Here is a 72089-nt window from a genome sequence, read left to right on the forward strand (position 1 = left end):
GAAAAGTCTAACTAGGACACGAGAATTGAGTTTGCACTATTTTAGCGAATACAAAGTAAATTGAGGCAAGTTCAGACTAATTACGCATAAAGTAAATCGATAGTAATCATCAATATAAGGTACAAAGTAATGAAACCCAATAAGAGTAGCAATAGGAGAGGGCCCCCAAATGTCAGAATGTACTAACAAAAAGGTTTATCAGCGATAGATAAGTTGTTCAAAAAAGGTAAATCTTGTATTTTCCAAGTTTACAATGCAAACAATCATAATACTCGAAACGAACTAAATCTAAAACACCTGTATTTTCAAGAGACTTGAGTTTAGATAGGGAGACATGATCAAGTTTGAGGTACCAGTGATAGGAAGAGGAATGGGAAACTGCAGCAGAAATAAATGGTATCTGGCGAGGGCGAAGGTAGTCAAGTTCAAATAGGCGGCCTTTCTTACGACCCGTCCCAAGTATCTGACCCTTCTGCATGTTCTAAACCTACACACCAGAAGAAGAAAAAATTACAGCAAGATCCTACTCAACCAGCTGACCGACAGACGCAAGGTTTAGGGCTAATTTGGGAGTGCATAAACATCATTAAGGTGGGGGGACGAGATATGACTAGTATGGGTAATGTACATGGAGGTGCCATCAGCGGTAAGTATAGGAGAGGACGTGGTGACAGGTTTGGAGGAATGTAAAAGGCGAGAATCAAGTGTCATGTGATTACAACAGGCAGAATCAATATACCATATATTGTTACCTGATGTCGAGGCTAAGGAAGGGTGAACTGATAAATCTTGAGTGAGCATGTGACGGAGGTCCTCATGAATTGGAGGCGGCTGAGGCGACTGTGATATGCTAGTGGCAGCAGTAATGGCAGAGGAAGAGCTGGGAGAGGACTTATCAGCCTTGGGATTTTTGGGACAATGCGAATAGATGAGGCCCTTCTGATGACATTAATAACACTCAACCTTAGGGCAGTGGATATAAAGATGATCAACATTCGGGCGACAGTGACATTTATCAGACTGAGGTGGTCGGGAATCCTTATGATTATCTCGGTGATGAGGAGTAGAAGAGGAAATTGCCAAAGCCAAAGAAAGGGTAGGAGCCTTTAGCATCTTGAGACAGGTGTTCTCAAACAAAATCTTCTTAATCGTTGTTTCTAAGGAAGGCAAAGGATGACGATGAAGCAAAGAAGCACGCACAGACTCATATTCTGGACCAAGCTTCATCAAGATTTGAATCAACCAAAGGTGCTCAATTTGTATGTCTGTCTCATCAATGTGATCCCACATAGACTGTACAGTAGAAAGGAACTCATTCATATCCTGGAGCGAGTCATGTGTCCGTGCATTCAATGACATGATAAGTTGATAATAATGCATGTCTCTAGTGGCCTGATAATGATGTTGCAAATAATCTCAAGTTTTCTTGGCAGTATCTATGCGGAAAAGTTGAATTTGAATAGACTTAGAAGAGGTATTCCGAACCAAGTAAGAATAATGTAATTCTTATTATCTCACTCATCCAAGGCATTCTATGAGTCCATGAGCTCCTTATTGGTGAGGGGCGCCGTTAAGGTGACATAAGAAGCAACCGGTGCAGAAAAGTTGTCAGTAACATAGTGCCATAATCTTTTACCAATCAAAAAGCTTTTCATGGATTCAACCCACAAATCAAATTATCTCAAAAAAGAAGGACAATATCCCGGAAGCGTCCACACGATTCATATTAAGAGCCATAAAGGACATCGGAGATCAAAACAGGAGGAGCCGGTGTCGTCCGGTGAGCGGCGGTCGACGGTGAAACGAGGCGGCGGTGGTGAGGGCAAAATAAACCCTAACTTGGTTCTGATATAATGTTTAAATGTTTTCAGAAAAATAAAAATTATATTATAATAAAAAAATGAAAGTTTCAATGTCATATATATAGGCATATATATATGTCCCAAAAGACAATATATAAAAAATATGTTAACATTATTGAATTAGTTTCCTCTTTTATTTTTCTGTAAATTTTCAAAAATCAGTTTGATTTATTTGGTTGATTGTAAGAATTACATTGGGAAGAAAGACACAAGACACGGATAGGACTTAGCCCTAATATACTATTAAAATTCAAATAATATATTTAATATTATAAATAAAATTGTATTGACATAGTACCTCCGTCTTTCAACAATCTATCTATTTTTTTATTTTGGTCCGTCTGATAACAAAGTATCAATTTCTATTTTAGTTTTTGTACTATTTACATAATATAACAAATATTCTTCTAATTTACAGTATATTACACAAATATCATTATATTTATATCATACAATACTAATAAGATTAGTTCAATCTTTTCATTTTTATTTCTACTATATACCAATATAATACTAATATTTTTAAAATTTTATGCAAAAAATAAATGGATATATAGATATAAAAGGGATGAAGCATAATATATTATTTGTTTATATTTTAATTAATTGATAGATAGAGAGAAAAATATATCATTTGTTAATAAATAGATATTTTGTTTATATTTCATTAGTGCATCATAAAGTATGATTATTGATTTTTGAAATAATATTTTAAGTGTGTGTCTTGTAACATATTATACAAATTATGTCAGCGTTTTTATTATATTTTGTTTAAGGTATTTCAATAAAAATTAGATATCTTTTTATATGATTTACTTATAAATTCAAAAAATAATGCAATTAATCAGAATTATAAAATTTGATAAATTACTCAATCTCAATATACATCTATATATATATATATATATATATGAAAATCAGGGACGTAATTTTCCTATGTTAACAAAAGCATTACAATTAGTGGTGGACACACCAAGTGGCAACGGTGCACTGCAATTAAGCTACAACATATATAAATATTGACTAACATATAGTCCAAAATATTTTAATCAAAGAGAAATAACATTTAGTGAGTTTTTTTTTTTTTTTTAATGATATTGTTGAAACGTGACTTGGATTTAGCGGTTTACCCGACTCGAAATCAAAGTAAAAGGGTTGTTTCAATTGGCAGGGTTTCTTTTGAGCTTATCCTAATTAATAACAAATAGGCTTAGGGTGTAAGGTGTTTTGTGGTGCTTATAAATAGATAAATAACTATGGTTCCTAGTCGTATGACATGACTGTAACTCTCTCTCAATCAGTATAATAAAATCTCTCTGGTTTCTGCCCGTGGACGTAGGTTGACACACCGTCATCGAACCACGTAAAATATTTGTGTTCTTTATTTTCTTTCTTTCTCGTTTTCTCATAACAAGTGGTATCAGAGTCATATCTCATTGATTGAAAATTTCCTCATATAAGTTTGATCTGGAGAAGTTTAATGGGTCGAATGACTTCACGCTCTGGAAGATCAAGATGAGGGTACTTCTGGTTCAACAAGGATGTGCGGCTGCTTTGGAGGGAGAAGACAAGTTTCCTAAAGACACAAAACATAAGATACATAAAGAGATTTTGGTAATAGTTCATTCCGCGATCTTGCTGTCAGTTACTGATGAGGTGTTATGGGAGGTTGTAGATCAGACAAAGGCTTTTGGGCTTTGGAATAAACTGTGTGAGAAGTACCAAAACAACTCTCTCACGAACAGGCTATATCAAAAGCAACATCTTTACACCTTTCGAATGTCCAAAAGTACTCAGGTAAAGGATCATCTTGATACCTTTAACCGTATCATTCTTGATCTTCAAGGGGTTGAGGTTTAAATAGATGATGAAGATCAAGCCCTAATTTTATTGTGTTCACTACTTGGTTCATATGAGAATTTTGTAGATACTATACTATATGGTAGAACTACAATTTCTGTTAGTGATGTGAAAGATGCCCTTATGTCCAAAGAATTGAAAAGAAAGGTTTCTCTGGAAGAGGGTTCTGGTTCAGGTCTGTTTGCAGGTAGGGGAAGACCGCATGAGAGGGGTAACGGGAATGGGAGGTCGCGTTCAAAATCAAAATCCTCTAGCAAAGTTAAGTGTTATCTTTGCAATGAGAAAGGGCACGTTAAAAGGGATTGTCCACAGAAGAAGAGAAATACAAAAGTTGATTCTAGTAACAGTGGCATCAGTGTTGTTGTGGTACAAGACAGTTCTGATGATGGTGACTTTGGTGAAGTTCTAACAGTGTGTAGTGCTAGTACTGTTGATTCCTGGATTATGGATACCGGTGCTTCTCACCATATGACGTTCTCTCATGATCTACTCACTTCTTTTAAGGAGTAGAATAGAACGGTGAAGTTAGGTGATGATGGGGTTCTAGCCATAAAGGGGATCGGGATAGTGCAGATAAAATTGCATGAAGGTACTGTCAGAAAATTTGACTATTGGTATGTTCCTGAACTCAGAAAGAATTTGATTTCTCTTGGCACCTTAGCCGAAAATGGTTTAAAATATCATGGTGAAGGTGAGTGGGTGAAAATCCTGAAAAGTGCTCTGGTAATGATAAAGGGAAAATTGCAACATGGAATTTTTTTTCTACAGGGCAGTTCAGTGATGGAAACAGCGGCGGTATCCCAGTCCTTGGATAAACATGATGATAGAACAAATTTGTGGCACCGTCGATTAGGTCACATGAGTGAGCTAGGGTAGTCTGTGTTGAACAAACAGGGTTTATTTGGTGGGGATGTGATAGGTAAAATTCAATTCTGTGAGGCTTGTGTAAAAGGGAAGCAACACAGTGTGAGGTTTAGTACCGGTCATCACACTTCAAAAGAAATTCTGGAGTATGTATATTCAGATCTATGGGGTCCTTCCCCGGTGAAATCGCAGGACGGGTGTTCTTACTTTGTCACTTTCATAGATTATTATTCGAAAAAAGTCTGGTTATACTTTCTGAAGACTAAAGATGAGGTGTTTGAGAATTTCAAAGAGTGGAAGACCATGGTTGAAAAACGGACGGGTAAACAGGTCAAGACTCTAAGAATTGATAATGGGTTGGAGTTCTGCAATGTTCCATTTGATGATTTCTGCAAGAAAAAAGGTATAGTGAGGCACCGCACTGTACGACACATACCACAGCAAAATGGAGTTGCATAGCGAATGAACCAAACCCTCATGGCGCGTGCTAGGTGCATGCGCATATTTGCTGGCTTATCTAAGCAATTCTGGACTGAAGTAGTTAACGCTGCTAACTATATGGTTGATAGATCTCCATCAACTTCAATTGACTTAATGACTCCTCAAGAGGTATGGTCTGGTAAACCCTCTTATTACTCTAATCTAAGAATATTTGGATGCCCTGCATACGCTAATGTGAATAATGGTAAGCTGGAGCCGAGGGCGGTAAAATGCATATTTCTAGGGTATGCAACATGAGTAAAAGGTTATTGACTGTGGTGTACATAAGGTAAAAATCCTGGTAAATTTTTTATTAACAGAGATGTAACCTTTGATGAATCTGCTATGCTTTATCAGAGTAGAGGTTGTGAAAGTATTGTAGATACAGAAGATTGTGGTGCTGACCAGAGGGTAAAGTTTGAGACTCCTGACAGAGTTATGTTAAAGGAAGAGCAGCAGGATAATACTATTGATCAATCTGATCAACCAGATCAGTCAAAACCTCAAGGGAAACCGGTTGAGGGGGAAGATGATGACGCTGGTACTGAGGTTGAAGATTCCATAGCAGCAAGAAAAGGAAAGAGAAATATTCAGAAACCAGCTAGGTTTGCAGGATGTGTCAATACATGTGACATGAATTTTGTGGCTTATGCACTGGCGGTTGGTGATGATCTTGGCTTTGATGAGCCAAAGACATATAAAGAAGCTGTGGTAAGTAAAAATGCAGAAACCTGGATTATGGCAATGAATGAAGAGATGCAGTCTCTTGAAAAGAACAAGACTTCGGATCTTGTTGCACTACCAAAAAGAGTGAAGCTAGTGGGATGCAAGTGGGTCTTTAAAAGAAATGAGGGAATTCCTAGTGTTGAACCTGCTAGGTTCAAGGCGAGACTGGTGGCAAAAGGGTTCTCACAGAATGAAGGAATCGATTACCATGAAGTCTTTTCTCTTGTGGTGAAACACAAAATCATCCGGGTTCTTTTGGCAATGGTGGGTACTTTTGATCTGGAGCTAGAGCAGCTTGATGTAAAAACAACATTCCTTCATGGTAATCTAGAAGAACAGATTTACATGTCTCAATACATGTCTCAACCGAAGGGGTTCTACAGTTCTAAAAGGGACCAGGTATGCTTATTAAAGAAATCTCTATATGTCTTGAAGCAGTCTCCGAGGCAATGGTACAAGAGATTTGACTCATTCATGGTGTCTAATGGTTATACTCGTAATCAGTTTGATAATTGTGTTTACTCAAAGAAAGTTTCTACTGATTCCTTTGTGTATCTTCTGTTGTATGTTGATGATATGTTAATTGCAGCTAAAAACATGGTTGTAATTAATGACTTGAAGGCTCTACTAAAAGGTGAGTATGAGATAAAGGATTTGGGTACGGCAAAAAAAATACTTGGTATGGAGATCTGGCGTGATAAAGAAGCAGGATGGCTATGGGTTTCTCAAGAAAAGTATATTGAGAAAGTATTGCAGGCATTCTATGTTGATCAGTCCAAACCGGTAAGTACCCCTTTGATGGCACACTTTAAACTTGATCGAAACACTATACCAGCTACAGATGAAGAGGTTAGCTACATGAAGACGGTTCCATATTCAAGTACAGTTGGAAGTCTTATGTATGCGATGGTATGTACGAGACCGAATCTCGCTTATGCGGTTAGTGTAGTGAGCAGGCTTATGGCTAAATCCGGGTAAAGCTCACTGGGGAGCTGTAAAGTGGATCTTGTGATATTTGAAAGGAGCGTCTAATATTTGAAAGGAGCGTCTAATATCTTGTGATATTTGAAAAGACCATGGTGATGGTCTTGTTGGCTATGCAGACTTTGATTACGGGGGTGACTTGGTGAAACGAAGATCACTGACCTGCTTTATGTTCACTCTGTTTGGATGTGCAGTCAGTTGGAAGTCTACTTTACAACCTACGGTTGCACTGTCGACGACTGAGGCAGAATACATGTCAATGACTGAAGGTATTAAGGAGGGTATCTGGTTACATGATATGGTGCAGAGTTTGGGTTTGAAGGTGGAGAAACTGGTGTTATTCTGTGATAGTCAAAATGCTTTGAGTTTGGCTAAAAATCCAGTATATCATGAGAGAACCAAACATATTGATGTAAAGTTGAATTTTATCCGTGATGTTCTGGAAAAGACAAGTTTTCTATTCAAAAAATAGCTACATAATACAATCCAGCTAATATGTTGACAAAGGCAGTGCCGACGAAGAAGTTCGAGCATTGCTTGAACTTGGCGAAGCCCTCTTGGGGCATCTGGCAGGAAGGAGGCAACTGAGAGATGCGGACGAACCTTTGGCAGTTGGAGAAACTCCAAGTCAAGGTGGAGATTGTTGAAACGTGACTTGGATTTAGCGGTCTACCCAACCCGAAACCAAAGCGAAAGGTCTATTTCAATTGGCAGAGTTCCTTTTGAGCTTATCCTAATTAATAACAAATAGACTTAGGGTGTAGAGTGTTTTTGGGTGCTTATAAATAGATAGATAGCTATGGTTCCTAGTCATATGACATGACTGTAACTCTCTCTAAATCAGTATAATAAAATCTCTCCGGTTCCTGCCCGTTGACGTAGGTTGACACACCGTCACCAAACCACGTAAAACATCTATGTTCTTTATTTGTTTTCTTTCTCGTTTTCTCATAACAGGTATAAATGACCGACTTATCTAAAAATTTAAGATATTAGGATACAACATCGTTTAATTATTTATCTACAATGAGAACATTTTTAAATATAAAAAATGCAATTAATCAATGTTATGTATTTTGAATAGATATTTCATTACAATAAAATATCATTAAGTAATATAATACTTTCTTAATTATAATTTCCAAATCACCTTTGCAATTAATAATTATGATTATAAAAAATTTATGGTGTTTTTACAATTAGTTAGATTTTTACTTTTAGCAAATTAGATTAATTGCGCATTGATGTAATTAATTGCTCTGACTAATTTGATATACTAGTAATTTGTGTATTTGATAAAATAACAGTTTGATCATTAATTAAAGATAAAATGAAAATTAAAGATAATTTATATTTTATTTTAAAATATTTAATTACATTTTTTTATGTGTAAAATCTCTAAGAATTTTTTATTAGTTAATGAAACTTTTACAAAGTATTATTAAAATATTTGTTTTGTTATTTATTTATATGATTTTTTTATCAAAATTTGTGTAAAATATAAAATAACAAATTCTTTCTATATATTTTTATTATATTAAATATTGTATCGGTTGGCCAACTAGTTGAGTAAGGATTACTGTTACTTTTTTTCCTTCTGGTGTGCAAGTTCAGAATCCACGTACGGGTCAAATTCTTGTGACAAATCGAAAAGTAGGTCAGTTATATGAGGTACAATTTTTTAAAATTCTTTTTAGTAATTTCTCTACTGCTATTACATTTCCTTCCCCCTAGTCTTCAATGGCACCTTTGTATTGGTCATGTGTCTTCCTGTAAAATTTAGTCTCTCGTTAGTAAGTAAAGGTCATTTGGGTTCTACTCGTTTTGAGTTATTTGATTGCTTACACTGTCATTTGGAAAAACAACCAGCCTTATCTTTTTTAAAAAATATATCGGTCGCAAGTAAACCGTTTGCATTCGTTCATTCTGATATTTGGGATCATTCCCTTGTTCCCTCGATAAGTGGGTGTTGTTATTATGTCATTTTCATAGATGATTACTCTTGTTTTACATGGATATATTTTTTGAAACACCGTTCAGAATTATCTCAAACATACATAAAATTTGCTCAAATGATTCGAACTCAATTTTCATGTCCCATACAGACCTTTTGTATTGATAATGCTCTTGAGTATAGAGATTTTATCTTATTAATCTCTCTGCTCAAGGCACATTGATTCAACATTCCTGTCCATACACCTCTCAACAGAATAGTCGCGTTGAGCACAAACATCGTCACATTCTAGATATTGTTCGTGCGTCCCTATTGTCTGCCTCTTGTTCTGATAGGTTCCGGGGGAAAGTCACTCTCACTGCTGTCTATATCATAAATCGTATTTCATCATATGTCCTCCATAATAGCACCCCTTTCGAGCATCTATATGGTCAACCACCCGATTATAGTACCCTTCGTCCCTTCGGTTTTGTCGCTATCCTTCCGCATGAACATTTCAAATTGAAATCTCGTGCGCTTGTATGTTGTCTTCTTCGTTATGGGGTAGAGTAGGAAGATTATAGTATTTGGGATCCGGATTCTAAACAGTTGCGTATATCTCATCATGTTACCTTTTGGGAGAGTGTCTTGTTTCCACCCTGACTAAATTTCATATCCCATTTATTTCTGGTTCACCTTTCTTCCTGTCGGCATGTCCTCCTTTGTTTTCTGATCCTGATCCTACGGCTCCATCACCATTTCCAGATTCTATTCCAATTTAGACCTCTGATCCACCTCTAGTTAAGGGTTCTGGTCTACCTCCGACATTGTCTCTAGATGATGATCCATCTGCGGTCCCTAGACTTGTCATAGCTCGTCAATCACATCGAGTAAGTCACCCACCTGCTCACTTGTATGATTATCATTGTTACTATGTCATATTATCTCATCATGAGCTAGGTCATTTCGTGAGGCGAGTGTTGATCCATCATTATGGCAGCAAGCTATGACTGAGGAATTGAAGGCTCTGGCAAAGACTCCATCATTGGGTGCATGTGAGTTTTCAAAATCAAAACTAATTTTGATGGTTTCATTGAGCGCTACAAGGCTCGTATGGTGGCCAAAGGTTATTCCTAAGGGCATAGAGTTGACTATATAAAGACTTTTGCTCTCATTGCTCGTCTCACTACTGTTCGTTGTCTTATTGTTATTGTTGTTGTTCATCAGTGGTCCCTTCTTCAGTTAAATGTAAAAAATGCATTCTCACACGGCATACTTTCTGAAGAAGTTTATATGACTTCTCATTCAGGTTTCTCGTCTTCTGGAAAGGTTTGTCACTTACGTCGTGCTTTATATGAATTGAAGTAGGCCCCTTGGGCTTGGTATACCACATTCTATATTGCACTATTGAAGTTTGGTTTTACCACATGCGCTTACGACTCTGGTTTATTTGTTCATCGTTATTCATCTGGGATAGTTATACTATTACTTTATGTTGATGATATGATCATCACGGGAGATTATGCGTCTGGTACTTCTGATTTACAAGAATATCTTAGTAAGAAAAGAAGTTAAGAATATAGGTTTGCACACATTATCACAAAGAGAAACAAAGTTATCACATAGCCTAAGCAAACTCTATCAAAAAGCTTAGTAGACTAACATGCAGTTAGACAAACACTCAAATATTCCCGGAAAACTTACAACCTAAATTGTTTACTTAGTCTAGGAAACACAAACACAAAGTACAAAGACAACAAAGAACTAAAATCAAATCACAACAGCAAAAATTGATTTACTCCACAAAGCAACTAAAAAATACATATTATTCACTATTCACAAAGAATACACAAACAAGACAAAAACAACATGCATTCAAACATTCAGAATTATGTCAAAACTAAATTTTTTGCAGATTTCAGCAGCAAAAAAAGATTCCAGTAGACTAGTTTTAAAAAAAAAAAAAAGTTCCAACACCTATTTTTAACAAGAAAAGAAAAAAAAAATTTGATTTTAAAAGAGTTATCATATCACGAATATTCACCTACTAAACACAAGTAAAGAACAATTCAAATTCAATCAATATACATCACCTAAAATTTGACTACACAAAGTCATATTTGATAATAGCATAACATTTCCTAGGTAATGATTTACAATTCTTTTCTTTATTTTTCTTTTTATTATTATTTGATGATTAATTATTTATATTGTTGTTGTTTTGGTTATTCTTATTGAAAGTTCTATATTTTACATGCATAACCTCGCCACTTGAGTTTCAATTGATTTACAACTTTCCACATGATTTTACTATTTCAATTTTTTTTCCTCCAAAAATACAAAATCAAAAACCAATTTTTATTTATTATATTACACTAAAATTTAATTTTACATTCAAAACATCACATCAATATATATTTATATCACATCAAATAACTATTCAATACAAAAAATTTACTATTCAAAATCAAAACAAAAAACCAAAATTTTACAAATAAACACAACAAATAATAATAATATAATTACAGCATTAATTTGGGCATGATACGTTCCATCTTACGAAAATAAGTTTCCCTCCAACTCTTTTTGAACACAAGAACTCCTATGAAGCCCCAAAATCCCGTTCCAAACCCACTTACGATCACTCCAATTAAGTATATAGTCTCGACCGTGCCGTCATCGTCGTCGTCGCCGCCATTGTCGTCTCTTTTCCCGCCATTTTCCACATTTGGACATTTCTTCGGCAACGGGTCGCCGCACAACCCGGGATTGGCACCGTACATCGAAGGGTCATGTAAAGTTTGGAGTTGCCTCCCCGTCGGTATTTGTCCCGAAAGATTATTGTGCGACAAATTTAAGCGACTTAGATAAGATAATTCGGACAAACTCGACGGTATAGCCCCGAATAGATCGTTGTAAGACAAATCCATCGATTCTAAAAACTCCATGTTTCCGATCATTTCGGGGATTCTCCCGCCGAGATGGTTACGGGACAAGTTGAATCCGATCAAGGCGGAGAGGTTTGTGATGGCCGGAGGGATTTCTCCGACTAATTTATTGTTCGAGAGATCTAAATTTACAACGAATCTTGTCGTCACTCGGACATACTCCATGTCCGATCCTTTCAAGACTTGGTTGTAGCTCTCGTCGTACCAATGTGCGTATGGTATCACTTGGCTGCTGCTGCCCTTGATCATGCCGGAAAGATTTCCGAAGCATGTCGGGATTTGCCCCGTCAAATTGTTGTTGGCCAAGTCGAGGATTTGAAGTTTCGAAGATTGGCAAAGGGCTCGAGGGATTGCCCCGGAGAAGTTATTGTTCCTCAATCTTAGGACAACCATTTCGGGCAAGTGCGACCCGATCCATTCGGGCAACGTCTCGCTCAACTTATTATTCCCAATGTCGAGGACCGAGAGGTACTTGCAATCTTTCAAACTCGTCGGGATTCCCCCGACGAGATTGTTGTAGCTCACGTGCAACATTTCTAAGTAACGGGAGTCCCTGAAGGCGTCGGGGATAAAACCCGTGAGCTCGTTGGATGACAATCGTAACGATGTTATGTTGGGGAAAGTAACTAAACAACGAGGGATCGGGCCCGATAGATGGTTTTTGGAAAGATCAAGGATATCCATGCCCCTCATCTTACATATCGAGAGCGGTATCGAACCATTTAACATGTTGTCCGAAAGATCGAGCCCCCTAACGGTTGGAGAGAGATCGGGAATTGGCCCCGTTATGCGATTTTGAGGTGTGTGTAGCTCGGTAAAGTTGATGTCGGAGAGCCATTTTGGAAGATCGCCGTAGATGCTCGTGTTCGTCAACTCTAGGTAGGTGAGCTTCGATTGAGTCCGGAGCCATCGCGGAAATCGACCCCCGACTTTGATCGATCTTATGGAAAGGTGTCGTAGTCGAAAAGGAGGAATCCAATCGACTCTAACGTTCAACGTAAGCGCGTTGTAATCCGCCGCAAACCATCTTAGCATCGAGAGATTGGCGAAGTGACCCTCCGAAAGCGTCCCGTTGAGAGAGTTCCAAGACACATCACAACTGTCGAGATTCGACAATTGTCCTAAAGAGACGGGAACTTCGCCACTCAACTTGTTGTGATCGAGCGAGAGTTGTCTCAAACCTCTCAACCTACCGATCGACGATGGGATCGGACCGGATAAGTTGTTAGTACACAAGTGCAACTGCGTTAGCGCCGTCAAGTTTGTAAGAGACTCGGGAATACGACCGTTAAACTCATTGTAAGAAAGATAAAGCTCCGTCAACGACGAAAAGTTGCCGAGCAACTCAGGAATCCGACCCATGAGCCCACTGTCTGAAAGCGCCAAAACTCTTAACCAAGTCATGTTAAGAACAAAACAAGGGAATTCACCGCGGAACGAGTTCCAACTCAAGTGAAGATATCGGACGCTAGCGAGCGATAAAGAGCCCGAACACGGATCCGGGCTTAAATTACCAGGCCCAATCCCGGTGTTCGTAAGAACCAATCTTTCGAGAAAAGGAAGCCCGCCGAATACCTTCATCAAATCGTTCGTCCGGCTAAGGTTAATATTGGTTAGATCCAAAACCTCCAAACTCGTGAGGTTCGAAGCCCACGCGAGATCCTCGATCACCAAATCCTCCATTCCATACAAGTCCAAAATCCGCAATTTTAAGAGGTTTCCAAGGCTCCTCGGGACAATGCCCCCAAAGTTCCCGAACGAAAGGTTTAGATACTCCAATTGTTTCATCGATCCGAGAAATTCCGGGATCGAGCTATGTTGGAAATCGTTGAATGACAAGTCGAGGTGGCGCAACTCGCCCAATTCGAAAAGGGACGAATCGAGCTCTTTTGCGACTAGCTTTGTGACAAACTTTTTGTTATGGAGATTGAGCGCGACAACATGGCCGGTCACGTTGTCGCACGTGACGCCTTCCCATCCGCAATAATCGGGACCGTTCCACGTCGACAACCTCTTGTAAGGATCCGAGAGGCTTTGTTGGAACTTTTGAAGAGCTCTCCTCTCTTTGGGATTGCAAGAAACTGATGAAAGATTGGTAGTAATTAAGAAGATGACGATCGTAAGAAGACTTGTTAGAGACACTTTCACCATGTTTGTTTGTTTGATTTCTTTTTGGTAATGAATGGATTAATAGTTCATTTCCAATGAATGATACATAGTATATATAGATAGATGTAGATATATACAGGATATGTATGTATATTGTGAATTAACATAAATGTGAAGAAGTGTGTCTCATTCGAGTTTTGTGAAGAAGTGTGTCTTATTCGAGTTTTGAAAAAAATTGGTTTGAATTTAGTACTAAAATGATATTTGATATAATTGAAAAAAATACTTCCTCGGTCCATCGTTTATCTATCTGTTTGCTTTTTACACGAGGTTTTAGAAATATTAGTATTATATTGGAGTATAATAAAAAAAAATAGAAAAGACTAAAATAATCTTATTTTTAATGTTAATAGAAAGTAAGATTACTAAAAAAAAATTGATATTTTATTATGGAATAAACCAAAATAAAAAATTAAATACATTGCTAAGTTAGGAACGAGTATAACATTTAAATAGTAAAATTTGAAAAAAAATTTAAAGAGTAAATGAGAAATGAAAGTCCAGATTGAGATGTGTGAGTGTGAGAATAATGGTTGGGAAAAACTTACAGGAATTGTTAAATTGCTTGACACGTGTATGGTTGTGAGACTAGATTCGTCGAGAGTCGGTCCAATTTTTAATTTGGACCTGAATAATTATTCGATTTTCTTTATTTTTTATTTTTCGAAGCAATATATACATTTATCTTTGGGTGTAAGATAATATGATAAATATATATATATATATATAGTTCAATTATTTTTAAATTTTGTATTTACTACTTTTCTGTTTTCTATTTACAGCATTATCACTTATGACTATATTTCATACACTTTAATTTACTTTAATCCAAAATTTAAAATATTAATCTTGTAAAGATTTTAATTTTTACCATCTAAAAATACAAATTATTATTTTGTTCTTTATAATTTTTATTCATATTTTTAGAAGATTTGGTATTATTAATTAATAATACTTTTTTCATTTCTTAATTAAGTATCTAGTTGTTTTTATATATAAATTTTTTAATATTAATATAATATTGATATGTAGTATAAATTAACTTAAGTGACAAAATTGATTTTATTGGTATTATATAATATAAATGTAATAATATTTGTATAATGCTATATTTTAAGTTGTAAGAATATTTTAAATGTTAAATAGATAATACAATTATTAAAAAAAAATATACTTCGTTACAAAATTGACCAAAATATAAAAATAAATTGTTTGTTAAAGAATGGAAATAATATATATATTTTTCTAAAAAAGTAATACTAAATACAATATATATATTTTATTTCGTAAAATATCACATCAAATATCAATTTTTTTTTATTATTATAGTTTTTTTTTTCAAAACTTCAAAATTATATATACCTTTTTTGTCCGGAGTGAAAGTTGAAAACATAGAAAATTTAAAGTTATTATCTCATGACTCATCATAACTTTATCTTTACACCAGATTAATTCTATTATTATTATTCTCTTTTTTACTATTACTTTGTATTTATTTTCTTTATTACTTCTGTAAAAAAATTTGACTACAATCAAACTCAAATTCTTTTGTCTTTTTTTATTTTTAAATTTTTGTATTTATTATTTTAGTATATTTAACGTGAATAATCATTAAGTATAAAGTATTAAAAATAATCATGTATATGTACATGATATGTTTAAAATAGTGGTGTGGCTTTAAATTAATTTGAAATGAAACGCTTAATTTAAATTTTATTTGAAAAGTATTTTAATATAATTTTATTGTAATGTAAAATATTATTCCCTCTGTCCCGTGTACCATGTCCACGTTGCCGTTTTTGTTCGTTCCACATTCAATGTCACTTTCCTTTTTTGGAAAATGATTACACACTTTAATCTCATTTTAAACTTTTTAATTTATTTTTTTAAATTTTAATTAAATTAATTAGTTATCTTAATCTTAATTTATAATTATTTATATTATAGGATAATTATTTTTACTAATACATTTTTAATTATCTACTAATTATATCCCTCCTAAAATACTGTGTCTACGGTGTAGCAGACACGGTATGTGGGACGGAGTAAATATATTTTTACTGAGCATCATATAGGGTAAATAATGTTTTTTCAATTTGAAATCATAATCAAACATCCATTAGGTAATATATAGATATATATTGTATAAATTAATTTAATATGTATGATTAAGGATGAAAAAAAAAAAAATACTTCTAAATTTATTTGCTTCTTTTTATGACATCTTTTGTAATAATGAATTTAGCAGGATTTTTCATAAATATTATAAAATTACAATATGTATACTATATATATTTTATTTACTTACGAAAAATTAATAATTCAATACAAAATATTATTTTTATATTACTGATATAATTTTTTATACTTAATATAAAAATACATTTAACAAAAAAATACAAAAGTGAACTAACTCTTATTATACAACCAATACAATTTTTGGACGGATGAATTTTTTATTTTCTCCAATAAAAATCACATCAAAAATTTCAAATTTTTTTAAAATTCAAAAACTCTAAAAAAAGAATCTTTATTGAAATGGAACTTTAAGCCATGTTTGGTTTAGAAGTTACATTTTTTATTTGAGTTTTGAATAGTTAAAATTTTTTATAATTTAAATAATTTATTTGATATGATATTGATTGAATATTTTAAATTTAATATAATATAAAAAATAAATATTTTATTTTATTATGGAGTGATGATAAAACATGTATTGATGTAAGACATGCATTAACGTCAACAGCTATTGACTCCTGACTTTGAATAAATTGCACACACAATACACATACAACAACAACAACAATAATAATAATAATAATAATAATAATAATAAATAATTGAAAATTGAGTGAATATATAGAAAAATTAGTTTTTTTTTCAAAAAAAATAATTAACATTAATAATATTTTGCTCAAAACATTATATTTAATAATTATATTTTTTGGAGAAGAAATAAATAAAGAAAAAAATGAGGGAAGATAAGAATTATTTAATTTTGCTATATATATATATATATTACGCACAAAAAATAAGGATAGCAGTATTTTAAAGGAAATTAAACACGAAGTCATGAGGAAAAGAAGAAAAATTTGCACTCAGGTCGGTTGGTCCTCGATCGGTTGTTTTGGTCGGTTGGTTGGTCCTCGGTCGGTTGGTCCTCGGTCGGATCGGCAGGTCAGAAGGTCTGTGGTCGGATAAGCAGGTCGGTAGGTCCTCGGTCGGATAGGCAGGTCGGAAGGTCCTCGGTTGGATAGCCAGGTCGGAAGGTCTGTGGTCGGATAGTCAGGTCGGTTGGTTAGCGGGTCGGATGGTCCATAGGTCGAAAGGTCTGCGGGTCAGGTGCTACGGAGGTCGGGCGAAGTAAGGTCTGATAATTGATTGTCCACTTAAGTGAACAGTAGTTTGGTCGCTTGGTGGGGGCGGCCAAGGAGTCTTTTGGTCCAGCGACCAGTTAGTCGCTGGATTAGTCGGTTGGGTTATGCAGTTGGCGAGACTGTAACTGACCAGGCGACGTTTCAAAACGTTTCTTTTGGGTTGTTGACGGCGGTTGCTGTAACCGACCAGTCGACGGTTCCAAGCATTTTCTTCAAGGAATATTTAAGGATTTGAATTTTTCTGAAGAATGTATCTTCAATCAACTTCAACAAAACAAAGTCAGATTCGGGGATCACCACTTTAAATTTTCAGCATTTTTATCTCCAGTTACTTTTCTTATGTACGGTACGGTGTTTAGAAATTTCTAATCTCATGCGCTAATTAATCAAATTTAAGCATATTTTCCATATCTTTTGAATTTTACTTTTTATTTGTTGAAAAAATACATCAACAATATGTCTAGACATTTTCTGAAAATTTTCAAAATATTCTTCAACAATAACTTGGAAAATTATTATATTAATATATATATATATACTTCTATAAATATGACATTAACTAGTAAACTTTTTATTATTTTAAGAAAATTTTAAAATTCAAAAACTTTCTAGAGTCAAAAGAGCTTGTCTAGGTGCAATTTTATTTTATTTTATTCTTTTGAAAAAATTATTTATAATTATCTTTGGTTTAAAAAATTGTATTATTCTTTTTTATTATTTAAATAATTATTCTATTTTATTGTTTAAATAATTCATAAGACTCTCTGTGTTTTTTAAATAGGATACAAAATTTTTTTTAGAGTATTCTATACAATATTTTAAAAATACAGGAAAGTCTAGTATAAAATTTAAGAAATTCTGTATAATGTTTGTAAAATATGAAGAATCTTATATAATTTTTAAATTATGCCAGTATAATATCAATTTTTCAAATCATTGGTGTATTATAAACAATTTCGCTATTTTTTTTTATATTATTTAATTTTTACCTTTGATGTAATGATTGAATAAAATTATTATATATTGAATATAGTATTTAAAAAAAGATAAAATTGAAATTGTGTTTAATTATGCTTTTTTCGTCAAAGACAAAATAGATATTACACTATTTTATTACATATCTATAAAATATTAATTTAGATAAATTCACGCGCAAAAATCAAATAAAAGTTTAAAGCAGTATATATTTTGTTTCCTCACAAAAAACAATAATTTGATATATATTAGTATAATTTATATTACTAACATTCTTCTTCGTACATAAAATAAAATAAAAACTCAAATTATAAACATTAAGCAAGCACACATTAGGATTGTTTGTCCAACAAAATTTTTATTGATATAATTTTTTATATTTAAATATATTATTCTCTCACGAAATATTAATACTTAATATAAAATAATTTTTTTTATATTACCGATACAATTATTCGTGTTTTATATAAAAAGATATTTTAAATTAAAATACTAAACAAACAATTATACTCCCTCCGTCCAAACAATAAGTATACATTTATTTTTGAGGCGGAGTTTAAGAAATAATAGTATATTATTTATAATGTATAGATAAAAGTACTGTAATGATATTTTTGCATTTATTTTTTTGATATAAAAGTAATGATGTGATGTAAAGTAAGAGTATTTGTGAAAAAAAAAAGGGTATTTAATGAAATTATTACTTTGTAACTGAACGTTCCAAAATAAAAATATGTATACTTTGTAGCCGAACGAAATGAGTATTTAATAATTGTTTTGATTTTGAGCAAAGTGCTGAATTAAACTGTGTTATGCTTACAAGTATATTTTGTTTAATTATATTAATTATTTCATTTAATTATATAAATTAATATAATTAAGTTTGAATTCATCGGGCAGCATCTGATACAAATGGCAACTCAATTTGTGTCTTAAAATATTGGGTTCAACCAAATAAAAAATTACAACATTTTTATTAATATTATTAAAAAAAATATACATATACACTAAAATAACATATAATATATTCCGTCCATTCCATATAAATTGTCCATAATTTTTATTTTCATACATTCCATATCATTTATCATTTTTTTAGAAATATAATTATATATTTTAATTGCATTGTAAATTTAATAATTTATAATTTTTTAATTTTAATTAAATTATTTAGTTATCTTCATCTTAAATTAATAATTATATTTACTATTATACATTTTAATTAGTTACTAACTATAATTTACATAAATTCTTGTATCTAAAATAATATGGACAATTTATCTGAAATAAAGAAAAATATTCAATTCCTTTATAAAAGTTGGTAATTTAATATAAAAATATGATTATTGCCTCACTTAATTTGTCAATTATTTCTATTTTCATTGGTCTTACTTAATTTGTCTTTCATTCTCTAGGAATACAATTATACACTTTAATCACATTTTAAAATTCATAATTTATATATTTTTATTTCAATTAAACTATTTAGTTATTTTAATTTTAATCTAAAATTATTTTTATTAATATATTTCTTAATTATTTACTAATTACACAATACTTAAAATTTTGTGCATAATTTAAATTAGACAAATTAACTGGGACAGGGAATATATATTATATTAAAAATACCTCAAACAAAAATACTAAACAAACAAATATTTTTTCCTCTATTTAGTTTATTATTTTTTATTCAAATATTATATTGAATGATTATTTATAATTATGAAAATTAAAACATTAGAATAAAATCAAAATAAATTAATACAATCACAGTAAAAAATTATAATAGATGCATTATCTATAGATAAATATTTGTTTGTATTTTGAGGTTTTTTTTTTTTTTTTTTTTTTTTTTGTTGTTCAAGCAAACAAATTATATATATTATTTTGAATAAAAAATTGAAAATGTTAAATAATATTTCCTCCGTCCCCTGTAATATGTGTATTACTGTAGATACGGGAATTTAGGTAAAATATAATTAGTAAGTAATTAAAAAATGTATTAGTAAAAATAATTATTATTTAGTAAAAATAATTATAAATTAATATTAAGATAACTAAATAGTTTAATTAAGATTAAAAAAATTAAATTTTAAATTTTAAAATACGATTAAAATGTATAATTAATTTTCTAAAAAAAGGAAAGGACAAATTACGTGGGACAGACGAAAATAAAAAATAGGGACAAATTATGTGGGACGGAGGGAATAAAAAAGTACTACCAAATAAATGGACCTGAAATAATAACATGATATTTTTCATTACAAGTTATATATATATATATATATTATCTATAACCTTTGAATTAGTCTATCGAGTAGAAGTAAGTTTTAATTTTTGCAATCATTTAGCATGACTTTGAAATTAAGCAAGACTTTTATCATGAACAAGAATTTATTTCAATTTATTTAGATTGCGGATTATCCCCCTTTTTTTTTTTTTTTTTTTTTTTTTAGTAACAACAAAAGTTTATTAAACATTATTCTTTTTTTCCATAAAATATATATTTTTTTGATACAAAAACCGAAAAATAATATGTTTTAATATAAAAATAAAACAGATAAAAAGTAAATCAATTATTTATTAAAGAATTAATAAAAATAGTATAATAAATAAAAATAATACTATGATATTACTATATAGAAAAAATATAAAAAAAAATATTTTCTATACATATACAAAATTATTATTTTTATATCCTATTATTTTATTGACAAAATATATTTAGGCGTGATCTTTACACTCTATATAATTTTACTCAGCTTTGGTCCTACCCAGTGCCTTAAGACCAAGCGCCGGGACTTAGAAAAAAAACATACAAAGTTTTAGATATATATAATATATTTTGTCTTCTAAATAATGAATATAATTATATAAATTTATAAATTTGGTAATAAACAAACACAATTATATACTTTATAAATTTTGTAATAAATCTGTTAAAACTATTTTATATTATCTTTTTATTTATAATTATCTTCTATAATTATAAAAAATATAATTGTGTATTTTAAATATTTATTAAAAATATTATATGGTAATTAAATTAAGTTTTATGATACTAAGGTTTTTTTTTTTTTTTGTGGAAAATATATTTTCTCAAAAGTATATTTTTTCCCAAAAAATAATATATTACACATACTCATTATTTTTATATTACTTACATAATTCTTTATACATCGCGTAAGAAAATATCTTTTCAAATCATTTCAATGAACAAACAAACTCTGTGTTTTTTTTTATATTAGATATGAAAAATTGTATCAGTAATATAAAAATATAATATTTTACGATGAATTTGTTGATTTTATAGGTAAGAGAGTATATATATTACATATATTGTATTTTTATAATATTTATGAGGAATTATGCCACCCAAAAATAAGTTGGGTGAACAAACCCTTAAATTATATTAATTTTTAATACTAAATTTATAAATTGTGTAATATTTTTGTCAAATTTATATTTAGTAGTATTTAAAAAAAAATTATATAAAAAAATAGAGCAATACTATTAAGCAAGCAATAGAGTATGAAAATCGCGAAAATCACACACTTTGAGTATAAATTTATTTTTGTAATTTTTATTATTAATTCCTAGAAATATACTATATTTTATGACATACATTATTTAATTCAATATTAAATTTTTCCAAATTTAAGATTTGTTTGTTGTAGTTTGAAATTTTTTGAACTTTAAAATGAAATATTATTTGAATTTTTGGTTAAATAAGATTTTGATGTGATATTTTGTAAAAAAAAATAATATATTATTATTAAAAATTGCATGATGAATAATGTTAATTTTTATTTAAAATGTTAAAAGAACAAAACCTTGACGGGTTGTTTGTTTAATGAGAGAGTTTAAAAAAATATTTTTTTTTATGTAAAATATATAAAATTATGTAAATAATATAAAAATTAGTACGTGTTATACATTAATTTTTTTTTGAAAAAATGTGTTTTAAAAAAATATATTTTCCACAAAGAACACATCCACGTTCATTAAAAATACAAAATAAAAACACACTAAGTAGTATTAGTATTATTTCTTAATCTTTAATTATAATTTAGATAATAGCAAGAATATATTATTGGATTTATTTTTCATTAGATTTATTTTTTGTTTTTTTTTAAACACACAAAACACTAAAATATATCAAAACAAAACAAAAAATTATAAAAAAATCTTTTACGTATACTCAATTATCATTTTTATCATTTATTTAGCTAGCTGATAAAATATATTTCATGCATTAGCACGTGACAAAAGTGATAATTGAGTATACATAAAAAGCTTAAAAATATCTATTTTTATTATAATAAAAGTAATAATACAGTAATATTAAAATAATTTATTTTTTCGTATATTACAAACATACAATTAATTTATATATAAAATACAAAAAGTAAAAGTGTGAAAACTATTTTACATAATTTCATTAACTAATAAAATATAATTATTTTTTAATTTATTATAAAATCTCAAATGACCCATATGATTTGGAAATGGAGAGTAATAAAACTTAATTTTATATATAAAATATCACATAAATATTTATTTATATTGTATCAAATAATTATTATTTAAATAGTATGTGTATAAATTTAATTGGATAAACTAACCTCATATATTAACACAGTGCCAGCCCATGAGCCCTTAAATAGCGGTCCAGCCCCGACCGGCCCAATATAAATATGTCTGGTTGAACAATATATGGGCCTAACATGGGCTCTTTTGTTCAAAATCTATGTGGGACCCAAACCAAGTGAGTCAAAAGTGTCCAGCCCAAACAAACCCGGTCCAATAAAATACTTATTAATGTAAATAATTAAAATCTTAATTCAAATTGAAAAATTATTTGTTAAATAATGCAAATTTATTTATATATTTATATGTATACTATAGTCACTTGTGCTCCCTCAGGTTACAAATATCTAATTAAAATTTAATATTTTCTCCATCAAATAAGAAAAATTATTTTTTATCTTTGGCTCTCCCAAAATATTAAATCAAATATTCTACTTTTTTTTTAAATATATCAGTTTGAAAGTTTTGTCATTATTAAATATATATTTATATTAAATCAAATATATATTTCTCCATATCAAACATTTAATTTTTTTTATTATTATTATCGAAAATCGAAATCTAGCCTCAATTTTTTACCTAATGTGATACTTTATGTAAAATAAATATTTTTATAAGGAGTAAAAAAATTACATTAGTAAAAAAACATTAAAAGTTAAAATTAGGTGGAAAAAGAAAATACTGTACTTATGTGATTTCCCATTATGTTGCTTTCAATTAGTAATCTATAATTCAAACCCACTTATAACTACCAAATTCAATCATTTTAAATATATGCATAAATAGTAATTATAATATATGTAAAGGGAAATGGTCATTCATAAATTTCAAATTTAATTAATTATACTTTTTAATTACGTGTTTATATATATATATATAAAGCAGTATCAAAACTATTACGAAAAATTATATAATATGTAATCAATGATATATTTATTGCATTTATTTTAATTTTTTTATATATTATTTCTGACTAACTAAAAATGTCCCGTACTAATGGAATTAGATGTGAGATTTATATATAATGTATGGATACTTCTAATTTTTTAATATAAGATTTGAATTTGCATCCAGATATATATTTATTTTTTCTATAAGATATTATATCTAATAATTATTTTATTTAAATAAATACAAAATCAGAATACAAAAAGCACTAAAAACAAAAAACATCCTTAATAGTTTTAAATATAAAGATATAAAAAATAATGTTATCTTATATCTATATTATCTCTATTTTAATTTAATAGATAAACTTATTATATATAATATAATTATTTATTTGAAATATTATATTAAATAATTATTTTAAAAATAATCTAATTATAAAATACAAATTGAAATTATCACACCCTAGATTATAAATATATATATATATATTAATATTATATTAAGATCCAATTTATATTTGTAATAACACCTATTAAATTAAATTGGGGGTGTTGAAACACCTATTAACTCATATCTTACCTACTAAATCTTCTATAGGATTTTTAATTTATCTTTTCATTTTGAATATAATCATTATATTTAATATTAAAAAAATTGAAAAGTAATTTAAATCACTTTTGTCGGATGTTCAATATCCAATTTTGAAGCTAATGCGTCAAATTATACGATATGTTAGGCGAAAGAATATCTCGTCAATGTTAAGCCTTGAGAGTATTCCAAAATTTTCTTACAATTCGAGATTCAGATTGATTTTAGATAATTCTGGCATTTTTTCCAAAATTGCTCATTAATCCAAATATTTCAATTATATGATAATTGATTACCTCCAAAATTATCTATTTTTTTTTTCTAACTTTTATCCAAATGATCAACGAGTTGACTTATAATTTTAAAATGTGATCAGCAATGATATATATTTACACCAAATAATTTAAATTTTTAGAATTGTCCAGATGGGTTGATGGAACAAATTAACCCACAACTCACCATAATCTACAATTCAGTAAGATGGATTAGATGAACTATAACATGATAGCTTAAAAATTATTCAACCAATACTTTCTTAAAATTAACTTTAAAAAATAGAAGCTACGATTCCTACAGCCAACTATATTTTAAAGCGGACTAATTCAATAGTCTCAAATCTATTACCTTTTTAAAATTTAAAATCAAGATTCTACTATCATAAAAATTAAACATTTCCTTCGTAAATAACGGTGAATTAAAGATGGAATTTCACCTCAAAGAATAAGATATAACTATGCAACAAGTTTTTTTAAAAAAGGTCACCTAATATATTAGAAACATTTACATGTACAAGATGAACTTTTCCTACATCTTGGTGAGAAAAGAAAAAGAAAAAGATGGACTTTTCCAAGGGAGAACACTAGCAAAAATTCATATATACACAAGACAATGGTTAGATTTTTAATTTAGCTTGTTCTAGTAATCCATACTACATAGATTGTGATTGATATTAATATAGTGTACATGTTAATATAAAATAAATACATAGTATAAATTTACAGCATACGATCAGAGGCGGATGTATGTGGGAGTAAGGGGAGCTCCAACCCCCTCCCCCCACCCCATTTCTTTTTAATTTTTATTTTATAATATATAATATAAAAAATAATAAACAATTTTAAAAATTGATAAAAATTGATAGAGTATTTATGTGAAAATTTAATTTTGAATAACAAAAAGTTTATATCATAATAATTTTTTGATGCTATAAAAATAGATATGAACAAAAAAAAGTAAAAAATAATAATTAAAAAAAAAGAAAATTCTTCAAAAAATTCTCAACTAAATGCATAGGAGATGATATTTTTAAAAGCTATTTTTTTAATAATTTTTTTTTTACTATTTATCAATTTCATATAATACAAAATTATCTTGTAATAAGTAGTTGTTACTGTAAGTTGATGTTTTGAAATATTTTCAAAATATGATAATTCTATTGATAAAATTATTGGATAACAAATAAATTTTGATCCCTTCGAAATTTGAAAAGTTAGTCTCCATTCTCATCCCGGTCTGGTTCGCCTCCGCATACCATAATAATCAACAAAATATATATATCACTCTTGATTTTAACATAAATAAATAGTACAAATTGGCAGCAAATGATAATTATTCATATCTTATTTAATTTCAGTCCTGCGTTGAGAACTAATCAACTATTATTGGCCTGATCAGCATTTAGTGTGCTTCTTTTGTTATTTTTTTCAAATTCTATTATTTGAATTTTCATAAATATTATTTTAACATCAAATTCAAATTAATAATTTTCAATTTTACCGAAAAAACACACAGTAAACACACCGTTAGAATCAAGAATCCATTTTTATTTCTGATCCAATTAATTAATTAATAAAAAAGTAATTAGCCAAATAAATTGACTGCAAAGTCGATGTTGATCCAATTATATCAGTATGATAAGGTCAGTATATCACATAAAGATAGATATTTATGATATATTATATACTATCATAAGATATTTACAATACAACATATGTTATGTTATAATTCAGACGTACGATATCATTATATACGTCGATTACTTTTTATGTGATACACCGACAATCCCAACTTGTGAATTAAATTAAGAATTACATGAAAATAACTTTCCCAGTGGGTGCAACCAACTCGGTAATTAAGGTAAGACTAATTCATAGTATAAATTAATTTCTCCACTCTCTATTGATCAAAACCTAATCTGCCAACTTCAGGACAACCCTTTCCCACTCTATATACTAAAATCCTCCCTAAGTATTCTTCCAAAAATAAAACAAAAAAAAAAAAAAAAAAAAAAACCAAAACAAACAGACATTCCCTCAAGAAGAACACACCCAGAAAAATGGAGACTTACAGATCCTCCAGCAGTAGCCCCTTGTGCTGCATTGCCCTATTCTCTCTGCTTCTGTTCGCCGGAATCGGCGCTTCCGCCGCCGTTGCCGCCGCCACGGTGGCGGCAGCGAATACGAGAATTCACTACCACGAATTTGTAGTAAGTATCCTTTACGTCGTCCTGTTTCCCGGCCGCGATTTGATTGCATTTTAATTTACCGGCGATGATCAACAGGTGCAGGCGACGGCAGTAAAGAGGCTGTGCAGGACGTGGAGCGCGATCACCGTCAATGGGATGTTACCGGGGCCGACATTGGAAGTTAATAACGGGGACTCGTTGGTCGTCAAGGTTGTCAATCGAGCTCGTTACAATGTTACGATACACTGGTAAGGTTATTGTCGGGGGGGGGGGGGGGGTCGAATTTCTCTCGTTTGGTTTACGATTCTCGATGGTGTTGCGTTTTCAGGCACGGCGTTCGTCAGCTTCGAACGGCGTGGGCGGACGGTCCCGAATTCATCACCCAATGCCCGATCAGGCCGGGCGGGAGTTACACATACCGGTTTACGATCCGAGGGCAAGAAGGCACGCTCTGGTGGCACGCCCACAGCTCGTGGCTCAGAGCGACCGTTTACGGCGCTCTGATCATTCGTCCAAGAGCCGGAGCCTCGTATCCGTTCCCGAAACCGAAGCGCGAAACGCCTCTACTTCTCGGTAGCTTTTAACTTCCCAGACTTCCCTCTCGATTAGGAGTGCAAAAATAAGCACAGTCCGAAAACCTGGTTCGAATTCCGCATAAAAAAAACTGTGCTAGTGCCTAAAAAAATAGGCTCAACAAATTTCGGGCCGTGCTTGTCTCGACATGCTAATGTACCGGACCGTGTATGGTCAGGCCCAATTTTTAAAATTAATATTTAAAATTTAATAAATATATATATATATATATTAATTTTTAAGATAAAGACAAACCTTAAAATATAGCTTGATGCTAATGTACCAGGCGGTGTCCGGGCTCATGAAAGCCGAGCCGTGTTTGGTAGGCCCAGTTTTTAAAATTAATATTTAAAATTTAATAAATATATATATTAATTTTTGAAATAAAGACAAAATTTAAAGGATAGCTTAATGGTAAAGTTGTCTTGTGTATGTTTAATTGTGGGTTCAATTATTCACTTTCAAATGAGTTGTACTCAGGCCGGCCTTTTAAGGCTCGATTTGAAATTGGGCCGTACTGGCCTACTACGGTTTGAAATCGGGTCCAACCCGACACGAAAAACGGGGATTCATGTTTTGATTTTGATAGATTGGTCGATGTTTTGAACGTTGTTGTGCAGGGGAATGGTGGAACGCCGATCCGGTGAGCGTCGTTCGACAATCCACGAGAACCGGAGCTGCGCCGAACATCTCGGATGCTTTCACAATCAACGGCCAACCCGGCGACCTCTACGACTGCTCAAGCAAAGACACGGTGATAGTTCCCGTCGATGTAGGCGAGACGAATCTTCTCCGAATCGTCAACGCCGCCCTCAACCAGCAACTTTTCTTCAAAGTCGCGAACCACGACCTCACCGTGGTGGCCGCCGATGCCTCCTACGTCAAACCCTTCGTCACCTCGGTTCTCATGCTCGGGCCGGGCCAAACGACCGATGTTCTGATCACGGCTGACCAGCCTCCCGCCCGATACTACATAGCGGCACGCGCGTACGCAACGGCTCAAGGCGTACCGTTTGATAACACTACAACGACGGCTGTGTTGGAGTATATATCCGCGCCATGCGCCGCCAGGGGCGTCGTAATTGATCCCGTTGCGCCGGCGATGCCGGCGTTCAACGACACCGTCACCGCAACTGCATTCACAACGAGCTTCAGAAGCCCGAGACGGGTTCCCGTGCCCACCGATATAAATCACGATCTATTCTTCACCGTCGGACTCGGCCTCAATAATTGCCCGCTGGGCGCGAGCCCTAGCAGCTGCCAGGGCCCGAACGGGACGCGGATTACGGCGAGCATGAACAACGTGTCGTTCGTGTTCCCGCCGATCTCGTTGCTTCAAGCGCATCAACAAGGCATTCCGGGAGTTTTCACCCGCGACTTTCCCGGAAAACCTCCGGTAAGGTTCGACTACACCGGAAATGTCAGCCGAGCATTGTGGCAGCCGGTTCCCGGCACCAAAGTTTACCCGTTGAGATTCGGCGACACGGTGCAGGTAGTGCTGCAAGGCACGAGCATTTTCACGGCCGAGAATCATCCTGTCCATCTCCATGGCTACGACTTCTACATCCTTGCCGAAGGATTCGGAAACTTTGATCCGACCACCGATACCGCCAAATTCAACCTCGTCGATCCTCCTCTGCGCAACACTGCCGGAGTTCCCGTCGGCGGATGGACGGTTATTCGATTTGTGGCTGATAATCCAGGTGAGACAATAACACAAACACCTTGTGTGCAAGTTTAATTTCACTTTTCAAAATTCACTGACGGAGAATTGTGAACTGCAAATATAGGGGTGTGGATAATGCATTGCCATCTGGATGTTCATATCAATTGGGGATTTGCGATGGCGTTTGTCGTGGAGGACGGCGTCGGAGAATCGGAGATGCTCGACGTTGCGCCGCCGGATCTTCCCCTCTGTTAGTGGAAGCGGCGGAATTGATGTCCGGTGGCCTGCAGGAAGGGCGGGAAAGCGATTTATACTTCTTTTCTGATCATAAATTGGGAAAATTGTTTTGGTTTTTGGATTTGTAGTTAGAACAAGAATATAGGACGAAATCATGTATGTCCTCCATTGCATTACATTGCAGCACATCATTTGTAATTTGTATTTCTCTCTTATACGATAAATTGAATTCAGAATTTGGAACTCTATATATTTTTTTATAAGGGTGTGTTTGTTTGGGAATTTGATTGGATTTACACTATTCATTCAATTTTTTTTAAAAAAAAACATCAAATCAAACACTTATTGTTTATTTTTTATATTATACTAAAAATCAATTTTACATTCAAAACATCACATCAATACCTATTTATATCACATCGTACAACTATTCAAATTCAAAATTTTTATTATTCAAATCCCAACTCAAAATCCAAAACCCCAAACAAACACACCTAAGTGTATATTTATAAATGCGATAAATAAAAATATTTAACAATAGTATATACTCCCTACCACTCATATAATTGCTTCATATTTTCTATTTTTATTCATGTCTTCTTTTTTTTTGAAAATATGATTATTCATTTTAATCTCATTTTAAATTTTATAATTTTTTAATCTTAATTAAACTATTTATTTATTTTAATCTTAATCTTAATATTAATTTTAATTTTAATCTATAATTATTTTTACTAAATAATACTCCATCTATTTCAAAAGTATAGTCTTGTTGTATTGGACACGAGATTTACGGAACATTGATATTATATTTGTAGTTAGTAAAAAGTAAGGATAAATGATTTTTTTTTTTTTTTGCCCTTGTGAGTATATATGTGTAAAAAGTAGTGACAATTATGTAATAATAATGAAAAAATAAGAATAATTTCATGATGATATGATTATTTATGGAAATGAGATTATTGTTTTGGACAGACAAAAATGATAAATAAGACAAGACTATTGTATTGGGACAGAGAGAGTAATTATTTATACTGATACATTTCTTAATTACCTACTAATTATACTTTATCTAAATTCTCCTAACTACGAAAATAGACCCAAAATATATGGACGGATGGAGTATTATATTTGTATTGTGTTTATATATATAGAGTAAAAATCAAATTTGATACCAATCAAATCTTTTGTTTTTTGTTTTTTTTTTTTTTTTCTCATTCAAAAATAATTATCAAAATTAATTTTATACAAAAAATAAATTATCATTTTTTTATCCTACCGGCTGACGTGAGGTAAATGATATGGAACAAACACGGCCGTGTAATAATTAACACGACTGTAGTGTTTCAATTAAATATCATATCATTATATTTATACCAACACGGGCGTGTTTCAAACTGAATACGCCCGTGTTCAAATTGGAATTCAGGCGGCTTGAAAGACTGGTGCAAAATAATGAATGTGATCCCATATTTTATTATAATTACTTTTAATATTTTATTTACAATTTTTTAATATAATATATTTAATTATATATACATTATTAGTAATATTTAAAATTATATTTTGATTTTTATGGGCCAAAATTATAATTTTTTTTTGTCTAAAAATTATACTTTCAGACTATTCTTTTTTTTTTTCCTATTTTACCATAGATGATTTTTTTTTAATATAAAGTTATTAATTTTAAATACACTTAATTTGATTAAATTTATGACTTCTTATCCATACGATCTACTTAAAAATTTTTTATTTTTATATCTCTTCAATTAACAAATATTTGTATATACCTTTATTTGTAAAATTGATTTATAATAATAATAAATAAATAAATATATTTATTATTTATTTATATTATATAAAAATTTGATTGAGTCGTACATGTAAGGTGTCATAAATTTAATTTAATTAATTATATTTCTTAAATATATTTAAAATTGATAAATTTATCAAAAATAAAAATGCTTCATCTTTTATGAGATATACAAAAAAAAAGAAAAAAAAATGTCATATGAAAGTATAATATAATTTAGACAAAAAATAAAAATAAAAATAATACTACATTGGTCTCAATTAATATCCACTATTTTCCTATCCGTCCTTCCGACATAAATTTTCTCTTTTCTTTATTTTTTAAAAAAAATATAATTATACACTTTAATTACATTTTAAAATTCATAATTTATAATTTTTTATTTTAATTAAACTATTTATTTATCTTAATTTTAACTATAATTATTTTTATTAATACACTTTATAATTATTTACTAGTTATATAATATCTACAATTCTTTGTCCAACTAAAATGGACAAATTAACTGAAATAGAAAAAAAATATATAATTTAGACATATAAAAAAATAAAATTTAATTTTAAATATTAGTAAATAAATCAAATGAATGTATATATAATTATAATGATTATTACGGTCGCACACATTATTACGCAGCAGCCTATTCCTGCACATGAATTTGAAATTATTGTTTCAATTTTAACACGGGCGTTTTCACCCGTGTTGGTATAAATATGGTGATATAATATTTGATTGAAATAAGATGGTCATATTAATTATAACACGGTCGTATTTGTTCCATATCACTTGCCACATCAGCTTCCGTTATGGCCACGTCAGTTTATTCCGTGAAACTTTCAACGATGAGACCAAAAATAATAATTTTTTTTTTATAAAATTAATTTTGATAAATATTTTTGAATGAAACCAAAAATAAAAAAAAAAAATAGATTTTTACTCGTGTATATATATAACTCAAAACTCAATTGTATTATACGGTGTTTGTACGGTTATAAATACTCACCACAATAACAGGTAGGTGGATTGGTAGTTTGAATTTTAATTTTGATATAATATTTTATTAGAGAAAATAATAGTATATTTTTATTAAAAAATTAAATTAAATATATTTTTGTATGTTTCTTATAGTTGTATTTCTTGTTATGTATGAACTTTAATTTTATAATTGTGCATACATAATAAAATTATTATTTTAAAATATAAAATACTCCATCCGATCAGAAGCTAACTTATTACTCTTATTTGAGACGTCCAATATCTATTGTCCTATTTCTTTTTTTTTTTAAATACAAATTTTACATTTTTACCCTTCATTCATTTATTACTTTTAAACTCTACTATACAATTAAGGGCAAATTTGTCCATTCATACTAAAAAGACAATCACCTAAAAAAACCGTACAAATATACTTTAGGACAATAGAAATTGGACGGAGAGAATATGAAAAAATTACTTTATATTATCAATTATATATATATATATCATATTTTTCTTAAGGTAAGTATTATATTAAGTACTTCTATTTATTATTTTAATTTCGACAACATAATTTAGTTGTATTTATATATTTCATAGTATGAATGGCAAAATAATGTTATATTTTGGTTCTCCACACTAATAATGAGTGTCATAGTTCAATGATTATGCCTGCTTATAAAAGATTAGAAGACATTATTAATAAATAATTGAAGTGTTGGGGGTTTAAACCTTGTTTATACGATTACGAGTTCTCTTCCATACCATCAGACCGTTACTCGACAAGAGTGTTTTGGATAAATTTTCGATTAAACTTAATAGCCTCCATACTAGGCCCGAATGCCTAGTTATTATTATTATTATTTTTATCGGAAAGATCGTAGTTTAGTTTTTTTTTTTTTTTTTTTTTTTTATGACGTGGGAACCCGCAGCCGTTACCCGAAAGAAAGATCGTAATTATTTTATTATAATGTTTGGTGGTTTTATTGCTTTTGTTTTCTGGAGTAATCGTATTGTTCTTGATAAATATATACTACCTTCGTCTCATAAGAAGGTACCGATTACTTTTTATATAATTTTATTTAACATTAAAAATATTCTTATATTTATATAATTTATTCGAAAAATATCATTATATTTGTATTATAAAAATAATAGAAATACTTTTCTTTTCTCTTGATTTGTACTTAAATATTAATATTATAATTAATATTTAAAAATCTATTCGCAAAAGTCGTACTCTTCTTTTGGGCCGGTTATAGTATATTTTTTACAAATAAAAATCATATAAATATAATTGTTTGTATGTTCTTTAATTCCTTATTTTCAGATTTTATTGATTGTCTCCAAAAAAAAAATATGTTTTCTCTTGATTTTTAGGCGTAAAAAATATGTGTATAAATTCTTTTCATCTTGTTCAAACAAATGTATTTTGATTTAGTTTATGTTTCTATTGATTGTGAAAGATAAATTGCTTAATATTTTTAATTAAACAGGTCAGGTCTATTTAGAAAAAAATAATTATAACCTAAACCTGATCTATTAGTCTGAAACAAAAAAATTGTAACGCTTAGGTCTAGCCTATTTTAAAACCTGGTTTAACATACCAATTTAATTAAAAGCCTATATAATAATTATTTTTTAAAAATTTAATATTAGTAAAAGAATATATAAATACAATTATTTCTTATGTAGACATATATAATTATAGTTAAAATAAATCAAAATTTTATTTAGTTTTCATTAGTAAATTTATTTTTAAAAAAATTATAATTACTTAAAAATATAATAATTTTTATATTAAAATTTTAAAATTATATTTACAAATTATCCGGTGAAAGTCTGAGTCTATTCTAATTAATTAAATAGATTTTAAAATAAATAAAAATTAAATCTTTTTAATAAATAAGCGAAACCAAGTCAGGCCTTATGCATACATAGACTATCTCACCTATTTTCACCCCTATTTCCACATTATCATTGAATTCTTTTTATGTGAAATTTATGGTTTGATTTTGAACACTATAAAGTGATTTATTTCAATTCAAAACTTGAATTTATTTGTCAACAACATTTGCTTGTATTCAGCTCAATCCAAATTATTTGCAAATGATACTAAATTTTCGATTGACCGGAATTTTGTTCGAGTATAGTTTACAGTTTCGAATTTAGGTTAAGTTTAATTCCAACATATATTTGTAAATATTCAAACTAAAAAAATTTGATTTGGATTCTTCTCCTAACTAATGAAGAGATCTTGGCGAAATTGCAGATATGAAGTTGAACATAATTTTTCAAAGAAATAACTTGCTTGAATTTGGTGTACACCTCCACAAAAACACCATTCTAGGATATATTTGGTTTGTGTTTGATTTTGTATTTTAATTTTAATTTAAATAATAGGCGAACATATTTAAGAGGAAATATAATACTCTTTTGTTCATTTTTCTTTTTGAATTATTATTAAAAAAATATTCTTATTTATTACATAAAAAATAATTATACTTCTACACTTTTTTTATTATGAAAGAAAAAGTATTAATTATTTGTCTATTTTTATTAAAATTCGTACACAATCAAATCAAATGAATATGACGAAGAAAATATTATTATTATAATTATCATTATTATTATTATTATTTTGTTAGAAATCAATTTAATTTTGTTATTAATTCATTCAATAATAATATATTAGTTTTATTTTCAATAATTATACTTCACATATAATTTTTTTTAAAAAAAAATCAACAAAAACAAAATATCTTTATTGTTACGAAATGTACACGTATAGTACACATCTACTTAAGGTTGATGAATCGTAGATATTTTTACATTTAATCAAAATTTTACCTGTTGTATATTGCACCTATAAATACAAGTTGAGTGAATGATATGATAGTTCACTTCCATTTACTCTCTCCCTCTACCACTTCATGTCTTCCCCCTCTCTCTTGCATTAATTACTTACATTAATAACACAATAAATATCTAGTACTCCCTCCGTCCCAAACATCCTGCAACAATTTTTTTTTGGTATGTCCCAAACACCCTGCAACATTTCTAAAATATGAAATAATTAATTATACTTAATCTATGCCCCACACTTTATCTCCTCATATCATCCAAATAAAAAAAAAATATATATATATTTCTCTCTCCATTATATAACCTAATTTCTAAATTATCCTACTTAATACTACCCACCTAAAAATCCGTGCCAAAATTAAATGTTGCACCTTGTTTGGGACAGAGGGAGTATTATATATTATATATATACCAACTCACACACACAATATACATACATAAATATACACACTATCGTGCACACACATTTATATATATATATATACTTACTTTTATATACAATATATAAAATTGTGATTAGCGGTGAAAATAATTAATATTTCTATTGGCTAATCCTATGATAATATCACAAAATTTATAATTTAACTATTATTATAAAAATTTCATCTTCATTATTTAATTAATATTTTTTTAGAGGCAGATTTAATTTTTCATATTTCTTTTATACAAGATTCTACAAAATATAAAGAGGTATCCCATCGGTTACAATTGAAACGATGTTTTTCATAATTTTTATTTATCTCATTCAAAAATATTTATATTTTATTATATTAAAAATAATTATATATTGATAAAAATGTCTTTTAATTTTTATATAAATTATAAATAATATATTATATTCATAATTAAATTAAAGTATAAAGAGTAAAAATATTAAAATTATCTAATATATTTTATTAATCAATAAAGCACTAGCTTTAATTCTTAATTTATTGTAACAATCCAAAGACTATTTTGGATTGGGAGGAAAAGAGACAAATACACACCGGAAAAGGATAAACATTTATTTATTTTTCCGTCTCATTTATCGTTTTTATATTGGTGTTTTTATTCGTCTCATATTTTTTATTATTTTTTTTAGAAAAAAATACAAACGATTAATTTGATTTTAAACATTTTAATTTAATTTAAATTAATTAATTAAATTAATTTTAATGTAAAATTATTTATATTATAAAATAAATATTTACATTAACATATTTTTTTTTAATTATTTACTCTCTCCATCTAAGTTAATTTGTCTATTTTAATTGGGGCATATAATTTTAAGTATGGTGTAGTTAGTAAGTAATTAAGAAGTGTATTAGTAAAAATAATTATGATATTATAAAAATAATTATAATTAAAATTAAAATAACTAAATAATTTAATTAAAATAAAAAATTATAAATGATGAATTTTTAAAATGTAATTAAAATTTAGAATTATATTTCCAAAAATTAATAAATAAGTTATGTGAAAAAAAAAATAAAAATAGAATTCGAAAGAATGGACAAAATATGTGAAATAAAAAAATAAAAAAATAGAAAAATAAAAAAAATAAAAAAATAATGTATAACAAATTAACATATGTCCGGAAGCATACGGCATTTCTTGCGATTTTTCAGGAAGTTATGTTGAACTGACGCTTTATCTGTCAAAGAAGTCAGCGCCTTCATATATAGTTGTGCAGCTGCGCTTTCGACACGTGGCGCGCATGCAAGATTCCTAGAACATTGGAGATTCTGTCTCAGCAAGGTGGTCCCCATCTTATCCCAACTGCACCATTTGCTTCTTTCCACTCAGTCCTACTTCTACTTTGCTGGATTATTCATTCTCTTTTGTTTTCTCATTTTATTTTGGGTTTCCTTGTTTAGTGAATTTATTTAAAATATTTTTATTTTTTTTATTTTTCTAGAAAAAAACTTACCAACTAAACATATATATTTGGTCATATCTTAATCTTATCTTTATAATTTATTAATATTTTGTTTCCTATATTATAATATTCAAAACAATGGAAAGTTCTATTAATTTGGTCCATCTTTCATTTTATATGGAATATAATATCATACAATGGATATTCTTTAGTAGGTACTAGGAAATTAATACCATACTATGCAATGATAATAATCCAAATTATAATATGTTCTAAAATTACTTAAGATTTTGGTCTAGTTTTCAATAAAAAATCTCCTTTTTTTATAAATGAAAAGTATCTTGATTTTGTTTGATTTTTGATTTGAAATTAATTTTTTTTTATTTAAATTTTTAGTTTAAATAACAATTTGATATAATATACTATGAGATAAAATAATATATTTTTATTAAAAATGGTGGAAGTAAAATATTAAATTTTTTTATTTGAAATAATTATCTCGTACACCATAAAAAACCAAATACTATATTAAAACCTTCCAAAATCCAGTCAGATAAATTCGTAAATAACCAAAACAGTAGGGTAAGAAATAGAATTAGACCCAACTTTAGTACATGAGAGCAAATAGCAGAAGATTGAAAGAAGACTAGTGCTTAGTTCCCAAGCTAAATAGTAGACCGCGTAGCAGGGGATCAAAACCCGCAAAAATAATATGTGGCTGGGGATGAGTCATGTGACACGTGTTGCAATATCCTGCATCTACATCGTCACGCCACTCTACCAATATTTAATTAAAAAATCTCGATTTTATAATATGGAAAATATCTGGAGAAAGATATAAATATCGCGAGATCAGTGTTGAACAGAACAGAGTGCACAATATCTACATTGATTTCTTAATACAGAGGCGATTCTAATTCAAATCCTTGGAAATCGTGGACTCGATAAGCATTCATCGAAACGATTTTGATCCGCTGATTTTAATTGTTTGTAAGTACGTTTATTTTATCTTTCTGATTTTATTTCTAAGTGATCGATTTTACCCTCTATTTGTGAATTATTTTTTAGTTTGTTTGTTTGATTGATTGTTTTGAGGTTGCTATGAGATTTATGTTTCTGTGTCCTGTTTTTGAGGTGGGGTATTGTTAGGGTTTCGGGGTTTTAGGTTTAGATTTGAAAACAACTATCGATATTGTAAATGAAATTCCCTTTCTCTGTTTCGGAACTCAGTATCACTTTGATAAAACTTTATTTTATTTAAAGCTTGAACATTGACGCAGATCTTTTGTTAGCTAATACGTTTTTTAGCCTGTTTATACTCATTGAATTGGACTTTATTAATTCTCTGATTCAATCTGTATTGATTAGTTTTATGTGTTTATATTATATACTCTTAACTAAATTGGACTATCTTAATCCTCTGATTTCAAACTTCTGCTGGTAGTGTATTGAGAAGTTTCAAAGCTATGGTCTTCATGAGCATGTAGTTTGATAATGTAGAATTGCAGGCAATTGGTAGCTAATTGTGAATGCTGTTACTACTACAGGAAATGGATGTGACTATGTTCGAACATGATTCCAATTTATTGTCCCAATCCATGGATTTCACAAGAAAGCGAAGAAGCCGGAGGAACGGAAGTAGAAGCATTGCGGATACACTCGCAAAATGGAAGCACTTGAATGGTCATTCACCGGTGCGCAAAGTGCCGGCAAAGGGGTCAAAGAAAGGGTGCATGAAAGGGAAAGGTGGGCCGGATAATGCTCGCTGCAGCTACAGAGGAGTCAGGCAGAGGACATGGGGTAAATGGGTGGCCGAGATCCGGGAGCCGCATAAGGGAAGCAGACTGTGGCTTGGCACGTTTCCCACAGCACGCGAAGCCGCTCTCGCTTATGATGAGGCAGCAAGAGCAATGTACGGCCCCTGTGCCCGGCTTAATTTCCCCGGCCATGATCCATTGGATGTGGCGAATAAAGATAGGAATAATACTACTACGTCTACATTGGTGTCGGATTCTACAAGTTCAAGCATTTCTGAGGTTTGTCACGAGGATTTCAAGCCTAAAGTCGGGACATCCCCGGTAAAATCTGAGGCTGCTGGATGTTCTTGCCAGATTGTTGACAACCAGCACCTAGTAGGGTTAGATAATTTTAGTACGACGTCAAGTAGCATGGTCAAAGAGGAATTACCGGATGAAGCTCCAAGGGAGGAAGTAAAGGATGAAGAAACTACAATGGAGGCAGTAAAGAATGAAGCTGAAATTAAAGAAGTCGGGAAGGAATCCCCAGTTTCATTGTATATATCGATGGACGAGATGTTTGATATGGAGAAACTGCTTTGTGAATTGGACTGTCCTTACAATGCCGGAGCCAGTCAGGATATCGACCAAAATGCTAATACTCCTCTAGAGCAACAGACAAATTCTGGAAACGAACTTAGCTTGGGCTTATTGACCACAGATGAGCAGGAAGATTACAATACCTTCTTTAACGATCTCCTAATGAATTTGGAATCAAACTTGGCAGTAGAAGCCGGTGAATCTCAGTTGGATTTGGGTTTGAACAATGACGATCGTAAGTCTGGTTAAGACCGGAGCTCTCTTGTAGAAACAAAGAAATGGAAAATCGGTAAATCGGTGCATAGGATGTTTATGTAATTCTTTTTGTACAGGACACTTCTTTTCTCTTTGGTTCCTTTGGTTTGGGATATAACCAAAAGCTGATGATACCTTGAGAGGTTTAGATGTGAAGGACCTACTTTGGTTCTTTAAATTACAAATTTAGCATCAAGGCATTATTGTTACTTTTTAACAGCTCTACATTTGTTCATACTCGTATGTTTGTGCTAGTTTATCTATGTGTAGGCTACAAACTCAATTTAACAATGGAGATTAGTTCTCTTTCTTTCTAGTACTATTCTAAACACTATTCTTGTTGAGGGTACCCTTGGTTTGTGTCTTGAGTTCCTACCCGATTAGGTGTTCATCTTGGAATCTTCGATATAGCAAGGATCTTCGATATAGTTCCTTTACTTTTGAATAATTTGCTATTCGACATGCTATGATCTTTACAATATGAGAAATCGAAATCTATTTTTGTGTATGAATTTTTTCTCTCTCCCTTGCTAATTTTTTGTTTTCTTTCTTTCGAACTTCCAAACACGAGCTTGAGTTTTCCGCCTACTACACACAATATCTACACAACACAAAAAACCACAATCGCTATCCTCAAACTACATGACTCCCCGGGTTAAATTCCTCTGGCCAAAAAACACAGCCACACAACCAATATCACATCTGTTCCGACAAAAGCAAAACAAGACGGTGAAGAAGAAGAAAAAGCGCACCTCATGTTTATCGATACCAATGTATGGAGCTCATAAGCTTCGCCGGAGAAGTTCTAATATCGTACAAAAATGCATTTCAAAGTCATAAAGGAGGGAACTCGTCTTCATTTATTAGGTAGTAGCACCAGGTATTGACCCGATAAGCCGAGTCTCCCTGAATTAGTATTCGGAGTTTTCTTCAGCCTGTAGATGCTATGCACCGGAGATTCTTCGGAGTCCGGTGGTAAATATGTCTTGAGCGGCAACTGATCCATATGACAGGCAACCGCAAGTTTTGATGAGCTGTTGAACGTCGTAATCCATCACATATCTCCGACTCAAGCGTGGGATGTGGAAAGCTAAGGTTGGTCTTGAATCAGTTATTTGCAGGCGTGAAATAGTTCTCTACTCCAAAAGAACTCGGAGAGATGTCATAGATTACGTTCAACCGCTCATCAAAACTTGCGTTGCCTGTCTTATGGAGCAGTTGCCGCTCCAGACATATTTACCGGACCGAGATATCTACTTGACAGTTCTCATGGATCAGCTCATCTCGAACAAATTTGTCTCGAAACGAAAGAATCGTCTTCGACAGAGATATTCCTTCGAAAATAGTAGCTGAGGTTGTCCGGCTCCCTACAGTGCCAATCTCCACCTCGATTAGTCGAGGAACAGAACCAAGCCATTGGGCATTTATATTCAGGTAGAATCCAGTTTGGATCATTTTGGAGCGAGTTTGACTCTCTCCCGGTGCATACTACATGCTGCGCTCAAGAACCGGGACTGCACAACAATGGTCTTCTACATACCTAATAAATGAAGACGAGTTCCTCCTTTATGACTTTGAAATGCATTTTTGTACGATGTTAGAACTTCTTCCTCAATCGAAGAAGAATGGCAACAAGTCGCGAAGCTTATGAGCTCCATACATTGGTGTCGATAAACATGAGGTGCGCTTCTTCTTCTTCTTCTTCGCCGTCTTGTTTTGTTTTTGTCGGAACAGATGTGATACTGGTTGTGTGGCTGTGTTTGTTTTGGCCAGAGGAATTTAACCCCGGGGGTCATGTAGTTTGAGGATACCGATTGAGGTTTTTTTGTGTTGTGTAGATATTGTGTCTAGTAGGCGGGAAACTCGAGCTCATGTTCGGAGTTTGAAAGAAAGAAAACAAAAAGAAAATTAGAAAGGGAGAAGAAAAATATATATACAAAAAAATAGATTTCGATTTCTCATATTGTAAAAGATCATAGCTAGTCGATAAAAATCTTTGTCGCCCTTGGGGAGTATAGAAAATTTGATTGTTACTTTATTATTTGCATGCTTTGTGTTGGTTTTCTTCGATCAATCTTTAGGATGCGATAATGCTAGGAAGAGTTTTTATCCAAATATCAATTGATTGTACATTTTGCGGATGATATATATAGGAGTTATGAATCGATTTATAAGTTCAAATTCAACCTTTTGATCGTTGGGAATGGCTAGTCTAATTTTAGTTTGATATTATCTGCTTTGGGTCGAATTTCTACAATTTTATTTTTTGAAATTTTTTCAAAAAAAAAAATATTTTAGTAGTTGAGTTAGACGTGAAACTTATAAAATACGATGTTGTAATTCTAAAAGTGTGCCTGTGTATTTTAGAATAATGCCATAATTTTTTTAATATATATATTTAATATTTTTTTATAATTTAAAAATTCTCAACCGTTACCTAAAAGTGAATATTGGCTAAATCGCATGATTTCACATTCACGATAATTACCACGCCACCCGCTCATTCCTTAGCAATTGTGGTGGGTATGTTATGGATTCCTTGTTAATAAAATGTGAGTTTGGATAAAGAGGAAACAAAAATAGAAAAAAATTGTGATGGGATTCAAAGGTTTGTTCACTTTATAATTTCTTTTTTCTTTTACTGTTGATTTGTTGTGATGTATTGTTTTATTCTATAAAATATTATAGTAAATTAGTATTTAAACAAAAAATACAAATAAAATGAATTATGTTTGTGATAAAAAAATTCTCCCTAAAAATATCTTCAATTTAAATTCGTTTAAATTAATATTTTATATTTAATCTAATTTAATATATGTATTTGAGAATAGTGTAGGATTTTTCATTTTTGGTTACAATAATCATAAATTTTGAGGTTGTTTTTTTTTAACTAAAATATATATAATTTTGTATGAATAATTATAATTTTTATCGAAAATTATACTAATTTGAAATTTTGAGACTTTTTTAGCATAATTATTAATATATTTATAGCAATTATAGTAGTTTAGGTTGTCTACATTAAAAATAATGATAAAAATAATATTTTTTATGGAAATTATCAAAAAATTGATAAATATTTTATGAAAAATCCTATATTACATATATTTATCTTATATTATCTTATCATATTATATATATATCTATGAGATATATATTTAAGATCAGCATTATGCTGGTTTGAAAAAATTAACATGGTGCTGATTTTTCACATCAGCACGCATTATATATATAAACAACACACAACACATTAGTATTATACACAACACACATTAGTATTATACACAACACATGTTTGTGTATAATTAAGGTATGTGCTATTTTTCAATAATAACAAGTGTGATGTATACAAGCATATCATGTGCTAAAATCAACTGTTGTTTGTGTTGTATGAGATTATAGCATGTGTTGTTAGTTCATGTGTTGTATTTGTATTATATTAACATGTACAATGTGTTGTCTGTAATAATATTGGCGCATTTCTCTAAGCCAAGATCGTCTGCTCCTTTCGGTGCGGGCCGCGAGAGCGGTACCAAATCGAGGCAAACTCTGATACTAGTGCTTTTGTACGAGAACCCACTATAAAAAAAAAGTGACTGGGGTTCTGCTTGTCATGGGAAATTTCCCCAAACCCCTGATGGAGGTAGGGGGTCATCCCCATATGGAACTGGGTGAGGGATTCCCTTGTGTGTTGTCTGCAGTAATATTGTGTGCTGTCAAACAACAACGATATGTTGTTAAGACTATATCATATATTTTTTGTTCATTTGTTGTATTTATATTATATTATCATATACAATATGTTGTTTGTAGTAATATTATATGTTGTTCAACACAATGCTGAATTTTAAATTTAACACTGTAGTCGTTGTCATATATATGAGATATATATTTAAGAAAACACGTGTTTTATCCTTTTTATTCATGAATTTTTAGAGTTTTGAATTTTTTGAATTATACGATTTTTTATATTTTAAAAATTGTTTGTTAACGTGATAGTGTTTTTAAATTTTTTTGGATGTATATGAAGTTGAAGTTTGGGAAAAAATAACGTGGACTTAGAAAATACGGAGCGGATGAAGAAGAGGAATGAAAATCTTATATTATATATATTTATTTTATATTATTTTATCATATTATATATATCCGATATAAATTTAAGAAGAATGTGATTTTTTTTATTCTTAAATTTCTAGATTTCTGAATTTTTTGAATATATGAAAGTTCATATTTTTAATATTGTTTATTAAATTGATAATTTTTTAATTTCTTTTAGGTGGATATAAGTTGAAGCTGGAAAGAAAAAATGAGTGTGAACTTGGAGAATACGGAGTCAAAGAGGCATGAAATACATTAGAAGAAGAAAAAATATATACTATTTTCCAGTCCCGCCATAAAAATAGTATTAAGTTTTGATTTTCTCTATAATATTTGACGTATATAGGAAGATAATTTTTTTTCAATTAAAAATAATTTATAATCATTATGTTACTCAGCGTTTTCGGATGAATTGATTGTTTGTGTGCGCTATGAGAAACTGTGTTAGTAATAAAAAAAAAAAAAATATTTTGTATTGAATAATTGACGTTTTATGAGTGCATAATGTAGATATTATATCAATGTGTGTATATATTTATATTTTTTAATAATATTTATAAAAATTGTTCTATTGAAAAATATTGAATGAATATATTATAATAAATAAATTTGAAAATTATATAACTTATTATTATATATCTGTGCATAGCAGGTTTAAACACTAGTATTTATAAATAAAAAAATATAAATATCGAATAAAGTACATTTTAAAGTTGTTTTTATTGATTTAATGAATAAAATTTATAATGATTAATATATTTAATACTAGATCATCAATCAAGTTCTATATTAATTTATTTAGTTTATATTACTTTATTTTTTATTAAATTTATAAAAATATAGTAATAATAAAATTGAATATTATATAATTTATGATTATATATCCGTGTATAGCATAAATTTAAACGCTAATTTTAAAATATCTCAAAACATATTATGCATTCATTTTTTTCATCAATTTATAATATTAATTTAAAAATAATGACATTTCATTAAAGTTTCTATATTTCTTTTTTTTCAATTTATAAAATTATGAAAATTTTAATTTAAACTCATGTTAAAGTTTCTCAAAAATATGGTATAATGCAATTTCTTATTTTTTCATCAATTTTAAATTTAATTTTGAAAAATAATGACAGTTTATTAAACTTTTTATATTTCAATCTCATAGAATTATGAAAAATTTAATTCAAAATCCTATAAATTTTAAAATATTTCAAAATCTATAGTACACTTTTCATTTTTGTCATCAATTTTAAATTCTTGTCTAGGAAACTAAAGACAATCAATTAAAGTTTATATTTTCTCATTTCAATTTCATAAAATTATGAAAAATTTAATTTTAAATTATATGAATTTTAAAATATCTCAAAACATATAATGTCTTTTTCCAGCCTTGTCATCAATGTAAATTTGTTTGGAAAATAATTGCAATTATTAGAACTTTCATACTTTCTCTTTTCAGTATAGTAAAATAATGAAAATTTTTATTTAAAATTATATTAATTTTAAAATATCTCTAAGTATAATGCATTTTTTTTATTATTGTCAACAATTTTAAATATAATTTTTTTAAAATAATGAAAATTGATTAAAGTTTCAATATTTCATTTTTTCAATCTTAATGAATAATGAGAAATTTTTATTTTAAAATCATGTAAAATTAAAAATATCTAAAAATGTATATTGCATTTTTTAAATTTTTTTTTTTTTTTCATCAATGTAAAAATTGTATGGAAAATAATGGCAATTCATTAAAGTTTTGATATTTCATCTTTTTATTCCTACAAAAAATAGAAACTTTAATTTAAAATTTTGTTATTTTAAAATAACTCAAATATATAATGCACTTTTTCATTTTTGTTATCAATTTTAAATATAATTTTAAAAAATAATAGTAATTTATTAATTATATATATAAATATTCTCCCACTTTTCAATTTCATAGGATTATTAAAATTTTAAATAAAAATCCTAAAAAATTTAAACTATCTTAAAATATATTTTTTTGTCATCAATTTTAAATTTTAATTTGAAAAATAATGGCAATTTATTAAAGTTTATATCTTCTTCTCAATCTCATAAAATTATGAAAAATATAATTTAAAATCCTGTAAATTTTGCAATATGTCAAAATATATAATGCATTTTTATATTTTGGTCATCAATTTAAAATTTTAGTTTGAAAAATAATGAAAATTGATTAAATTTTTTATATTTCTTTTTTCTTTTAATCTCATAGAACTATGAAAATTTTAATTTAAAATCCTGTAAATTTTAAAATATTTCAAAACATATAATACACTTTACAATTTAAATATTTTATTTTAAAAAATAATAACAATTCATTAAAATTTTCACATTTCTTCTTTTCAATCTATAGAATTAAAAAAAAAAAAAATTAAAATCATGTAAATTTTTAAATATCTCAAAACATATAATGCAAATTTTTATTTTTATTTCAAAGATTTCAATTTTAATTTTAAAAAAATAATAACAATTCATCAAATTTTTTATATTTCTTCTTCTTCTTCTTTACAATATCATAGAATTATAAGATATTTAATTTAAAATCTTGTAAATTTTAAAATATCTTAAAATATCTTAAAATATATATTGCAATTTTTCAATGTTGTCATTGATTTAAAATCTTAATTTGGAAAATAATGACAATTCCGTAAAATTATCTCATATTTTCTTTTTTTCAATCTATAGAATTAGAGAATTTTTTAATTTAGAATCCTATAAATTTAAAATATGTCAAAACATATGATGTAAGTTTTCATTTTATTTCATCACTTTTAAATTTAATTTTGAAAATCAATAGCAATTCATTTAAAATATTTCAAAATATATAAGACATGTTTTCATTTTTGTCAGCAATTTTAAGTTTTTATTTGAAAAATAATAGTAATTCATTAAAGTGTATATTATCTCCTTTCAATCTCATAAAGTTATGGAAAATTTAATTTAAAATTTATGTTAACTTTAAAATATTTCATAAGATATAATTCATTTTTACTTTTGTCATCAATATAAATTTTTATTTTTTGAAAAATAATGACAATTAAATTAAAGGTTTCATATTTCGATCTTCCCCTTAGATTAGGGTGTTGAAAATAATATTTCAGCATATGTATAAATTAATTATATATAATTATTTTAATTTTATTAATTAAGTTTAATTAGTTTTTAAGTATTAGCAAAGTGTTGAACTAAAACTATTCAACACTTGATGCATTATGTTTCATCTTTTTAATTTTATAGAATAATGAAAATTTGAATTTAAAATCATGTAAATTTAAAATATCTCAAAATATATAATGTACATTTTTTTGTCATCAATTTTAAATTTAATTTTGAAAATTAATTATAATTCCTTAAAGTTTTCAACTTTTGGATGTGTTTGTTTGTGTTTTTTTATTTGAAAGAAATTTTTTATGTGAAGTATAAAAATTGTACCGATAATATAAAAGTAATAAATATGTGCAATTCAATATATTATTTTTTTTTAAAAAAAAAATCAACGTGTTAGAAAATTCTTAAAAAAAAAAACAAACCCTTCATCTTTTCGATCTATAGAATAATAAAAATTTCATTCAAAATCTTTTAACAAATTTAAAATATATAAAAAATATGTAACTCGCTTTTTCATTTTTGTTATCAATTTTAAATATAGTTTTGAAAAATAATAGCAAGCCATTAATGTTTGCCTATTTCCACTTTTCAATGTCAAATAATTATGAAATATTTATTTAAAATTTTGTAAATTATAAAATATACCAAAACATATTATACATTTTTCTATTTTTTGTAATCAATTTTGAATTTTAGTTAGAAAATTATTGTCAATTTATTGAAGTTTTCATATTTCTTCTCTTTAATCTTATAGAATTATAAAAATTTTAATTTATAATCCTGTAAATTTTTTAAATATCTCAAAAACATATACTGCATTCTTCCATTTTTGTTATCAATTTAAAATTTTAACTTGAAAAATAATGATAATTCATTAAACTTTTCATATTTTTTATTTTCACCCTATAGAATTATTGAAATTCAATTAAAAATTCTTTAAATTAAAAAAATCTCAAAATAAATTATACACTTTTTCATTTTTGTCATTAATTTATAAATTTTAGTTTGAAAAATAACGGCAATTCATTAAAGTTTCCATATTTATTCTTTTCAATTTATAGAATTCTTGAAAATTTAATTTAAATTTTTTTAAATTTGAAATTTCTCAAAATATATAATACACTTTGTTTCATTTTTGTCATCAATTTAAAATTGTAATTTGAAAAATAATGATAATTCATTAAAGTTTCTATATTTCTTATGTTCAATTTATAGAATTATTGAAAAATTAATTTGAAATTCTTTAAGTTTAAAATATCTCAAAATATACACTTTTTTGTTTTTTGTAATCAATTTAAAATTTTAGTTTAAAAATAATGAAAAATATTCATTAAAGTTTCCATATTTTTTTCTTTTCAATCTATAGAATTATTGAAAATTTAATTTAGAAATTTTAAATTTGAAATATCTCAAAATATATAATATATTTTTTCATTTTTGTCATCAATTTAAAATTTTAGTTTAAAAAATAATGACAATTTATTAAAAATTTTATATTTTCTCTTTTCAATCTCATAGAATTATGAAATATTTAATTTAAAATTATGTAAAATATCTAAAAAAAAATATATTGTACTTTCAGTGTCAAACTATAATTCTATAATTTATCAATGTCAACTCTCACTATAAGAAATTATCAATTTTGTAACGAAGTTTTTTCGTTCCTAAATTCACTTTTTTCGTTACTAATGATATTAGAGACGAAATTAGATATGGAATTACGTTAGCTACGTGAACTTTATGAACGGAATTCCGTTACAAATATACTATTTTTTTTTTTGTAATGTCTTTCAAATTTATTGCTAGCGAAAATTATGATATCATAATTGATAAATACAATTATTTTATGCGTGATTATTATGTGATTAGTATATAAAAATTTGTTAAGACTTATAATTTGTCTGAGTGCAAGAATAAACAAAAACACTATATTTGTTGGCCAAGTTGGATATTAATATCTACATATGAGATATTTCAATCTAGATGTATCAAAATATTCATACATACACAAAATATCAACAAACATATAACAATTATCTTCTCCTAAAATTTATTTTGAATCGCAATGCATAGAAAATTAGTTGTTATTCCGTAGTAATGACACTAACAGAATATATGTACTTATTTTCTATTTACTCATTCTAATGATCGGTCTGTGAACTCTATAGAAGTTTGAAAATTTTCTTTTGCACAAAAAATGATTGAAGAACACATTATAAGATAATTACTCTAAATTTCGTTTTCAATCTCACACACTCAATATAGTCAACATAGAAACTTGTTTTCTTCTAACTTTGAACTTTTGAATCGAGACAATTATATGTTCTATAGAACTTTTGAAATATATGCTTTATTTCTCATATGTTAAACAATATTTGATAATTCAAATTTGTTATTTATTGGATTTGTCCATTTAAAGAGATTTTCACAATCAACTTTTGCAATTTGTTGCAGATTTCCTAATTGGTGTCGCTTTAAACATCTAACGACAAAATGCAAAATTATTTTATATGGCAAAATAGAAAAAATATTCTTATCAATCTTCTTATTTTTTTTGACATATGATACGATGATACTTTTGAATCAATTATCACGGGAGCATAAACATTCCAGTTACAATTAAACAATATGTTTTTCCCTTTCTTTCGGCTATACATGTTTGTCAATAACAATTCAGCAAACTCGCGGAAAAAGGTAGAAACTTTGAGCAGAGGCATGGACTACGTACAAAGAAGGTCCACCACTGCTTGTACAAGTAAATAGAAGAAATATTGTTTTTAATTTGTGTTCGGAATGATGGATGGATTGGATAGTTCTAGGTTGATTGGAATCGAGTGGATTGAATGTTTGCATGTGGATTGAATAGTTGTTGGATAGTCTTCATATTCCATTGTATGTGCCGGGATTGTTATCGATTTTTTTATTTAGGCTAGATAGTCTTCGTACTAGATTATACGTGCCAGGATTTTTGTCGATTTATGGTGTTGGGATGGTGATATGTTCGTACATGATACCTTTTTTTTGGTCACATATATGTCATGACTTAGGTGTGATGGCGTGTCACTAGCTGCAGGTTTCTACTTTATAAAAAAATATATATACGCATAACAATTATATCGGCATTACTATTAAAACTTGATTTCATAGTAAATACAAATGCTCAATATTAACAATACTTTATAATTCCATGATTAAAACATTGCTCAATGACATAAAAAACAAAAAAAAACAAAAAGCAAAAAAAACATAGAAAAATAACTATTTTCAATTTCCTTGATTGAAACTTACATTTACTGTCATTTCCTAATTTTCTAAACTTACAAGAATAATGCAAGATATTCCAAACATACATTGTAATTTTCTAACATGTTGCTTCAATAATATAATTTCAACGTATCAAACATTCAATTTTTTTAATAAACTTGAGACGATAACTTTAACTAGAATGGGACATCAAGGGATCTTTGCACCAGAAAAAACTACATATTGCTTATGTTCCTCCCTTCATATTATTCAAAAAGAGTACAATGAGTGTTGGTCTTATTCTTCCCAAATCAATTCCATCACAAATATCGACACATTTGATTTATTACAATCTATGATTTTTCTTCTAGAATTTTATATCGTCCATGAAGTGCACATTAGAGCTTTCCTTCCACAGTAGCAATTCACATCCCTGTACCGATGAGGATATTTCAAATTCTAATGTTGTCATATCTGAAATATACATGACACAAAAACTCGTGAAAATTTAACTACATCCAACCTTAACTAACATAAAAAGATATACGAAGGGTGTGTTTGTTTGGGGGATTGGACTAGATTTCCACTATTCATCCCATTTTTTCCCTCCAAAAACATCAAATCAAACACCTGTTTTTTATTTTTTATATTATACTAAAAATCAATTTTACATTTAAAATATCACATCAACACCTATTTACATCACATCATACAACTATTCAAATTCAAAATTATGTTAAAAATATTTTAATATTAATATATACTTACTTTTATTAGAATTGAAAAGTGACACTTTGAGTGAGATATATGAAAATAGTAAAAATAATATTTTTCATTGGAAAATACTCCCTCATATCCAAATACCTTACAATATTTTATTTTTAGTTTATTCCAAATACTATGAAATAGAAAATAATTGACTACACTTTATCTGATCATATTATCTAAATAAAAAATAAATACACACTTCTCTTTTTTCTCATCACATCAACTAGTTTCTGTTAAGTCTACTGCCACCAAAATTCTTTTGCCCAAAACTAAATATTGTATAGTCCCGATATAAAAAAAAAGAAAAGAAAATAGAGGTTAGACTTATAACTATGAGGTTATGGGTTCAAACCTCTTATGTTTCGGGTCACCTGCCACACATAGTAAATTATAATAATACTATAATTTTTGTATTTTATTAAAAATAGACAAATCATGGCATGTTATATTTATTGCATAAATTTTTCCAGTATTATTTTGAAGTATGTATCCAATATTATTTCCATCCAAAAATAATATTAGGAATCAAATACTTATTATTGTGTATAAAATAAACATTATGGAAATTTTAAAATAACATTCTACTATAAAAAAAGGAAATAAATGAGCTTGTATCACCTAAAAATAAATATTATAAAATTTTCAATCAGTCTACTTTTGAATAAAATAAAATAAACTGATTAATTATTTTATTAAAATAATTAGATACATATTTTTAATTTTTAATTAAATATATTATATTATAAATTAGAATATTAATTAAATAAGTTACTCCAAATTTTCAACTTTTGACTCAGTAATTCAACTGGTAACCATAATCACTGAAAATATCTAGTAAATAAAAAATGCAAAACCTAAAATCAATTACAATTAAAGTAAGCTAGACTACGATTGAAAAATATATACACTTTATCCCAAAAGTCAAGAATAACAATCCCCTTAACTTCACTCCTTTTCAAGACCTTACAAGACCAAATCTCAGCCGTACAATCTCCACACCTCTCAATCTCAACCCTCCATTTTTTCGTATTACAAGAATACCCTCACGTCTTTCCTCCCAAATTCCGATTTCCAATTAGCTTTTGTTCTGCATCTTTTTCCGGTTCCATGCAAAAAAGGAATCACACTATTTTGCACAAATTCCCAAACCCCTTTTCTCACTGTCCTTTTCCTCAAAATATAATTTACTGTGCTGATGAGGTTGGCTAAATCGAAGAGTGATTGTTTTCACGTTTCTCACTGCACTCCCACATGCTATTTATTGCCTGCTGAGTGTGTAGTTGGGGGTTAAATGAACCTCCATTAAAGGCCGCTTCCTTCCCCCATCAGAACCCCTCGATTATCTCGTCTGTTGGGGGGGTTTCTGAGTCTGCTCGTACCCGCCGCTTCGAATTGGGCCCTCCATTGCTCCAATTTTAATCAATCTGGGTTCAATTTCAATTTCGATTGCTGTTTGTTCGCTGCTGGTGACGCTGATCGGTGATTTCACGGTGTGGCGGTGTTTGATTCTGCGACTCGAGCTCGATCGTGATTAAGTTAATCGTTCTGGACTTGGTAATTTTGAGCTCTCTGAATTTACTGCCTTTTCTGTGTTTCCCCCTTTTGGGATTGTTTTGTGATTGTTTTACCATTTCATGCAAGGGTTTTTTGTTTGTTTGCTACATTTCTGGCTGAGAAATCGGGGCTAATTAAGGAGAATTTTTAGATTGCTTGTCTATGTGATTGGGGGTTAATTAATTTAACTTCAATTGATTGTGCCCTTGATGAAATGGTTGCTTGCGTTTGGCTTTTCCCTTTGATCGGTGCTGAGATCTCTGTGTCTTATCATTTTCCTGTTTTTGGGATTTCGTTTTGGTTAAATGGAATGGAAACGATTATGTCTTTTTCGTAAAAGCTGTGAACATATGATCTGTTGCAGAATACCTAGGGATTTTTTTAGATTGTTCTTAAGTAGGTGATGAGGGATCTTGATGATTTAGATGGTGACAATCTGTGGTTTGAGTTTTGATATTGTTGCTGTGGTTGTATATGTATGAAAATTGGCGGGTCTGATGTGATGTTTTTGGAGGAAAATTGTAAGATTGAATAGTCGAAAAAGGGGGGAAATGGTTTTTGATGATTTAGATGGCAATATATTACCAAAGTTAGTGATTTTACACATTGAGTATGGGTGAATTTGAATTGCAATACATAAGAAGGCTATGAATGTTTTTTTTCCGAAAAAGTCCATCCAAACAGAATCAAATTGTGAGTTTTAACTAATCTTGGAGTGTTTGGAAGGATGCAAACGGAAGTTGTTAATGTGCTTTGCTTTATGGATTTACTATAAAAAGAGGAAAGGAACAGATTCGTGATGATCATTGTTTGTCGGTATGTTTTATCCGAATGTTTTTCTTGCATACTACTACTCAAGGAGTTTGGACAGCAACAAATCCAGATGTGTCTTTATTGAATTTATTTCAGAATTTTGATTGCGCCGGATTGGGAATGTTCTTACATATTCGGAATGGTCTTAATTGTTGCTGTGTATTTCGAGTGTGCCTCACATGTATCTTCAAGGTGTTATCTTTTATCGGAAAGCAATGATTTAGCTGCATATGCTGACACTTCCTTTTACAGAGCTCACGCCACGTCAACAGTTAGCGCAGGCGGATATTTTTGTTCTTTCTAATTATCGAAAAGTGACAAAGACCGTATCTACTCATGAAGCGAAAGTCAATATACCAAACTACTCATTTGTTCAATGAACATCGTAAGTTTCACAGCGCATTGTTATTATTGCATCGATACTTGTCTACTTTCTTATCCTACATATGTCTTGATTACTGTCGCTTCATTGCTTGAATTTCCTTAAAAATGATTACTCGTTGTGGCTCGTGATTATTCGCAGCTTTCGAGGCCTTCTGGTGCGGATCATGGCACCCGGTCGAGCGCTTGAGAATCATTGGCGGGGTTATCTCGACAAGACTAGTCGATAATGGAGTGACCACTGAGGAGGAGATTTCTATGTCACATCTTCGTGTTAAGTCGAGACGAGCAACATGGTTTGATTGCTCATCCTTTTTAAGGCCGGGAATTGATATATGTGTGCTTGCGACGTCTCCAAACTCCAACAACTCAAACGCCGAACCCGTAAGTTTAAATCTGTAGCTCTTTCAGTCCCGTGTAATGTTTAGTTTTCTCACTGTTCTCATTGGCGTGTAGGTCTGGATCGATGCGCGACTAAGGTCTATTGAGAGAAAACCTCACGACGGTTTGTGCGACTGCCAGTTTCATGTCAGCTTCTACATAGACCAAAACCCGGATCTTCATATGGAAAACAAACGGCTCAGCAAAGAGACGAGGATTATTAAAGTCGATCAAATTTATATTCTCCAGAGGCTTGAGATGAAGCCGTGCCAAGATCAGTTCTACCGTTGGGGCTTTACCGAGAACTGTTTTTCGCTGAAGAAGTTCAAATTCTTCACCGGGATCTTCTGCTCGGATATTACATGGCTTATCGTGGCATCAGTTCAGAAGAAGACTGCGTTCGATGTGAGGTCGTTGCAAAACCGTCTTGTCTACGAGGTTTCGGAATACAACCCTGACGTAGTCCGAGAAAGTCCTCAGAATCCTGCTCACACACTGAGTTTCAAAGTCGAGAACGACGACATTTTAACGCCGGTCCTCTTACCATACACTCCCCCTACCCCTCAAGAAGGATCCGAGGGACTTGAAGTTGGTTTTCTGCGTTCGGATGATCTCATTGAGCTGCGAAGGTCCAAGCGTCGAAATGTGCAGCCCGATCGTTATATGGGCTATGATAATCCTCCAGATTATGAGGTTGAGGTGTCGCGACTAGGCGAAAGTAAGACGTATAAATTAGAGTACGGTGAAATGTCATCCGAGAGTGAAGAGTACGATTCATTCGATGATATAGCCATGCCGTTGTCCGTTCAGGCCGATAATGAATTCCAGAAGCGCGGTGGTTTGGAGAGGTGGATGAAGTCTCACGAGCGGAATAAGGACTCGTCCGCTCGTAAGAATAAGAGTAAAGGCAACAAAAATTTGGGTGGAAATAAACGAGGAAGGAAAAAATCAGTTGTGTCCGAGGAGCTTGCTGTAGTTCCTTCGGCTGCGCATTATTCGAATCTCCGTTACAAATTTGCGGAAGATGGTACGTTTGACTTGGGAGCGACAATGTCCAAATATGCTTACATGAATCGATCCCCATCCTCGGGCCAGAAGGATATGTTCGATTTTGACTTTATGGAGTTCGGAGGCGAGAGTCGAGGGAGCAAGAAGGGTATGCGAAGGAAGTACCGTAGGAATCATAGCGATTCTGCGAGCTTTAAGAAGGACTCGGTCTACGTACGAGAGAGCATTTATGATGTTAGAAGTTTCAGGAAGGGCTCTTCGACTGCACAGCTATGCCGCGACTTGATCAAGCGATGCATGAACAACATTGACGCCACTCTTAAAAATGAGCCGGTCGGGCCGCCTGTGCTCGATCAGTGGAAAGAGATTCAGTCGTCGGCGCAGACGAATAAACGAGTGGAAGAGGAGAAACCCCCCGTGGAAAAAGAAGAAGTTTCGGAGATGGAGATTTTGTTTAAGGAAATGGATCTCGCTCTTGCGTCGTTTTATCTTTTCGATGATAATGAGGTACAATTTTCGGGTGTCTTTATAGATACTGTGGTTTCTATTATTGTTTAATATCTGCGCGATTCGATATTCCTCAGGATTCTCACAATGAACGACGAATGGCGGATAAGCCCGAGGACAAATGCAAACACGATCTCAGGCTCGATGAACAAATCGGAACTGTTTGCCAGCTGTGTGGATTTGTGGACACTGATATAAGACACATCCTCCCGCCGTTTGTAAGCAGACGATTATATACATATATATATTCAACGGCGCTTTCTTTTTTTAAAGAATTGTTTTCTCTTTTGATAGATTTTCCTCCAACGACGGATTTTTTGTTTTTGTCTAGGCGCCGTCGGTGTACTCTGCGCACAAGGAGCGTAGAACAGAGGATGAAACACAGGATCAAAAGACTGAAAACAAAGAGATGGATCAATTCTCCATTCCCGCTCCCTCGACTACGCCGTCGAACATTGCCGCAGACGACAACAATGTGTGGGCTTTGATACCCGACCTCAAAGATCAACTGCGCTCACACCAGAAGAAGGCCTTCGAGTTTCTCTGGAGGAACATCGCGGGGTCGTTGATGCCGTCGCAAATGGAGAAACGGAAAGACAAACGAGGCGGCTGCGTCATTTCCCACACTCCCGGCGCCGGCAAGACTCTGCTCATCATCGCCTTTCTAGTCAGCTACCTAAAGCTGTTTCCCGGGTCAAGACCGCTCGTCCTCGCACCGAAAACGACACTGTACACGTGGTACAAGGAAATACTCAAGTGGAAAGTGCCGGTGCCGGTTTATCAAATCCACGGCGGTCAGACGTACAAAGGCGAAGTCTTGAAGCAGAGGATGAAGCTCGCTCCGGGATTGCCGCGCAACCAGGACGTGATGCACGTTCTCGACTGCCTCGAAAAGATGCAGCGCTGGCTGTCGCAGCCGAGCATCCTGCTCATGGGCTACACCTCGTTCCTGACCTTAACGCGCGAGGATTCCCATTACGCGCACAGGAAGTACATGGCGCAGTTGCTGAAGCGATGCCCCGGAATTCTGATACTCGACGAGGGGCACAACCCGAGGAGCACGAAATCGCGGCTGCGGAAAGGTCTGATGAAGGTCGACACAAGGCTCCGGATTCTGCTCTCGGGTACGCTGTTTCAGAATAATTTCGGCGAATATTTCAACACGCTCTGCCTGGCGCGGCCGAGCTTCGTGCACGAGGTTTTGAAGGAGTTGGACCCAAAGTACGAGAGCCGAAACAAAGAGCGACGAACGCAGTTCTCACTCGAGAATCGGGGCCGGAAGCTTTTGATTGATATGGTTTCGAAGAAGATTGACTCGCGAAAGGGAGGGGAAAGGGAAGAAGCTCTGAAGACGCTTAAGAAACTGACGGGGAAGTTCATCGACGTTTATGAAGGAGGTAGCTCGGACAATCTCCCGGGCTTACAATGCTACACGTTGATGATGAAGTCGACGAGTTTTCAGCAAGAGATTCTGGTGAAACTTCAGAACCAGCGCCCGGCGTACCGCGGATTCCCATTGGAATTGGAGTTACTGATTACGCTCGGCGCGATCCACCCCTGGTTGATTCGGACGACCCTGTCGTCGAAAAATTACTTCAACGCCGAGGAACTGGACTATCTCGAGCAATTCAAGTACGACATTAAGTCCGGCTCGAAGATCAGATTCGTAATGAACCTAATCCCGAGGTGCCTACTGCGCGACGAAAAGGTTCTGATCTTCTGCCACAACATCGCCCCGATAAATCTGTTCCTCCAGATATTCGAGAAGTTCTTCGGCTGGCGCAAGGGCCGCGAAGTGCTCGTGCTTCAGGGTGACATCGAGCTTTTCGAACGAGGGCGCGTGATGGACAAGTTCGAGGAGCCCATGGGCCCGTCGAAGATAATGTTGGCATCGATCACGGCGTGCGCGGAGGGCATTAGTCTGACGGCGGCTTCGCGGGTGATCCTACTCGATTCGGAGTGGAATCCTTCAAAGAGCAAGCAGGCGATCGCGCGTGCGTTTCGGCCGGGGCAGAACAAAGTTGTGTACGTGTACCAGCTGCTGGCGACGGGGACTTTGGAGGAGGAGAAGCACAGCAGGACGACGTGGAAGGAGTGGGTTTCGGACATGATATTTAGCGACGAGCATGTGGAGGATCCGTCGCACTGGCAGGCGCCGAAGATCGAGGACGAGCTGCTGAGGGAGATCGTTGAGGAGGATCGGGCTGCGCTGTTTCATAAGATCATGAAGAATGAGAAGGCTTCGAGTTTGATCCGAGGTGGGAAGGATAAGAACATCATCAATTAAGGTATGTTTTCTTTGCTTTGGCTTTTGGAAACTTTTTAAGTACTTGGGAAACGATCTGTTTGTTTGTTTGTTTGAGCTTCGACTTATGTTTCGATACATTTTGGTTTGGATGATGATTGGTGTTTGTTTGTGCTTTGAGACTTATATATATGTCTTAATTCTTATGGATGCCGATCGGGATCGGGTGTTGATTAGGTTAAATCAGCATATACCATCAAGGCATACAACATATATTTTTACGTAACTTTGCATATGATGTGTTAAAAGATATCGTATGCCGAGTTATAATATAATATATGTTTGAATCGTAAATATGCTATGATATCATATAATATATGCTGATTACTTGACCCCATCATCTTAGTATCATGCTGATTTAATTGAGTTAGCGCATGATCCACAATCATATTTGAATATTGTTTACATCTACCTATTAATTATACTATGGTGTGCGTTTGTTACAAAATATCTCTATTTTTTTTTTGTTTGGTTGAATTAGAAATTTAAGATTAAGAAATAAATTATTGTTTATAATCTAGTTTCACTTATTTTTCTTTTAATACGAAGATAAATAAATTTGAAAAAAATACAATGTTGTGTATCTCCATTTGGGAAATGGTTTTTCATTTTCTAGTTTCATTTTTTTTTTTCCGAATATTAGAGAATAGAAATATAACCTGTTTTTATTTGCATTCAAGCCTCGGATTTTCGTATAGCAGTATCGACGACCCCTCTCTTTTAAGGGTAGCTATATTTATAGGCAAACCTAGTAAAGAAAAAGTTTTTTTTTTTTTTTTCTTCTTTCGTTCTTCCCGATTAAAAGATTTTTTTTTTTTTTCTCCTCCTTCCGTTCTTCCCAATTAGGTCTATGGGATATTATATGTCGTCGTTGAATTGAATCGGGTCCGTGAATTTATGAATAGTGTTGTTCAAGATCTTTAGTCTCTGCCTCGACCTAGTTTCAGATTCTGTAAACTACTCTTAGCTGTGTACTAAATTAGTAAACTTTGATTGACCTCGAAAACAATTGAAAAACCAGTTTAAAAGAATTGGGATTATAGATTTGCTTGTTTGGCAAGGACATAGAATGCGAGCATAACATATAAGAACATGTTCAACACTGGTTTTTAATGCTTTGGAAAACGTCTCCGGTTGCCCATGGATCACCTGTCTAAAAAACAAGTCTTATTACCCTATCCTCGTGTATATCTATATATATATATAGTGTGTATGAGCAGAGGCGAAACCAGATCAGGATGAGGGGGTTAATTTTTAAAATTTTGAAACGATCATCATTTATTTTTATCCAATAATTTTATCAATGGAGTTATCCTATTTCGAAAATCTTACAAAATATCAATCTACATTACAAGATGACTTTTGTATTATATGGAATTGATAAATAATAAAAACATTTATTAAAAAAAAACTGTTAAAAATATCATTTCCGGTGTATTTGGTTGAAATTTTTTTTTAATTATTATTTATTACTTTTTTGTTCATATTTATTTTTATATTATCAAAAAATTATTATGATATAATTTTTTTTATTATTCAAAATTTAAATTTTTACATAAATATTCTATCTATTTTTTGCAATTTTTTAATTTATTTATTATTTTTTATATTATATATTATAAAATAATAATAAAAAATTAAAAATTATAAGGGAGTGGGGCCGGGAAGGAGGGGCTAGAGCCTCCTTGCCCCCACATACATCCGCCCTGTGTATGAGAGTATGGGACAACCGAACAAGATTCATTATAAATTAATTTATACTTCTATTTACTATGATAAATTAATTTAATAATAATTTTATTATATGAAATAATTAATATAAAATATAATTTTATTTTAAATTTTATATTAAAAATTAATTATTTTTATAAAAAATATATTTGCACTATACAAAATGATTAAATTTTATTTATAAATTCTTATAATTAAATTTTAAATTATTTAAATTAAAAATTATAGTATAAAAATATAATTTATATAATATAAAATAATAAATTTATTGATGGAAAAAGGAAAAATTCAGGGAACGTAAAATTCGGTTATACAATGTCAGTAAAAAATTGGATCCGTTCTTGTTGGGTTCTTAATCTTATGTGCCATCGCGTGGCAGAGAGAAAAGAAGACTCAAGAATGTAAAAATATGTTCTGCATTGCACATAGTCTTATAGTTCCAAAGTGATAAAAATTTATTCTTATTATTATTTGAAATATTATAAATTATGATGTAATTATAATATTTTGTAGAGTAAATTATATAAAATCTCCTTATATTTATAATACAAATCTGTAAAACACTTTGCGTTTTATTGCGTAAAATCCTCTTGTGTTGAATTAAAATTTGTACAAAATACTATTATAGTCCAAAGCTGATATTTGAGTGTAAATACAAATTTAGTTATCCAAGTTTTATATATATAAAAAAAGATAAATATATTAAATAATATTTTTGAATAAATAAATAAACAATTGATTAATTATACATTTTATAGTTTTTTAGACAACTTGTTATATGATTTTTACATAAACTATAAAAAGAAAGATTAATCAATTATTTATTTATTTATTCTATTAAAAAAACTATTTAAAAAATTGTATTTTTTTTATATAAAACCTGCATAATTTAAATCCGTATTTATAATCAAATATCAGTTTTGGAGAAATATGATATTTTGTGCAAATTTTAATCTAACACAAAATACAATGTATATTATATAATTTATCTCCTTTCTTATGTATGTAACTTAAAAGTTGAGAATAAGAATATAAACTTGTGGCAAATCTCTCAACCCTCTAATCCTCATGTCATTCCATACCTTAAAAAAAAAAACAAAAAAACCTTAAAAGTTCCGCCTGAATACAGTTGAGTATACGTGGTCACCATTACATATGATAAATAGTTGAATTTTGATTACCCTAGGTTTTCAGATCTTGTCTGCAAAACATGGTTCGCCTAGTGTTACTTGTCTTATTAGATCTAATTTATATGCTATTAAGTTTGACCGAAAATTTATCCAAAGCATACTCGAATGGTAGCGGCTGTGGATTCCCACGTTATAAAAATATTGTACTGCCTCCGTCCCATAAAAAAATATTCATTTATTATTTGCCATTATATTAGTATTATAAGACGCTAATAAAAGTTTTTTTTTTTTTTATTTTCTCATAATTTGTAATATGACTTGAGGGAGTAATAAAAATAGATGATTTTATTATTATGTAAAATTCTATTAACCGTCGCCACACATACAATTTTTTTCATTAGAATTCCAATATTTACATACGTTTTATACTGATAAGTACCTCCCCTTTTCTTGCATTGTTCGTTATGGTAATTCAGTAATTTTATTATTTATTATGCAACTAATGTGAACACAACTATTGACATATTATTAGCATGTGAATAATTCTCATATTATTATTATAATTATTATATAATCATAAAATTACCTTCATTTTTTTTTTATTTCATAAATACCCATGTCTTTCCTTTTCCACATGAGTTAAAATACATTCACGGTAAATAAAATAAAAAATCTTTTGACCATTATTTTATACCAACTATCAATATTTCTTATATTCATGCCCGAAGAAAATAAGCCTATTCGTCACACATACAATAATTTTTTTGACATATATAGCATAAAGTTTAAATATTAAAAAACTTAATAAAAAATGAAAAACAACACACAAAATTATTGGATTAATATGTTTTTATATTAGATATGAGAATTGATAATATAAAATATAATATTTTGCATTTGCATTTTTTACTTTTTTTTTTTTTTATATCATTTAATTAAATTTGCATTTTAAAACAAGTATATATATATATATGTAGATTTATCAAAATATAATTGAAATGAATATAGAAAACAGTTATCTCATCAAGTCGAACACAAAAACAAGCCCCTTACTTTACTCATTTTTCATGGCCCTACAAGCTAATTAGATCCAATCTCGTACTTTCATTCTCAACACCTCGTCTCAATTTAAGCCATCCAATTTTATATGAAAAGAATACTCTCATCACGCCTTCCCTCCCTCCCAAACGAGTTCCTGCTCTGCGCTTATTTTTCTTTATTTTTTTTCCGATTACCCATGCAAAATATACCATACCATTGTCGCTAACTTTCTACCAAATCAAACAGACTCTTAGTGTCGTTTTGTTTCAAATTCAATGTTATTACTCTATGTGTCAGTGTGAATGAGTAATTGAGACATCCTCTCTCTCTCTCGGTTGTATCGAGTGTAGGGTTTGTGTATATTTAGGACTTTAACATATCAGAAGCCCTTGATATATTACTATCATTTTTCACACCTAGATTGTATCGTTTCTTTTCTGGTAGAAGTAATCGCATCAAATTTCTTTCTTGATTCTGCGACTTGAGCTGGATTATCATTCTTGATTAGATAGACGATTCTTCCCTGGTAATTTCGATTTTCATTTTGAGCTTTCTGCCTGTTTTTCTGTCTTGTACTACATTTGGATGAGAAGAAATTAGAGCTTTATGCCCTTATGAAATAATTCTTTCATCGACGAGATGAGATAGATTTAAGGGCTCAAAAACTTAATTTGTTGATGATTTTTTGTAGAAGTTTTTAACAAAAGTGGAACATATAATCTGTTGTAGAATGAATAAATCATGACTCTTTCGATTGTTCTTAACTTTTACTTTCCATTTAATTTGTCCATTATTTCTATTTGTGTCTGTCCCACTTAATTTGTCCTTTCATTTTTTGGAAATACAATTATACGCTTTAATTACGTTTTAAAATTCATAATTTATAAAAAAAAATTTATTTTAATTAAACTATTTAGTATGTTAATTTTAATCTAAAATTATTTTTATTAAATTATAATTATTTTTATTAATACACTTCTTAATTATTCACAAATTACATAATATCTAAAACTTCATGCCTAATATAAATGAGACAAATTAGTCGGAACGGAGGGAGTAAAATTTATTATGTGATTTGATGTAAAGCAATCATTATCAAGTGACAATGATAGTTCCATTGAAAATCAATAAATTTTAATCTCAATAGAGAGCTTTATTATTTTATGTGTAAGAAGTGGTTTAGAAAAATAATAATAACAATATAAAGAATCGAAATACTATTTAATGCATCATTTAGCTAATTTAGGAAGGAAGAAAAATTAAAAGAAATTGTTTTGCTTTATGGGTTTACTTAAGAATTTAGAATCACAGTCATGAAGATCTTTGTTTAATTTGTGACGAATTTAGGCTAAATTGCATAACATCTAATTTGAAAATTATGTGAGATACATGTATTTTTGTAAAACTCTAATCTCCAATCTTAGTTGCTAGAACTATTCACTTTAGTTGTCTTTATATATTGAAATATGTAAAGCGTTTAAGATATTTGCTCGTTAAATTCTAATTAAGGGGTTTTGGGTAGAATTATACAAAACACAGATAGATCTTACGAATTTTCTTTTAACTACGAGCAAAAATGATGATTTTTTGATAAACTACATGTAATATTATTCAATTTATCATTTAATTTATATATCTTGTCCTAGCGTGTTTATATATATACATTTTTTATTTTATAATATTCATAGAGAATTATATTATTCAAAATTTGTTGGGTGAACAAATTCATAATTTTATATTAATCAAATATCAATTTTATAACATTTGCATTTTAAAATGAGTGGTATATATATATATATGTAGATTCATCAAACCATAGTTAAAATGAATCGTATAATACAATTTTATCTCAAAAGGTTGACAAGCCTCTTTATTTTACTCATTTTTCATGGCCCCACAAGCTAATTAGATTTACTCTAGACCGTTTATTTTCAGCAACTCGTTTCAATTTAAACCGTCCACTTTTGTATAATAAGAATACCCTCACTACACCTTCCCTTCTAAACGAGCAACATACCACACCATTGCCACTAACTTGCTCCCAAATCAAATAGACTCTGGGTGTCCTTTTATTTCAAAATCAACGTTCTTACTGTGTGTGTGACACCCTGACCTGCAAGCTACGCGAAGCTAGGTTTGTCAAAATTTTAGAGTACCCTACAAGTCATCACGAGTTCTTTCAGCGTGCTTCTATCTTCATTCACACGCACCCTGGGAGATTTCCTAGATGTCAACCATCCTCAAATTACTCTAGAGCAAACATGTTTACTCTAGAATTCTTTCAGTATGATTCCTGAAAAAGAACGTGTACATTGTTAACCTGAATAATCTATTCAATTCATTTAATCTCTAATGAACTTCATATAGTCTAATATTGGCTCATCTATACACGGAAGTTGGTCAGGCCCAACTCCGAGGCTCTCTCTTTTTCTCTCTATCTTTCTTGGTTGTATCAATTGTAGGTGTATTTAGGGCTTAACACATCAGAAGCCCTAGATATATCTCCGCTATTTTTTCACACCTAGGTTGTATCATTCTTGATGGTAGCATTCACATATAATTTCTTTTTTTATTTAGACTTGAGCTGGATCATAGTTTCTGATTAGATAGATGATTCTTTCCTAGTAATTTCGATTTTTATTTTGAGCTTTCTGCCTATTTTTGTGTTGTAATGTGTTTTGTCTGCTACATTTCTAGATGAGAAGAAATTAGAACTTTCAGGAGAACTTTTATACATCTGATTTAAGGGCTCGAAGACTTTGTTGAAGATTTTTGTAAAATTTTTTAACTAGAGTTCACATATCATCTGCAGCAGAAAAAACCTAAGGTTTTGTCGATAATTCTTAATTTTAAAAATTTATTCTGCGATTCGATATATGTAAAGCAGTCATTATCAAGTGACTATGATAGTTCCATGGAGCACAAATTCAAATTCGAAGAAAAAATGGAAATTGAAGAAGAAGTTTCAGAAGTTGATATATTGTTGAAAGAAATGGAAATGGTTAGTGCATCGTATGTCTTGAACGATGTATTAAATTTTTTTCGGATTAATGTATGAAATTAAGGTTTATTTGTCCTTTAATATTCCACAGGAATCTGAGTTTCATCCCATCTCTAATAAACGAGGAAAAACATATGAGAAAGAGAAGACTAAATGCAAACATGATCTCACATTCGATGAACAAAATGGAAAAGTTTGCAACTTGTGTGGAGCTTTGGTGATTGAAATAAAGTTTATGCTTCCTCAGTTTGTAAGTATTCTTTAGAATATTACATATATATATATATTTTTTAAATAGAATTGTTTGTCCAATGACATGTTTTGGGTTCTTGTCTAGGCACCATCTGAGCACTGTAATTTGAGAGATGAAGATGAAAACGAGGATGAAATGATCGAAAAGCAAGAAATGGATCAATTCAGCTCAGATGAAGATTTGTAGGATTTGATTTATATCGAACTGAGTTATAATAATCTTTGTTTTGTTTCTATTATGGAATCAAATTTTCTATCTCTGTATGTAATGTATGAGGCAAGACAATGTTTTATCTTTTCATAATTTAGATTCACTCTATTTTTTTTCTTTTGTTTTCTTTTCTTCGTCCAAAAAACTCAGAAAATATTTATCAAATATTAATCGAATCTTATACAAAGACATTGATGAATAATATTAAAAGCTAGTGTTATCCCCGTAAATGGTAGTATATACTCGTCATTTGGCTAATCATTTGCACAATAATTGGAAAAACAACATCAAACTAACTAATGTGTTTAAATTCAATTGTAACTTGCATAATACCCATTCTAGTTTACTAAAAAATCTATCATTTTCATTTATGGTTTAAAAGTTGTCATGCGACCTATTTGTGTTTTATATGATTGGATTTATGGATGGAAATTCGGGCCGGGCCAATTTTGTCGGGCCAGCCCAACCCGATTATGCAATGGACCATACAGGCATGGCCCGATTTAAAAAACTAGACCTGAACAACTAGGTCCGAGCACAATTCAGTTTAAAATTAGTCTTGGTCAGGCCGCACTGGGCTGAGCCATTTTATTTTTATTTTTATTTTAAATGATATTGTTTTTGAATTTTAAATTAATTTAATAAAATTTATATTTAAATGGTCCAAATAGAAATTTAACTCGTAACTCACATATATATACATCATATATTACCATAAGCTATCTCTTAATTTATGTGATTATTTCATTAATAATATATAAATAAATATATTAAATAATAATTTCAATAAATTGGGTCGGGCCAAGTATGGTTAGACCTTTATGGGCCCGGGCATGGCCCGGTTGATTAGTGTGCCGGGCTAGGCACGCCCTGAAAAATTTCGGGTCTATTTTTTGAGGCCCAAGCACAATTTTTTTGTACCGGGTTTGGACCGGATTTGTAACACCCCCATTTGGCTTGTTTTAGAAATGTTACCGCCGCACTACATCATGAGGTCGTCACCTCCTACTTCAGGCCCCACAATACAGTATTAAAGCTAGAATTAACTATAAAAGCACATTATTATATAACAAAATCTTATTTATGAATATTTATAAAACACACTCTTAAACAAGAGATTTTTCCGGTTAAAAATTTACATGTAATACAATAGATGTAAGTTCACTCACTCAGCCCATCTTTCTATATCCCGAAACGTCCCCTGTCCCGGAGGTGCCATGCATACCTGAACCAAATATTTTTTTTAAAAGCAGTCTAGAATTAAATATATTTTAAGAACTAATGTGAAATATGTCATGTCATACCTTTTAAAATAAAGTTTAATCTCCGTCAATCATTAAATACATGTCATGTCATGCCAATAGTAAAATGATACAACAAAGATATCAATCTCGACAACAACGCACATATATATATATATATACATCCGTTGAAGTGAGCAGCCCGAATAACCTCGGCTCCATAATAATAGGCTCATTACATCTGTCTAAGTGAGCAGTCGAAATAACCTCGGCCCCATAATAACAAGCTCACTAGACCATCATCAATAAATAGCCGGAAAATCATCGGCTCAATGAAGGACCTGATAAAGCCATAATAATATAACGGTCATCTGGTCACTTTCATATACCCACCATACAACTCCCACAATCAATATATGGATAGCCGAGCGTTGTTTCCATTAACCACAAAACGCTTCATAGTCTGTGATAGCGAATATAGGACTCCCACTGACTAACCCTATCTCGTGTAATGTAGTAGAATTCGTGCATCTTGGAATCACCCAATAGAAACCCGAAAACTCTACTTCTCCTCGCGCGCCCTAACGGGATCATGTTGGAGTTTGACATATGATCCCAAACTATTATAAAAATATTTATTTGCTGTAATAATATTATTTTATACACATCAAAATCTGTGCATTATAGAATTTTTGGGTCGTGTTTATTTTTGCCACCCCTAACTGGATTACATGGTTCTATAACTACAACTAAGATGAATAGTTCTATGACTGAAGTTAAGATTGAAGGTTCAGCTGTGTTTACTTGTTGGATTTTATTTTCGATTTTATTATTTCTAACTTTTTTTTTTTCAAAAAATATCAAATCAAACGTCTATATTTTTATTTATTATTACCTTCGTCCGGCTCTAAGAGTCTCATTTACTTTTTGTGTGTTGATCTTTAAATATTAATTATTATATCAAAACATAGTACAAATTAAGAAAAAATTGTAAAAATACTTTTATTAGTGTCTTGTAATACTAATAGAAAGATATTTGTACAAAAAATTATGCAAATATAAATATATCTATAATTTCAAGTACAGTGACGCAAAAGATGACCCTTAGAGACGGAATAAAATCATATTCAAACCTTATATATAACTTATATATATATACCTTTTAGGGATAATTGCAATAAACACCATGTACATAAATTTAATTATTATTATTTATATCTTTTAATTATCACCTTAATATAATATGATTTGCATGTATTACAGCTTTGCTATTTTAGTATATTGATCAAACGTGAATTTTTTTTCTTTTTATCTCAATCACATTAATTTACACTTCATGGATACCTTAGCAAAATATACGATGTACATGTCGCTATTTCACTAAAAATATTTTGTACACATTTTATATTATTTAATATTATGTCATGTCTCATTGAATGGCAGCCACTCGTGAATTTAACAAGCTGTGAAACTCGCACGCAATTAAGATAGTGAAATAACTAAATTATAACATATGTAAAATATATTTTTGTGACAAATAATAATAATAAAAAAAAAAGTCTCATAATTAGAAATATGGACAGAATAGTTTATGCAATCTTCCCATAATCAATATATCTGCAGTTATATGTCATTCAATTCATCAACCCATGCACTGCACATCCCTATTTACTAAGTGCGTGAATGAATTCATGATATACACTACTATACATTATCTTTTCTTTTTTTTCCAATTTTTTTTTTTACGTATGTGTACATTAAATAGATGAATATTAATTGATAATATTTAATGTTTTATCTATTTTATTTTAATGAAGGTATATTCTTTGTTACGCCGTGTCCTTCCTTTGTCCTCCCTACGTCCCGAGACATAGTCTTAGGATGATTACAATATAGTAAGATAATTATAAATTAAGATAATTAATTAGTTTAATAAAAATTAAAAAAATTATAAATTATACTTTTTCCGTTTTATTTACTATTTACTGTGTCCTTTTTTTCATTTACTTCTATCCCACTATTATGGCACTTTTCATTTTTAAAAATGAATTATACACTTTAATATCATTTAAAATTTTGAATTTATAATTTTTTTTTAATTTTAAATAGACTAATTAGTTATCTTAATCTTAATTTAAATTTATTTTTATTATACAATAATTATTTTTACAAATACATTCTTAATTATTTACTAATTATACTCCTCATAATTTTTCGTGTTTACAGTAAAGGGACGCCGTAGCCGAGACGGAATAAGTAAAATTTAAAATGTGATTTAAAAAATATAGGATAAACTGTTTTTTTAGTCCCATAACTGGACCTCCTTATCATTTTAGTCTCGTAAGTGGAGCCTGTCGCAAACTAATCCCATAAGTGAAAAATTTTTGCTGGTTTAGTCCTCCAGCGCCGGAGACGCCCCCACGTGGCTCGCCGGAGGTGACGTGTCCGCCAGGTCAGCGACACCTGACGGACACGTGGATTTGTTTTATTTTTTTTTCATTTTTTAAATTTTTTTAAAACTTATTTTAAATTTATTTTAAATTTTATTTGCATTTTTTTATTTTTTAAAATTTGGTCCAGTTAAAAAAAATTAAAAAATAAATAAATCCACGTGTCCACCAGGTGTCGCTGACCTGGCGGGACACCTGGCGGACACGTCACCTCCGGCGAGCCACGCGGGCATCTCCGGCGCCGGAGGACTAAAACAGCTAGAGTTTTTCACCTAAGGGGGACAAAAATTAAGCTATCTGAACCTGACCTGAAATACTTGGGTTTGGATTTAGATTTTAGACCAAATTAATAATTGGGTCAAACCCGTTTAACTCATTTAATTAAATAGGTCAAGTTAAGGTCTAAATTTTCGACTTGAAAATAACCCGTCTAATCTATTTAATTAATATTATTTTAATTTTAAATATATTTTCTAAATTTTACCAATAAAATTCAATATTTATGGCAAATTTTATAAAATAAATAAAAATAACAAATGATTGTGTTGTGTTTGTTATTTCGACTCTTGAATATCGGTTTCATGATATGAATAAATAGTTTTTTTGCTTTTATATGTATATGCATTATGCATTTGAAAATTTTGTTAGTATAAGTTGTAATTTTAAATTAAAATATAAAAATTTTAGACTTAAACGGGTTATACAGGTCAGATTAAGGTTGACTTGACAAATAAAAAATTAGGTTAAAGTTACAAATATCAACCCATTTAATTTAAATGGGTCAGGTTCAAGTCAAAGATTTTAAAACCAGTTTAAAGCTAACGCGAACTTAAACCCGACCCGACCCTATTCATTTGCCCGTCCTAATTATATGTGGGACAAAGAAATATTAATATACTAGCTATTGAGGTTTGTTCATTAGTGGCTTTTAAATAGTCTCCCTCCATCTATCCGACTCTAAAGGTTTCATTTATTTTTTGCGTCATTGTACTTAATATTAAAAATATCCTTATATTTATATAATTTTGTGTACAAATGTCCTTCTATTAGTATTATAAGACACTAATTGAAGTATTTCTGCAATTTTTTCTTAATTTGTACTATATTTTGATATAATAATTAATTAATATTAAAAAATCAACACACAAAAAATAAATAAAACCCTTAGAGTTGGACATATATAGTATTTGATAGGAAGCTTATAGGGTTCCTTATGGAACAGTTACAGTGCAGATTAAATAATAATCTTTCTATACCGATGGTACAATAATATATAACAAATATCAAATCAGGTGCAAATTTACAATATACATATAAAATAAAATTGACAGATATATTAATATTTTATACAATATGTATGGTATAATATATTTTTATATTCTATTTCTTTTATTTTTTTTATATGCTGATTTAGGCAATCAATTTGGTATTAGAAATAGCACCATGTTATCAAACAAATTCACATACATTTTATGTATTTTGTAAATATGTTTCTCATCGATAAAACATATTATATTAGATTTATTAATTCTCAAAAAACATTACATCTATAAAAAATTGTAAGAGTTTACGTATGTTTTATGTATTTTTATTAAATATAATATTTTTATGAAATATAACAATTTATTTTTATAGAAAATTGTTAAAGTTGCACGACAGAAAAATTGATATCAAAGTCCAAATAAATATTATATTGTCTCCTTTTTGTTTAATATTCAATATTTTGATATTTCTCCAAAATACTATATTCAATATCTATTTTCTATCAAAAATATCATATTCAATAATTGTTTTATCTCTATTAAAAATTAAAACAATTTAAAAATACCTAAACAGTATATAGTAATTTTTTTATTTTTGTGCATAATAATAATAATAATAATACATTTTAACTAGAAGCTAAACCCTTTTCAATGGAAAAGATTACGATGTTGATCAAAGTTAATAAACACTCTGTTGAATAATTACAATAAACACATAAAAGATAAAGAAACCACATATCCTTTCAACAAATAAAGTACATATTCAAAAAAAAAAAAAGGTGCATAGTATTATAAAACACTAATATAAGTATTTTTATCATAAGTATTAAAAAATAAATAAAATACCAGACTGAAATAGTATTTCATAAGATGTCATATTATTCTATATTTAACTCATACCATATATATTTCTTCAATCAGCATACAAATACTATTTTCAAGATATGTTATATTTTCCTATATTCAACTCATATCATATATATATATATATATATTTCTTCCAATAACCATCCAAATCTTCTATCGACCAATATAAACAATTATACATACATATATATATATATTCAATATGGATTGGATTTGAAGATTTAAATTTTTTTATTTACATGATATTTAATATAAAATTTTTAAAACAATTTTTTTTTTTTTTAAAAAAAAAAAAAAAAGAAGAAGAAGAAGAAGAAGAAACATACCCTAGGGTTTAACCCACAATTTTAACAATCTCGTTTTCTTATCATCATCATTACTATTAGTTTGCAAGTTGGCAAATTGATTGAAATATATAAAACATATGCATATGTATGTATATATATATATATATACACACAATTTGGCATTAAATAAATATATATATATTTTTTTTGGTGTTCTTTTCAACTTCTTCAATATTGCAACTTTATGTTAGCTTTTTCCCTCTTCTATGGGATTTATTTATTAATTATAGTGCTTTCTATATATTTAAAATTAAGCATTTGAATTATTAAAATTATTCACTATAAATGGACATTGTAAAGATCGAGAAAAAAAATTGCCAAAATGTTATTCAACTATATAAAATAATATTATAAAATGGGTGTAAAACATATCGTTGCATCAATGATTTTGTTTTGTTGTTACTTGAAATTAATTACAAATGAAATATAAATTTGAGTTTTTATTTAAATAGTATTTTAATATGACATTTTATGAGATAAAATAATATTTTTTTTTATTGAAAAAAATACAAGATAAATAATGTTGACTTTGATTTAAAAAGTTAAAAAAACAAACTCATAATGTCATTTACAATCATATTTTTTTTAATAAGTCTTTAATTACCTACAACACTCGTTCAGTCGATGCTACGAATTTAATTTTCAATTTATTAACTATAGTCCATATATTGCTGCTTATTAATTTATTAATTGTATGTATATATATATATATATATTTGTAGTTTTTAGGTATAGTAATTAAATTTTATAAATTTCAATTATTTTAGTTAAAAGAGTGATCAAACATGATATTAAGACAAAAATAAATATTAGATGTAATTTTATAATAATAATAATAATAATAATAATAATAATAATAACAACCAACCCCTAAAGTGTTTACTTTCTTCAAAATAATTCAATAGATTACTACCTATTTAAATTCAAAAAAATTTATAGTGAAACAAATGTTACATATTTAATTATAGTAACACTCTGTAAATTTGGTGAAGTCTCCCATGCACTAGATTAACCTTATGCCACAACTTTTTCAAATGTTTTTTCTTAATTGTTTTAGAATATTAGGTAAAA

General features: G+C 29.9%; 4 protein-coding genes across 5 annotated transcripts; 3 read left to right on the forward strand and 1 right to left on the reverse strand.

Annotated features, from left to right (window-relative positions):
- Positions 1-11050: 11050 nt before the first annotated feature.
- On the reverse strand, positions 11051-13823 carry LOC127259304 (receptor-like protein EIX1). Its single transcript, XM_051286542.1, has one exon. The coding sequence runs from the start codon at positions 13806-13808 to the stop codon at positions 11232-11234; it is 2577 nt and encodes an 858-aa protein (XP_051142499.1). The 5' UTR covers positions 13809-13823; the 3' UTR covers positions 11051-11231.
- Positions 13824-26449: 12626 nt separating this feature from the next.
- LOC127259786 (laccase-12-like) lies at positions 26450-29205 on the forward strand. Its single transcript, XM_051287374.1, has 5 exons — positions 26450-26732; positions 26808-26959; positions 27040-27284; positions 27905-28987; positions 29075-29205. Exons 1-5 carry the CDS (start codon positions 26583-26585, stop codon positions 29203-29205), a joined length of 1761 nt encoding a protein of 586 aa, XP_051143331.1. The 5' UTR covers positions 26450-26582.
- Positions 29206-37547: 8342 nt separating this feature from the next.
- Positions 37548-39506, forward strand: LOC127259227 (dehydration-responsive element-binding protein 2A-like). Of its 2 annotated transcripts, none has more exons than XM_051286403.1 (2): positions 37548-37692; positions 38246-39506. In XM_051286403.1, exon 2 carries the CDS (start codon positions 38249-38251, stop codon positions 39281-39283), a length of 1035 nt encoding a protein of 344 aa, XP_051142360.1. In that variant the 5' UTR covers positions 37548-37692; positions 38246-38248; the 3' UTR covers positions 39284-39506. The 2 variants fall into 2 exon arrangements, with proteins under 2 accessions (XP_051142360.1, XP_051142359.1); XM_051286402.1 differs by having other exon boundaries at positions 37548-37688.
- A 12155-nt stretch (positions 39507-51661) lies between these two features.
- On the forward strand, positions 51662-57611 carry LOC127259422 (SNF2 domain-containing protein CLASSY 1-like). Its single transcript, XM_051286753.1, has 6 exons — positions 51662-52090; positions 53156-53288; positions 53427-53668; positions 53741-55180; positions 55258-55398; positions 55512-57611. Exons 2-6 carry the CDS (start codon positions 53240-53242, stop codon positions 57465-57467), a joined length of 3828 nt encoding a protein of 1275 aa, XP_051142710.1. The 5' UTR covers positions 51662-52090; positions 53156-53239; the 3' UTR covers positions 57468-57611.
- Positions 57612-72089: the final 14478 nt, after the last annotated feature.

Source organism: Andrographis paniculata, unplaced genomic scaffold (genome assembly GCF_009805555.1).
Source record: "Andrographis paniculata isolate CXL003 unplaced genomic scaffold, ASM980555v1 Contig60END, whole genome shotgun sequence".
NCBI classification, from domain to species: domain Eukaryota; kingdom Viridiplantae; phylum Streptophyta; class Magnoliopsida; order Lamiales; family Acanthaceae; genus Andrographis; species Andrographis paniculata.

Coding starts and splice junctions, on each gene's coding strand:
- LOC127259304 (XM_051286542.1), bottom strand. CDS start 13,808: ATGGTGAAAGTGTCTCTAACAAGTCTTCTTACGATCGTCATCTTCTTA.
- LOC127259786 (XM_051287374.1), top strand. CDS start 26,583: ATGGAGACTTACAGATCCTCCAGCAGTAGCCCCTTGTGCTGCATTGCC. Junction 26,960..27,039: donor TACAATGTTACGATACACTG/GTAAGGTTATTG, acceptor TTGCGTTTTCAG/GCACGGCGTTCGTCAGCTTC. Junction 27,285..27,904: donor CGAAACGCCTCTACTTCTCG/GTAGCTTTTAAC, acceptor GTTGTTGTGCAG/GGGAATGGTGGAACGCCGAT.
- LOC127259227 (XM_051286403.1), top strand. CDS start 38,249: ATGGATGTGACTATGTTCGAACATGATTCCAATTTATTGTCCCAATCC.
- LOC127259422 (XM_051286753.1), top strand. CDS start 53,240: ATGAAGCGAAAGTCAATATACCAAACTACTCATTTGTTCAATGAACAT. Junction 53,289..53,426: donor TCATTTGTTCAATGAACATC/GTAAGTTTCACA, acceptor GATTATTCGCAG/CTTTCGAGGCCTTCTGGTGC. Junction 55,399..55,511: donor GACACATCCTCCCGCCGTTT/GTAAGCAGACGA, acceptor GTTTTTGTCTAG/GCGCCGTCGGTGTACTCTGC.